Source organism: Camellia sinensis, chromosome 3 (assembly GCF_055761805.1).
Source record: "Camellia sinensis isolate YWXY chromosome 3, ASM5576180v1, whole genome shotgun sequence".
Classification (NCBI taxonomy): domain Eukaryota; kingdom Viridiplantae; phylum Streptophyta; class Magnoliopsida; order Ericales; family Theaceae; genus Camellia; species Camellia sinensis.
This window is the reverse complement of record NC_138963.1, coordinates 137,699,298-137,771,386: the sequence shown is the minus strand read 5'-3', so window position 1 is coordinate 137,771,386 and position 72,089 is coordinate 137,699,298. Positions and strand designations below refer to the sequence as shown.

General features: G+C 40.0%; 3 protein-coding genes across 3 annotated transcripts; 2 read left to right on the top strand and 1 right to left on the bottom strand.

Annotated features, from left to right (window-relative positions):
* Window positions 1–47,818: 47,818 nt before the first annotated feature.
* On the top strand, window positions 47,819–48,337 carry LOC145821859 (uncharacterized). Its single transcript, XM_082918433.1, has 2 exons — window positions 47,819–47,970; window positions 48,061–48,337. Exons 1-2 carry the CDS (start codon window positions 47,819–47,821, stop codon window positions 48,335–48,337), a joined length of 429 nt encoding a protein of 142 aa, XP_082774559.1.
* A 4,206-nt stretch (window positions 48,338–52,543) lies between these two features.
* Window positions 52,544–63,387, top strand: LOC114296457 (serine hydroxymethyltransferase 7). The gene is made up of 4 exons (XM_028240750.2): window positions 52,544–53,729; window positions 56,707–57,112; window positions 61,721–61,822; window positions 62,221–63,387. The coding sequence occupies exons 1-4, from the start codon at window positions 52,803–52,805 to the stop codon at window positions 62,442–62,444; spliced, it is 1,659 nt and encodes a 552-aa protein (XP_028096551.2). The 5' UTR covers window positions 52,544–52,802; the 3' UTR covers window positions 62,445–63,387.
* Window positions 63,388–65,271: 1,884 nt separating this feature from the next.
* LOC114296463 (uncharacterized) lies at window positions 65,272–66,966 on the bottom strand. The gene is made up of 2 exons (XM_028240753.2): window positions 66,220–66,966; window positions 65,272–66,146 (listed from the first exon to the last, which is right to left on the bottom strand). Exons 1-2 carry the CDS (start codon window positions 66,577–66,579, stop codon window positions 65,523–65,525), a joined length of 984 nt encoding a protein of 327 aa, XP_028096554.2. The 5' UTR covers window positions 66,580–66,966; the 3' UTR covers window positions 65,272–65,522.
* Between the last annotated feature and the right edge of the window lie 5,123 nt (window positions 66,967–72,089).

Genomic DNA, 72,089 nt, shown 5'->3' with positions numbered 1-72,089 from the left:
GGTAGACTCTGAGGCTTCCTCTAACCTTGGTGCTCAGTTTGCTCGCCTACATATACATATAAATAGTGAGCTAGGGCCCAGTGAGTAATAATAGAATAAAGGAGTTAAATGAATGAAGTTCGATAATATTTCGATACAATTCACAATGATCTGATAATAGCATAATAGCAATAGTCTTTACAATCGATTTACATGGTACATCCAATAGAATAACAATATTTTGATATCAATGGGACCACAGGTGTCATGACCCAAACCGACCCCTATAGGTTTAGCATCATGATCGGCTAGTAATCTTGGATTACCTACGGCCTCTGTTAACAAAACATCTTTAGATTAATTTGTGGGGCTTAGCAAAAGCGATATAAAATGTGAAGATAATCCATTGAGCCATATGTAGACGTGCCTGAACGTCCCGGCTCCGCGTGCGAATGGGCGCAAAATCCATTTTGTTCATTAGCTACTACAGTTCGGACTCAATGTCACGGTTCTGAATCTAATCTTGCAAAGTGCAATGCAAGACTGATAAATCACCAAAGAGTCCAAATCCGGCAAATCATTTTGAAAAACTGATTTTAATAAAGAAGTGCCAAACATGGACTGCTTTGTCAGATACAGAGTCGCCACCTAAATGTTTTTGTTTTGGGAAATTTAGGAAACCCTGACTCGTGCCTAAGGCTACGTGTCCATCATCACCAAAGTTGTCTCGGCTCGGAAACTTGGGTGTGAGAGGGGAAGGTCATGCAATGAGCACCCCTGCTCGCCCGGTCAAAGATCGGCCATTACTAACATGATATTCTGTTTTTGAAAACACGTGTTCTTATTCCGGTTTATTAGCTAGCTTACTACGTGATGCGCATAACATACAAGTATAGACTAGATCGCCTAAGTTGGAACAAAACATCTCATGTTTGTTTATTTGAAAATGGTTTGAAGGTGCTACTCGCAAGTAGACTAAGACGTGGATTTTTCCACCCTCAAGTGGGCTTAAAACTCGCATTTCAATGAATTGTTCCAATTCAAACAATCCAACCTTCACCCACAGGCATTCAGACAGTTATATCATTTAAGCAAATAGCCTCATGGCAAGCATGCTGTCATGGCAACACTTACATACATGCAAGATGCTAAAGTCTAAAAGCTTACCTAGTACTCTGAGCCAAAATAATAGGTAGTTAGTAATCAATGCATGATCCTAGCTATGTCAATGAATGCCTAATGGAACACACGCAAAATGCAACTAGAAATAGGCTCGGCTATTCTAAGATGGCATATGAAATGCAACAATTGATACATGTACTCAAATTGGAATTGAAATACAATGCGGTTAGTATGATGCGCCGAGCCCAGTGCATGCAAGACAGATGCATGAATGCAAACATGCAAGCATAAGGATGCTAATCAAAACATGACCTAGAACTAACCATCGTAAGCGGTTAAGTAAAAGGGAGAAAGACGTGGGGTTGGAAGACATTCACACATTTACGCACACTTATTACAAAATTCGCCCTCTTGACGGAGAGTCCGAATGAATAATACAAGCTAGCTATGTTAAGCTATTCTAACTAATCTAATAATCTAATTAGACTAATTATTACATAACCAAATTGGAAATTAGCTAACACTAAGCTAATTAAGAATTTACAACAATGAATAAAATAACTATACAAAGCAGTTAAAATGGCCTCGAGAAGAGGGGCATATGCATGCTCGGTCGGCTTCACTCAGAAATCCGTTGCCATGCCTCATGTTGCCTCTGTTTACACACTTCTGTACCTTTGAAAATTATGCCAACTTCTGTGATGCTTCTGAACCACCTCATGGACACTCTGAGAGGTCATCGGCCAAGAGAGGTGGCCATCGGCCAGTGGATAATGGTCATCCACCAAATATGAGGCTATCGGCCAAACATTTCTAGCCGATCGGCACACTAGATAGCCGATCAGCCATCTCTTCCTACAGACTGCTCCTTTTGCTGCAACAGAGTACAAATAGAGGCATGACAAAACATTTGCAAGAAAATGTTGCGCAACTACACCCCTTATCATGTTCAAAGCTCAAAGGAGTGTAATGCTCGACTCTCGAGCCATCAATCACGCATTTCGATGCATGATGGCCAAAGAGGCCGAGTTGCACAAATCAATATGGATGAAATGCACAAAAACACATAAATGCCTTAAAGTCCATCATGTTGGATCAAAAGTGTCGGCGACCGAGGATTGAGGCACGTTTCATCACTTCAAGTATGAAACGTCCCTCGTTCCTCGTGTTTAGCTTAACACCCAAACCAAACACAATGCAATGCATGCAGCATGGAGATGCTATACAATGCAACATAAGCATGCCAAATGCAATGCAACAAATATGCAACAATGTCATGCAAAAACAAGCATGCAACAACATGTAAAGACAAACATGCAACAACATGCAAAGATGGACTTAAACCAAAATGGACAGACCTCAATCATGCCCAAATCAGTGGCCAAAATGATGAAATGATGACATGAAATGCAAAACAAAGCATGCACATGTAATGGTCTATCACCTAGGCATAAGAGCACAACTCTCAAGAGTGCTCAAAGAGTGACAAAAGTGGCAGTGTAACAGCACTATAAGCTCTGAAATCATGCATGGAATGATGCCAAATCAACCAAACAATGCAAGTATGGCATACAAGAAATCTCAAAGCTTGAAGCTAGCATAGGCACTTGCACTAAGGCTATACAAAACATGAAGCAAATGGCCTAAGCAAACCAAAACAGTCCTAAAGCATTCCAAAGTGAGTCTAAAACATGCATGGACCAATGCCAAAACAAGTCAACGTGAAAGGCATAAGGCATGATGCAAGTAAGGCCAACAAAGGGGATTGCACTACACCTATCAAAACCAAACATGGCATGACTTTGACAACAAAAATCAGAGATGCGTCATGGTAAAACAAGACCAAAAATACATTGAAATGATAGTCCAAAGACCTAAGCATAGAGGCATGCACAATGACCCACTCTTAAGGCATAAAACACCAAACCTCCTAAGCATTAAAAGAGTGACAAAGGCAAGTGTATGACCATGAAACATGCACTGAAATAACATTTCTAATGATGCCAAATCATGAGAATAGTCTAAGCAATGCATGCTATTGGACTTGATACGCAAAGCTAACAAGCTAGATTGAACCATGGCTATACAAAACAATGCATGCATGACTAAAACAACATCAAACAGAGCTCAAGCATGGTAAAACATGAGGGAAAGCTTCTTTGAGTTGAGCCAAAACATGCAAGAATGATGGTCCAAACACATGATGCATGTTATGCTAGCATGCAAGATTGCTCTACAAGTATGTGACGCATGCAAGATGCTATCAAACCAACTTAAAGCAGAGTTGAAGCATGCTAAAATAACAATAAAAAGTTGCTGAAATGGAACCAAAACATGCTAAGCAAACATGCTACTATTATGAGCCATTTATACTAGTATACGAAACACAAGGAGGGGGGATGACCCTCTCCTATTTGGGACCTCAAAACCACCTTTCCATTACTGAAAATCCTCTGGATTTCTGTGGTGAGAAGGCCCAAACAAGGTGGTCCCAATAGCTTGAAAGCATGGTTCAAAACAAGGTCAAATAAGGCCTAAGAGGGAGTAGACTACCCCCAACACAAAAGTGACCTTAAACAAACATCACAAGCATGAAAAATTAGAACTTTTTACAGTAGAAAGTTAAGCTTAAATCAACATGCAAATAGGTCTAAAAGCTTAAGCCAAAACAAGGGATTAAAAAATTAGTTTCTCACCCTTGAAGAACACCTTCAAGAACACAACTCCAGCAGCTTTTCTTAGTTCAAACCAACCCAAAAACACTAACACCAACTCCTAAGGACCTCAGCAACAAAGGATGGTGTTCTAGTAGGTGTTTGTGTGCAATAGTGTGAAGAATTTACACTTTTGAGCACAAACAAGAGCAAATGAAGAAGAGAGAGAGAGAGAGGTAAAATATGGAGAGAGAGTGATATATGTTTTGTATATCAAGATTTCAGAACCTCTGGAAAGGGAGAGGGGTCTTCCTTCTTATAGAAATTCAATTCTCAACAAGCTTGAGTCTTGATTCAATCCCTCCATACACGTATGGAGGATGAGAATTGTGCTCACCAGTTGTCACAGCTGGCACAAAAATATCTGCAAAAGTAGATGGAAAGGTCTCGACCAAGAAATATGGCCGATCGACCAAAAAGAGTGCCGATCGGCCACCACTTATGGCCGATGGCAAGAAAACAAGGTTGATGGCACAAGGCCTTAGCCGATGGGTTGTAGGGATGGCCAACAAGCCACCCTCTTCCCTTAGAAGAAGAAACCACAAGTCCTTGATCCACAACCAAGCACAAAACAAACAAGTTAAGAGATCCTAAGGCAAGGCGTGCAGCCGAGACCTTTGGGAACTCAAAACGAACACGAGCATGGATGATCATCGGGTGTTCAAATGATGACGTCCAAGTCTTGAGGACAGTCAAAAATGGGGTTTCTACAGTTGCCCCTCTTTGACAGAACTTGAAAGTCATAAGATAACGGGAGTGAATGTCAAAGCCCAGAGACGGCCCATTTTTGACGAGGCCGAAGACTTAGACAAGCATACAAGATAACAAAGATATGTGCCCGCAGGCAGGGGCAGGATGCACATGACATGCACAATGCCGAATGTAACTTATGATCATGCAAAGAGAGCTGTAATGAAGCATTCATGCAAAATAAATACAACATTTTAAGCAAGCGAGTAAAAAATAACAGTCCTACACATTCCAACAGAAAGGATGTAAGAAAATTATGTAGTTCTCATTGCATTTCACGCGGAGTAGACTAAACGTGACTATCGAGGACACCTGGAGTCTCAAACACAACATCTCTCAGCGTATCACACGTAGGAGAGGGAAGAAAGCATCTCTCAGCGTGGCACACGCAAGAGAGGAAAGAAAGCATCCCTCAGCGTGGCACACACAAGAGAGGAAAGGACTGTGCAAGAAAGCGCAGTCATCCAAACGCGTGTCAAACGCGAGAGGAGAGAGATACGTCCAAACGCATGCCAAACACGAGTAGAGAAGGGTAGCAGTCAAACTGAACCGGAACTTCTCTCGAATGAACCATACATACAATATCGTGCCTGCAAAAGAAAGAAATGCAACATGTACAATATAGTAGAAACACATGTTCAACGTTAGATCAAGAAACTAGTTCAATATGAGATAAACACATGCATATACAATGCGAGTGAGAAGGCGCATAACAATGCAAGTAAAAGATTCATAACAATGCAGGTGGAATGGTACATAACAATACAAGTAGAGTAGTGCATAACAATGCAAGGAAAACGGTGCATAACAATGCAAGTGGAGTGTGCGTGACAACGCAAGTAAAGAGGTGCATGACAATGCAACATAAGTGTGCGTGACAATGCGGATAAAAAGGTGCATAACAATGCAAGAAAGGCATGCACGACAACGCAAGCCATGGGGTGCATAAACACATGTAAATAAAGCATGCGCGACAACGCAAACAATGTGTATAACAATGCGAGAACGGGTGCATAAACACATGTAAGTAAAGCATACGCAACAACGCAAGCATTGTGTATAACAATGCGAGAACGGGTGCATAAACACATGTAAGCAAAGCATACGCGACAACGCAAGCAATGTGCATAACAATACGAGGAAAAGCATAAACACATGTAAGTAAAGCATGCGCGACAACGCAAGCAATGTGTATAACAATGCGAGGAAAAGCATAAACACATGTAAGTAAAGCATGCGCGACAACGCAAGCAATGTGTATAACAATGCAACAACAAAGAGAGGCATATATTCAACGGAAGCATGGTAAAGGCATGTTATTCGCGATGTTGAGATGCAACTTCAAAGCAAGAGGAGGCATGCTCAATGCAGGAGCGAAAAGACATATAACAAGCGCACTTATTACAAACATGACAAAACATTGTAATGCAACATATTCAAAGTAATTTTTGAATCTCGTAATATACAAAAGGATATGAAAAAGGATACACCTCATGCGTATCAAGTGCCGCACACGGAAGACACGATTCGAGGTCAACACGAAGACCGCTTAAACTTCAAAAGTGTATTTTCTAGCACTTTTTTGAAAGATGAGGGTACCAATCAATAGAACTGACCCAAACAAGGGCATTGGAGGTGCATCGACCACAATGGGAGGCCATCGGCCATCAAATGGGCTTATCGGCCAACAATTTAGCCGATTGGCTAACAATTTGGTCGATCGGCCAAAAGTGGCAGTTTCAGGGCAATTTTGTCCATTTGCTTCGGGTCTTTAAATATAGGGCTCCAAACCCTTTATCCTCACTCCTCCTTAGCTGAAAATCCTTGCTCTCTCTCTAGGTCATTTTCCGTCCTTAGATCTGAGGTTTTCTCCCGTTTTCGAGCCTCCCACAACATTCGATTCGTGAAACCCTCGTTGTTTTACACACTTTGAACCGATTAGAAAGTGATTTCGGTGTCTCCTTATCGATTTTCACCACTTGGGGTTTGTTTCCCCTGAGTTTACCTTGATTCCCGTGCCCTCTTCCGAGCCTTGTCATTTTTCTCCGTTTTTCACCCCTCGGGGTTGACTTTCGGTTGACTTTTTGCATCTTTACCCATTTTCCATACCCTCGACCACTTTTGCACTCTTCTCGAGATGACGGACGATATTCCACGGGGTGGGACTCCCCCAGAGATGGATACGGATCCTGAGGTCGAGCTCCTGCCTCTTAGTGTTCGACCTTTCGATCCGACGACATACCGGCCAACGATACATGTACTGCCCCCAGACAGTATTCGCCAGTTCAGGAGTTATGCATGAGGTGCGCCACTGGAGCTCCTGCTACGCGAGTCGGAGTCACACCTGTTCTATGGCGCCGCTGAGGTATATTCTTCCCCTCTTTTATTTTCTGCAATGTAGATCAGATATCTGGAATAGTCAATTCTGTTCTTTAACTGAATAACCCAAACACACTGATACATCACATGCTTAGTTCACCCTGAGCACAATCACACTCGATATCTGTGTAAACTCGAACACATGCACACACACTGCATTTTCATTAATTCTGAACGCATTCAAACACTGTATTTCTGACACTGCTTCGCATCTGTTTGTCTTGAACACAGAGAGATTCCCATGCCTTTCGGGGGTATGGGAATACCATCACCCGAGGTTGGTACATGGAGTTTCCCGACGCGGTTCGCCATATCGTCGATCCGGCTGGTTTCGGCACTTTCTACATGGGACTCTCGCGCCTCACTGTGAGTAGGCCCCTTCTAGGTGCGCTGGTGGAAAGGTGGTGGGACACCATCGATTCCTTCCATCTTTCCACAGCGGGGGAGATGAGGATGACTCCCTTCGACTTCTCCATGCTCACTGGCATCGGAGTAGGGGGTGATCCGATTCCATTCGACACCGATATGGGTGAGTGGGACGCTGCCCAGATCTTCTTGCTTGGCACTCGGTCACCTCTCTCCCGGCCAGGGTTCGTGAGATATTCTTGGTTTGAGGACTAGTTTCGGATACAGGCGCCTATGACCCGCGAGAAGGTGGAGCAGTATGCCCGAGGATTCATCGTGTTCTTGCTGGGCACCACTTTATTCACCGACCGGGCGAACACAGTTGCCCTCTATCTGCTGAGGGCGCTAGTGGATGTGACCTGGATCCGGCGCTACGACTGGGGTGGCGCAGGCTTGGCCACGCTTTACGGGTACATGAGTTCTTCATCCCACCGCAGCGGACATCTGTTGGAAGGCTACTAGCGAGCCTGGAAGGTACACCTTCCCTTTCTGTTTTACAGTTTTGCCTTACGCTATCTGTACACCATTCTTTGGTTTCTGCTTTATCTGCATACTGCCTTATTGATAAGCATACTTATTCTTACCCTGTTACATTCTGTAGTTGTGGATGTATGCCTACTTTTCGAGGCTTGCTCTAGAGCTGGAGGTGGAGATGCCCCTCGTTGTCCCATATTCTCACCGATTCGATATGAGGTGTGAGCGGAGGCCGAGGGAGTCTTTCCTGTTCTTCCACCGATACTTCGACACCATTACCACAGCTGAGGTATTTCAAACATTACAGTTTATTTAAGCTTCGCTTTGCATTCTACTTTCAACAGCAGATAACAAACTGTATATCATTTGCAGATCACTTGGCAGCCCTCGGCCGCGTTGCCGGATGCAGTAAGGGACCAGTTCATGGGTGCTCGGGAGACTGCCCTGTTCAGGGTCTTGCTGGAGGGTTCGGTCTGCCGAGCTTGGTATTTTGGAGAGCGCTTCCTGTGTCAGACCCTTGGTTTGCCTAAGCAGATAGTCCCGAGGCCACCTTCTACCCATACAAGGGCCACTGAGAGGTACACCCTGTAGTAGATGATAGATTTCACTATCGGCTGGAACGCTGACTTTTTCAGGGATGAAGGCGACTACAGCATCTTCATCCAGACTTATCTCATGCGGCCTCTGGCCAGTGCTCGCTGGGTTGAGAGAGAGAGGCCTGCAGAGCCAGCAGGAGGAGCAGGAGCACCGAGGGTGACTCAGGCCCGTGATCGGAGTGGTTCCCGGGAGAGACACAGAGTGGAGTGGCCAGAGCTGCCCACCACCATGACATGCCGAGGACAGGGTGGGGAGACTTATCAGATACCCATCGCTCCTCCTTCGGCTGATCATGAGCTCGTCGGAGTTCGCGGCTTGACCTCGGTATGTACTATACTTTGCATTCTGTACAGTCATTTCATTTGATATCCTGCAGAATACAAATTACTTCAACACTTTTGCAGGCTTCCATCGAGTACACTGGGCAGGCATTGGAGCTGACAGCCTCGGTGATGGGGATGCTGCAGAGAAGCATGGACCTGCTAAGTATCTACAGTATCCCAGTAAATTCTTTCAACTTCAGTCCCAAAATTTGCACATCTGTTCCATACTGATCTGATACATCGCATTATCAATACAACACTAGATACACTGCACCCATATACCACTCACGGTACTGATACACTGTAACTCATATACTGCTCATGGCACTGATACACTGCTCACATCATTCATACACTACTCTCATACACTGTACTCATATACTGCTCACGACACTTGTACACTGCTCACAGCATTCATACACTGCTCTCATACACTGTATTCGGTATTCATACTCAACTTTACATAGCATAACTGATACGTTTGCCAATTGTTCTTTTCAGGCCCCATTCCAGATACCGACCGTAGGGGGTGCTCTAGCAGGACTATCTATACCTCCCAGAGCAGCAGGCGGAGTCAGACGAGGGATGACGATCCACAGCCGAGGCAGACATAGGCGTACTCGTACCGAGGGCAGTTCGCGGGAGCCCACCCTAGATGATAACGACGAGTCTGATGCAGAGGCAGATTCATCGCAAGGTGAGGGTGGAGATGGCTCGGACTTAGACACTGGTAGCAGAGCCGATGGTGATGAACCTGGACCTTCGTCCAGGAAGAGGACGAGGAGAGACTTCCGCACTTGAGGCGACCAGCGCCGATCCAGATGTTGCTTTTTTTTTTGCTTTATTTTTCTTTTTTTGCTAGTAGTTTAAGCACATTGTACTGCCTCAGACAGGTTTTATTTTTCTTTAAAACTATGTACTTTTGCAAAACAAAATATGATGGAATGAAACAGCTCTTTTTGTTGAAAAAGTGTTACATTTGTACATTCTAAGCATTGCATCACATTACATAACAATGTAAATGAGATTGAACTTTGTTTTGAAAACTAAACGCTCAAATTGCATTAATCAGGTAGTGAACCAACTAACAACAAAACAACTCGATAAGCAAAAAAAAGAACTTGACAAGCAAACCAAATGTAAATACAACTCGATAAGCAAGACAAGGACTAAAGAACACAAAATACAACTCGATAAACAAAAGTACAACAACTCGATAAACAAATTGAGGTAACACAGGCGCGACTTCGCAAAATCATCACCGAAAGGCATTTGAAGTGGAACCAGTCACAAGTTCTCAACATATCCAACACATAGACAGCTCAGAGATCAAGAGGAAAGGCCATCGGCCAAGGTGAGAGGCCATCGGCCACAAGAAATGGCCATCGGCCAATCTTACTAGCCGATCGGCCAAAAAATATGGTCGGTCGACACTCTTTTTGGCCAATCGGCCAAAAGTGGCAAGAACCTCCAGAATGCTGCCACCTGTCTTCCACTCAACACTTTATCTTCTACAAAAGCCTCAGCTTCGTAGTTTTCTCCATTTCAGCTCAATTTTTGCACCAAATGGAAGCATTTCTTATCCAAAATCTCACAAATTGGATTGCCAACTTGGATGGCTCGAAAAAGCTGAATTTTCGGGGCTTTGGCATAAATGCTCTATTCACGTTGAGTCGCACCCTGTTGCGTTTTCCGTTCCTCCATGCCGCGGCAAGGTTTTGGAATCTGGTAACACATGTCTTTAGCTTTGGCAGACAAGAGATGTGTCCCACTTTCGAGGACTTCCAAGCTTTAATGGAATCCGAGCGTAATGAAGAAATCTTGCCTCAATTCCGCTTCGGCTACATCCAAGCCCTAGGACGGATGTGTGGCCTTACTTTGCATGACTCGGTTATTGATTCACGACAGAGAGCTGGACATTCCGAGCTCGATTCGTCGATTTTCTGATGCCGGTGACCGCGACGATCATGACTGGTAGGGTTATCGGCGACATGTGCTTTGCTTATGCATGTTGTCTCATTTTTTTCTTGCCCCAGGCTCCGGTGGGTTTAGCACTCGTCTGATTGAAGTCACCGAGGGCTTAAAAGAGGGCAAGAGCTACATTGCCATGACACTAGCCGAGATATTGATGGGTTTGGACGCTTTTCATCACCGGGAGACGACTAGATTCGCGGAGAGTCCACTACTACTGCAGGTAATGTTTCCCACCCCATCTCACATATATTTCTCACATCACTCGGCCCTCAGGCTCGGTTTTTCTCTCAAAACCCTTTTCTCACTTTTTCTCTCAACGTACACCTCTCTATTCTTTAATCTCTGATTTTTCATCCCTCCCCAGATATGGTTGATCGATAAGGTGAAGATTGTGGACTCATGCCCAGCATACTCAGCTCGCAGCTATTTCTTCTGATGATGTCTAGTCGAAGTCCTAGATAAGGGATGGTGGTGCGACTGGATGTGCAGCTTGTCTACTATTGGCGCTGCCCCTGGCTTAATTTACCGGCGATGAGCTACAGCATGACCCGCCAGCCCGGGACTCAGTTGATTGGCTTGACACACTGTGTCTTTTACTTTCCTTTTCGATTTCGGCACCAGTTTGGATATGATCAGACTTGTCCGGAGGAGGGGATATAGTACCCTGCTGCATTTCCAGTCCGAGGCGCATAGCTAGCTTGGTATGCCACAACATAGAGGATGAGAGAGCTTCTGGCCCCCGCTCCAATTTTCAGTTGCACCCTCTCTGATGAGTGCATAGCTTGGCTTGATAAGAAGGCACAGACTGGGCCCACTTTGGCATCAGAGGCTTCCACAAGCTCTGGGACGGGACAAAGGAACACCTGACTATGCCCTGGATTTATTTGTTTTAATCAATACTTTCAAGTTTTCTTTATAAATGTAATAAAAAGCAACTTCAATTTGTATTCAAGAGTAGGAGAACTCTGTACTGAAATCAATGTAATTGAAGGTTGTGGGTACTGAGAATTTTCCGTTTGGTCCAAAAATGGTCTAAGTTATAAAAAGATTAATTTGAGCAAAATCAACTTTTATTAAAACTTTTCAAAACCATTTTCAATATGGATCACAACTGGACACGCCCGAGATCTATCACTGAGATGTACAACCCTGAATCCAAGCAACTGGAAAGTTTCCCTAGTCTGAATCGCACTATACCGGAGATCACAACCGAGCTCCTGAATGCAGAATAGACAAAGATGACCAACATGACCACATGGACAAAGTTGATCGAGGAAGTGTTTATGGCTGGACTTCAGAATGAAGTTGCCTACGTATCCCGAAAATGGGAATCAAGCCTTACATAGTTCGGCTCAGGTTCATTCGTGTATTAACCCTCACATTTTGCGCTCTAACTTTTGCCAAGGCCGCCCTTTCTGTGTTTTCAACCTTGCGAGCTCGGTTTTTATAATTTCAAATTTTGTGTGCTCTAACTTTTGCCTAAGTCGCCCTTTCGGGTTTTCGGCCTAGCAAGCCACTCAGGGAAAATATTTCTTCAACTTGTCCATGTTGATTGGTTGGGAGAACTCTAGGCCATCTAGGTCCATCAGAATGACAGCTCCACCCGACTAGATAGACTTAATGATGTAAGGACCAGTCCAATTGGGTCTGAACTTGCCCCTAGGGTCGTGGATGGGAGCTCGATTGTCTTTGAGCACCAAATCTCCTTCTTTCAAATTCCTAGACTTAACCTTCTTGTTAAAAGCCCTGGCAATTCTCCGTTGATAACCTTGAACGTGATATAGTGCTTTCAGCCTTCTTTCATCAAAGAGCATGAGTTCTTCGAACCTGCTTTGCTGTAGTTTTGCCTCAGCTATCTGACACTCAGCCGGTACCCGTAATGACGGAACCTCAATTTCGATAGGTAGAACAGCCTTCATCCCATAAACTAAGAAATAAGGAGTTGCTCTAGTAGAAGTTCGAATTGAAATCCAGTAGCCCCACAGAGAAAATGGCAGCTTATCTGGCCAGTCCCGGTAGGTTTCCACCATTTTTTGCAGAATACGCTTGATGTTCTTGTTGGCGGCCTCAACTGCTCTGTTGGTTTGCGGCCGATATGTAGATGACTTATGAAAAGCCATGTTGTACTTCTCCAACAAGTCGATCACTTCCTTCTTGAAGTAGGAACCATTATCTGAAATAATCTCGTTCTTGACCCCGTAGCGACAGATGATGTTGTTCCTGATGAACTTAGCAACATGCGATGCCTTCAACACCGCGTAAGATTGGCCTCAACCCACTTCGTGAAATAGTCTATTGCGACCAAAATGAACTCATGCCCATTGGACCCCTTTGGAGTGACAGCCCCAATCACATCAATCCCCCAGACTGAAAATGGCCATGGCGAAGTCATGTTGTACAGCTTCGACGGTGGAATGTTCATGCGGTTGGCATGGATCTGACATTTGTGGCATCGCCGGACAAAGCCAATCCAATCCTCCTCCACGGTGGACCAGTAACAACCCTATCTAAGGATCTTCCGGGCTAGCATCACCCCGTTCATGTGCGCTTGGATTCTTCAGCATTAACACACAGCTTATGCATCCCGAGATGACCTATCTTCTACAGTTTTCCCCTGCAGACGATGAACTGAGCAGCCATTCTTCGAATTGCCTTTTTATCTTTGGCATTTTCCCCTGGTGGATACGCTTCTTTTTCCAAGAAGTTCCAGACATCGTAATACCAGGGGTTCTCATCTTGTACCTCATCTATGGCAGCAATCAGCTCGTAGGCCGACACAAATTTCTGGTCAATGATGATCGAACACATCCAGACTCCGAAAGGGATGTCTATCATAGAAGATACAGTTGCTAATGAATCTGCGAACCTGTTGTTCTCTCTTAACAGATGAGCAAAGTTCAATTTCTTAAACCAAGGAATCAACACGTCCAAGGTTTGGTGATAAATTCTCATCTTTTCTTCTTTAACTTTCCAATCTCCTTTAGCTTGAGATATAAAAAGGCTCGAGTCCCTGATGATGTCCAACCGTTTTGCCCCTAGTTCTAGGGCGGCTTCTAAACCGACAATACATGCCTCATACTCTGCTTCATTGTTTGATACTTTGAACCGGAGTTTGAATGCTAAAGATATGCAGGAATTGTCGGGTGCTATCAGCAACACCCCTATCCCATACCCGTATTGGTTTGACGCTTCGTTAAAGTACATCGTCCAAGTCTCTTCTTCGACATGTAGAATGGCCTCATCTGGGAACAGTTACTCAACTGCTTCATCTCCTTCCACTGGGTGATCGGCTAGGAACTCCGCTACTGCTCTCTCTTTCACTGACTTACGCGTCATATATTTCAGATCGAATTCGGAAAGCAGAAGCAACCAACGAGCTAGCCTACCCGTAAGTGCTGGTTTCTCAAAGAGATATTTGATGGGATCTAATCTCGAAACCAGTATTACAGAGTGAGCTAACAGGTAGTGCCGCAGCTTCTTGGTAGCCCATACCAAGGCCAGACAAGCCTTCTCCAGCGGAGTGTAGCGGGTCTCGTAATCCAGCATTTTCTTGCTCAGGTAGTAGATAGCTTTCTCCACTTTGTCCTCAGACTCCTGTGCAAGCATACAGCCCATTGTAGTTTGAGTCACTGAAAGATACAAAATCAACGATTTCCCCAACTCACACGGTGACAACACAGGTGGGTTCTGTAAATATTGCTTGATCTATTCAAAAGCAGCTTGGCATCGGCCGTGCCATTGGAATTTCTTTCCTTTCTTCAGGAGACCAAAGAGTGGTTCACAAGTCAAGGTTAATTTCGTAATAAACCGTCTTATGAATTGCACTTTACCTAGAAAGCCTCGCACCTCCTTTTCAGTCTGTAGACGCGCCCTTGGGCCCCATGCTACAGTTCAGACTTGATTTGTGTGTCGGTTCTTAATCTGGTCTCACAATGTGCAATGTGAGATTGATAAATTACCAAAGAGTCCAAATCCGGCAAATTGTTTTGGAAAACAGATTTTTTAGAAAGAAGTGCCAAACATGGACTGCTTTGCCAGATACAAAGTCGCCACCTAAGTATTTTATTTTGGGAAAATTTAGGAAACCCTAACTCGTTGCCTAAGGCCACGTGTCCGTCATCACCAAAGTTGCCTCGGCTAGGAAACTTGGGTACGATTGGAGAAGGTCAGCTATGAGCACCCCCGCTCGCCCGATCCGAAGATCGGCCTCTACTAACCATGATATCTAGTTTTGAAAACGTTATGTGTTCTTAATCTGGTTATTAGCCTAATCTTACTATGTAATGCACACAACACAAAAAGTATAGACTAGATCGCCTAATTTGGAACAAAGCATCGCATATCCGTTTGGTTGAAAAACAATTTGAAATTTGCTACTCGCAAGTAGGCTAAAACACGAATTTCAATGAGTTGTTCCAACTCAAACAATCCAACCTTCACCCACAGGCATTCAGGCAGTTTATATCACATAAGCATATAGCCACATGGTAAGCATGCTGTCATGTTTAACATTCACACTCATGCGAGATGCTAAAGCGTAAAAACACTCACAGTGTACTCCAAGCCAAAACAAGAAACTAGTTAGTAATCATGCATGATCCTAGTTCATGTTAAAGTGGCTAATGCATCGCATACAAAATGTCACTAGAATAGGCTCGGCTAATCTATGGATGGCATGTGAAATGCGACATATAGCATATATTCAAGTTAGATTTGAAATACTAGGCAGTTAGCATGATGCGCCGAGCCCGGTGCATGCAATACTGATGAATGAATGCACGCATGCATAGCATAAGGTATGCTAAATTAAATATGCTCTAGTACTAACCATCAAAAGCAGGTAAGTAAAAGGGAGAAAGAAATGGGGGTTGGAAGACATGCACGCACGCACCCACACTTATTACACATTCGCCCTCGCTCGGAAGGACCAAAAGAATAATACAAATTAAGTAACCTACAAGTTAATTAATTATTACAGACCCACTTAACTAGTTAAGCAAATTAACTAAGTTAAGAAAGCAATAAAACAGCCTCGGGAAGAGGTTCCAATGCATACGTGCTCGGGTTTGCTCGAAAATCCATCAGCATGCACAAGCTGCCTCTGTTTACACTACTTTATGCCTCTGAAAATTGCACAAGTCCCAAGATACACTCTCTGAACACTGTGGGATGCCACCGGCCAAGGGGAAGCACCACCGGCCATGGGATTATGGTCATCGACCATCTATTGAGCTCTTGGCCATCCATCATTGGTCGATCGGCACTTGATGCGGTCGATTGGCCATCTTTGTCTGTAGAATCCTGTTTTGACAGCAGCAGAGGGCAAACATGGCATGGCAATGCATTTTCAAGCAAATGTCTGCACCACCACACTCCTTATCATGTTTATGACTTAAAGGAGTTTGGGACTCGACCCTCGGGCCACCAATCGCGCATTTCAATGCGTGATGGCCAAAGAGGCCAAGGTGTGCATTTTAATGTCAAATGTAATGCACACAAAACAAACAAGGGACCCAACCTCTATCATGGTGATTCAAGAGGCAAGGCATGCATGCAAAATGCAACCTAGGCATGTGACCTAAGTATGCAACATGAACATGTGGACAAACATGCAATAGGCACACAACCTAAGCAAACAAGCATGCAAGGCATAGAAGAACTATGCTAATGACAAGCATACAAGATGCAATGTGGACATGTAAGTATGCAAGACATGTGACAACATGTTAAGTAACTTAACCAAGAGAATGCATGCCAAATGCAAAGTGTTTCAAGCATGCAACGACATGCGATAGGCCAAGCATGCAACAACACACAAGGCGAGCATACAACAACATGCAAAGGATGGTCTTAAACTAGTTTGGGCAGCTCTCAAATAAGCCCAAAACAGTGGCCAAATGCCAAGGAAATGAAGGGCAAATGCACATACAAACATGCATGCAAACATGGTCCAACACTTAGGCACAAGGAGGGAACTTTTAAGCACACTTAACATGGACAAATAGCATACACGATTAGCTTTGAAAACATGTAGGAGATGATGCCAAACCAACCTACCAATGCAAGCAAGGCATGCAACCAAGCCCAAGGACTTAAACTATGATCATGTGACACATGAAGCAAATGACTAAAGTGAATCAAAACAGTCATAAATCATGCCAAAGTAAGCCCCAAAAACCACTTAGATGGCATCTAAATGATCTAATCCTAGAAGCATACACAATGGCACAAACATGGGGCATGAAACACCAACATTTTAAAGCATTAAAAGTGCATCAAATGCAAGCATACAAGCATGCTATAAGGACTGAAATGACATAATAAGTGGTTCCAAACCACTGAAACAAAGCAAGTAAAGCATGCTAGAGGGGTCAACACTCAAGGCCTACAAGGGAGATTGCATGGTAGCTATACAAAGCAAGCCATGGATGGCCCAAACAACCAAAAACAGACCTCAAGCACATCAAAAACATGCATAAAAACTTCACAAAGCTAAGCCAAAACAAGTAAGCATAGTGATCTAAATGTTAGGTGCATGTTAAGGCAATTTCATGGTATTACAAGACAAGTGTGCAAAGCATGCATGGTGTGTCTAAACCAATTAAAAAAAGTGCTATATCATGGAAAAATAAGCACAAATAACACTTAAGACATGGCCAACATGCACTTAAACAAGATGCTCACACATGAGACTAAAATGGCCAACATTGAAGGCAACAAGGAGAGGGGATGGCCCTCTCCTTCTTAGGACCTTAAAGCACCCTCTCCACCACTGAAATCCCTTTGGTGAGGAGGCCCAAACAAGGTGGTCCCGGAGCTCACCAAAAATGCACAAAATGGGAACCAAACAAGGCCTAAGAGGGGTCAAACAACCCCAAACAACAAATTGACCTTAAGCAACTATTTAGCGCACTCAAAAAAAAGACTTTTATTAGTTATACACAAAGTCTAAAAACAGATGCAAGGTAGGTTAAAAGACTATGCAAAAATGGGAAATATAAAGCAACTATACTCACCCTTGAAGAACACTTGAAGAACAGTAAGTCCAGCCCCTTTTTCTGATCAAAACCAACCCAAAACCTCCAAGAACAATCTCTTAACACCTCAAGAACCGAAGTATGGTGTAATACTATGTGTCCTAGTGCAAAACTAAGAACAAAACACACTTTTGAACTCTCAAACACGCACAAATGAAGAGAGAGAGAGGGATATAGAGAGAGAGTGGTTTATATATCAGATATATATGTATTATCTCTGGTTTTGCTGAACCCCTTCAAAGGAAGAGGAAGGCCCTCTTATATAGACAAGGCAAAGGCCTAAGCTTCCAAGAGAAGCTAACAAAAGGGGTTAAGGCTTCTTAAAGAAGCTAAGGCAAAGGGGCCAAGGCTTCTTTAGGAAGCTGAGACAGGTGTCCAAGCTTCTTGAGGAAGCTAAGACAAAGGTCCAAGCTTCCCCAAGAAGCTAGACCAAAAGGGTGCAAAGGGTGCAAATTCCTCCATACACGTGGACGACAGGTTCGTGCACTCCAGCTAGCACAGCTAGCACGCACAATGCTTGAAAAAGACAAAATGGAGGTGTCGGCCAGAAAAGGAGTCAATCGGCCAAATTAATGGTCGACCGTCCACACAATAGTGCCGACCGGCCAAACATTTGGCCGGTGGAAACAAAACAGTGGCCGATGGCCTCAAGCCATGGCCGGTGAGGTATGGGGATGGCCAACAAGCCATTCCCTACCCTCCAAAGCAAAAACACAAGTGTTTGGTGCAAAACCAAACACAAAACAGTCGAGTCGAGAGATCTTGAGGCAAGGAGCGTGGCCGAGACCTCCGGGAACTCAAGACGAACATAAACATAGATGATCACCGAGTGTTCAAAAGGTGACGTCCAAGTCTTGAGGACGATCAAAAATGGAGTGTCTACAGTTGCCCCTCTTTGACAGAACTCGAAAGTCATAACAATGACAGGAGTGAGTGTCAAAGCCCAGAGACGACCCATTTTTGACAAGGCTGAAGACTTAGACAAAGCATGCAAGACAATAAAGATATGCGCCCGAAGACGGGGGCAAAATGCAACTGACAATGCACAAAGCCGAGCATAACTTATGATCATGCAAAGAAAGCTGTAACGAAGCAAAACATGTGACAGTTTTAAGCAATCAAACACAAACCCAACTACATTACAATGCAGAAAGGATGTAAGAGAATTATGTAATTCTCGCTATGTTTCATGCGGAGAATATGATACCTGTCCGGTTCGTCTGGTTGCGCCAGCCCCAAATGAACCGTACATACAATATCGTGCCTGTAAAAGAGAGAAACTTAACAGGTACAATATTGTTAGCAACATGCATGACAATGCAAGTTAAAACTGCATGACAACGCAAGTGTAGGAGTGCATGACAATACAACCTATGCGCAAAATGATATGCAATATTTACAAAACTATGTATAAACAATGCAAATGATATGCAATGCATTTGAAACATAATCAAACCATAAGCGGTTCAAAACCTCACAAATATCATAAAGATGATGGAGATGTAAAGTCCGTCTACCATAAAAAAGGTGCCGACACCCTCAAACCACAATACCAGCAGTGGAATAGGCGCGTACACATGCAGAACTATGAGTTGTGTAGACGGACACAAGATACAAGTAATTGGGTGGGATGATATAAGTGAGGCATGCTCTGCTGAGGAAAGACCATGATCCTAAATGCTGGACGCAACAAATTACACTATAATGTAATATATACAATGGATAAGGCATACAGCCAAAACATATCTTGCTTAAGAAAGGCATGGACACATACAAACCGCGTCTAAACACAGAAATGGTGCCATCACCCTCAAACCACAATACCAGCAGTGGAATAGGCGCGTACACATAATATCATAACTGTGCTTCGACGTGAAAAATATGGGCACATACCAGACCAAGCTCAACATGGAAAGGCGCAAGCCATAGATGGATGTGATGTAGTGAATGCATGCAAGCTACAATGCAATATGTACAATATGCAATGGATGCAGCGGATAAGGCCTACGGCCAAACCGTATCTTGCCTAGGAAAGGCATGGACACATACAAACCGCGTCTAACACAGAAACGGTGTCGTCACCCTCAAACCACAATACCAGCAGTGGAATAGGCGCGTACACATAATATCATAACTGTGCTTCGACGTGAAAAATATGGGCGCATACCAAACCAAGCTCAACATGGAAAGGCGTAAGCCGTAGGCGAGGGTGATGAGGTGAATTCATGCAAGCTACAATGCAATGTATACAATATGCAATGGATGTAAATGTAATATTTACCGTGATGCATGACATATGCACCATTTACAATGGAATGCATGACATATATATGTTGTTTTTTTGTTTTTTGTTTTTTTTTTTTAAAAATGCATGAAAATGCAAATGGAGGAAAAATGCATGATAATGCATGTTTTTGTTTTTTTTTTGTTTTTGTTTTTTTTTAAATGCATGATAATGCGAATGAAATGAAGAATGCATGATAATGCATGTTTGTTTTTTTTTGTTTTTGTTGTTGTTTTTTTTTTGGAATGCATGAAACGTGCATGATAATGCAAATGAAATGAGTGCGTGACGACGCACGTCTTTGAGACGCATGACAATGCGCATGATTTTGAATGCGTGACAACGCGCGTCTTTTGAAATGCATAACAATGCACAATGAATTTGAATGTGCGACAATGCGTGGCTTTTGAGATGCATGACAATGTACATGATCTTGAATGCGTGACAACGCATGGTAAGGAAGATGCATGACGATGTATGTAAGGTGCGCATGACGATGCGGCCTAAATAAGATGCATAATAATGCGAGCATGATATGCGCTACAATGCACAAGGTGTGTGTATAACAATGTGAGTGAGGGATGCATGACAATGCAACCTAAGATAAAATTCGCCAAGAGTCGTTCGGGCATGACAAATACCAAAGGACTTGCACCTTCAGAGGATTTAAGGTCTCCTAGACCGAGTGTATTTAAGGTCTCGCCAGACCGCCAGGAGGTGCATAACAATGCAAGTCGGCGTGCGGATGATAATGCGTGTATGCATGCAATGCACTAACAAGTGCAGGTAAGATGCGCGATAAATGCAATGCACAAAACAGTGCGATGCGCTAAACAGTGCGATTGAAATGTAGTGCACAAAACAGTGCGATGCGCAAGAAAGCGTGAGTGCACAATACAGTGCGATGCGCTAAACAGCGCGATGCGTTAGACAACGCGAGTGCACAAGACAGTGTGAATGCACAAGATAGTGCAATGCGCTAGACAGCGCGATGCGTTAGACAACGCGAGTGCACAAGACAGTGAGATGAGTCACAAAGTGTAAGTGCACAAAACAGTGCGAGTGAAATACAATGTACAAAAAGTGTGAGGAAGGTGCACAAAAAAAGTGCGATAAAATGCATTTTCTATGCAAGTGAGGTACATAACAATGTGGGTGGAAGGGTGCATAACAATGCAAGATAGATGTGCATAATAATGCAAGTAACGAGCATAACAATGCTAGATAGATGTGCATAACAATGCAACGAATGGTGTGCGTAATAATGCGAGAAATGGTGTGCATAACAATGCGATGAATGTGCAACTTCAAAAGCGCGTTTGAAACAAAATGCCGAATAAGGAAATACAAGCCTTAATGAGACCAAATCCAAACGCGACCTCTGATTTACCTCTCAGAGGGGTTTGTAACACACTCCGCTTGAAAAGGGTACACCCTGTTTATATTGGCGAGAGATAACATCTGCTGCTGCTTTAATTGCCATTCTGACTTGAAGTAGGCTTAAGCTTGGGGTTGAGATACACTCATACTTCGGAGCACTGACAAGGCCTGAAGAGGTACATTCGGAGTACAGTCACGGCATGTACCGAAGTCGAAACACACTAAGATGCTCTGATTTTCCTTCTTTTCTTTTGCTTCGCAGTCTGGAACCCACATAGCTTCAGATAGGTCTTGGTTTTACTGTTCTCATATGACCTGGGTTGAACCCTGCGGTTTTTGAAAGAACAAAATCTTGTTTTGCACAAATGTGGAGAACGGCACGGCACTCTGACCAAAACGATTTTTTTGAAATTAATAAATGAGTTCTCAACCAGGTATTGAGCCTACAACTGAACACAGCGCATAACGACTCAACAAAGAAAAACAAGAGGTAAACAACCTAAACACATCGAGAAACACTCGAAACGACTCAAAACAAGAATCAAGACAAAACAAAAGACACGACACTTAGACGTGCACATGGAGCCTGTTTCTCCGGGTATTGTTTTCAATCCTTTCTCATTTGTGATCCTCACATCACTTGGCCCTCAAGCTCTGTTTTTCTGAAAAAGCCCTTTTCCTCACTTTTTCTCTCAGCACATATCTCTCTATTCTTCAATCTCCCATTCTTTTATCCCTCCCCTGGGTGGTTGATGGATAAATAAGAAATTGTGGACTCTTGCCCCTAGCATGCTGCTAGATTCTCTTTCTTCCGCTCACAGCCAGTGAGTTCCTCCCACAAAGGGGTTGCACTAAGATGGGGTGTGTAGCAAATTTGCGGCTGACATCGGTTGATGATGCTTTGCTGGGGAGTTTGGACGTGATCAGATCTGTCCAGATGAGGAAGTGGAATATCTTGATCCATTCCAGTTCGTGCTTCATACTTGGCTTGATACCTCATTGCTTGGAGGATGTGAGAGCTTTTTGCCCTTTTGCGGTCAGCTTCAGTGGTGCCCTTTTCTGGCGAATATGGTGCCCTTTCCGACTAGTAGAGTGCCCTTTCTGGCAAGTGTGTTGATAAAGGGGAAAAGACAGAACACCTGACTCAACTGTGCCCCTAGTTCATCATTTTGACCATTTCTTGTTTTTGGCTTTCTACTAAAACAATTTTGACCAAAATGAGAGTTAGATTAACATGCTTGTTCGATTTTTGATTTAAAATCATTCAAGTTAGGCTATGAGCACTGAAAATTTTCCTTTTTTGGGTCCAAGAAATGGTCCAGTTTTGGAAAAGATAGAATAATTTTCGTGAAAATTAGTCAACCTCAGTAAAAATTCTCAAAAACCGTTTTTGCAAAGGGCCACTGCTCAACGAGCACAAAACCTACTCTCGAGATGCACAACCTCGGATCGGAGGCAATGGAAAATTGCCCCTCGTCTGGATGGCACTGTACGGCAACGGAAAGTTGCCCCTGGTTTGAATGGCGACTCATGGCAATGGAAAGTTGCCCCTCGTTTAGATAACACCACAGCATATTGTAATCAGTCCTCATTAGTGATGATCGCAACCGAACTCTCAGATGCAGAGAAGACGAAGATGGTCAAAACCAATATATGGACACAGTCAGGTGGCTGGACTTCAGGATGAAGTTGCCTACGTATCCCAAACATGGGAATCAAGTCTTACGTAGTTCCGGTTAAGGTACACTCGTGTATTAACCCTCACTTTTTTACGCTCTAACTTTTGCTAAGGCCACTCTTCTGGGTTTTCAACCTTGTGAGCTTTGTTTTTCTTTTATTTTCAATTCTTCCCTTTTTTTGGTATCTTTTCATTTCTTTTTCTTTTTTTTTCATCTTTTCTCTTCTCTTTTCTTTTGCATTTTTTTTCTCTTTTTTTTTTTGTATTTTCTCTTGCTCTAACTTTTGCCTGGGTCGTCCTTCCGGGTTTTCGGCCCAGCGAGCCTCTCAAAGGGTAAAAGTGTAACAAGTCCATGCCAAATGGTTTTAGGGTTTTGAAGCCATCTGTATTCAGGAGAGTGGCTGTTGTATTGATTTACAGAAAGATCCATCTTTGACTCTTCGAGCACATCGAACATTTTTGCCCCTAGTTCGAGGGGCGCTTTTGATTTAGCTTTGCAAGCTTCTTCTGATGAGGTCTGATCTTCTTGATCTGACTTTGGTGCCTCTTGTTCGAGGGCTGCTTCAAATCCGGCCAGACAGGCCTTGCATTGCGGTTGATCGTTGAACAGTCTGAACCCAAGGTCCAAGGTTTGAAAGCAAGAGCTCAAGTCTCGAGGCTGAGAGCGATCCTAAGCTACACAATCTCAAGAGCAATTCCACACAGGTCTTCGCAGGACTGCGCAAAACATTTTGTTTTTGAAAGTTTTTAAGAAAGCGATAAATCGCTCGCGCTGAAGATAGCGTGGAACCAATCTGGATCAAGCCAGGGTCCTTCTCAATACTCATGTTAACAAACATGATTTCATTCATTAAGGGCTTAGCAAGCCTCTCTTTCTCTCAATTGATCAAATTTTTGCAAAACCCGAGGAATTCCTTCCTCTTCGTTTTCATCACCGCAGTGTTCAAAAAGTTTTGAAAAACTTAGGTCAATACAATGAGTTTGAGGTGCAGAAGAGTAAGTGAGATGCTCCGCTGTTTCATTCAAATCCTCTGGCGCAACTAGCTCAAGGTAGCAATAGGCACGAAAAACATGATAGCCGCACCTGTTTCATTCAGATTTCTTAGTTGCAACTACCTCCACAGCAGAGACAGACTCAAAAGAAAACAAAAGGGTAATTACAAAACAAAACGGTGTTCGAGGCAACAACCCCAGAATCACCTGACATTCTATACAATGGGACTGACTTGACACAACAAGACAGACCCTTAAACAAAAAGACTAACTCAGGATAAAGAGACAGACTCAAAACAAAAACAAAGAACTGACTCGACACCCAAGCCAGAAGTTACAAAACTACATTCATAAATGCTCCCAACAGTGCGTGCCAAACGCCACATCTGAAATACACTGAGCGCCGCCCGCAGGTGGTCCAACCCCTGATCACATGCTTGCAGTATCCTCAAAATCCAATAACTCAGCGGTGACAGACTTTGTTGAGGTAGGTGGGAGGATGACCTTATTATCGATCAAATCTTGCACTTCGTGGCGAAGGCGGAAACAACCGTCGGTGCTGTGACCGGTTTGCTGGTGGTACGCGCAGTACAAGGTAGCATCATGTGTGAGAGGAAGATTCTTCGGGAGAGGTCGAGGCTCGAGGGGTTTAAGATGCCCCTTTTTAGCCAAAATTTGAAATGCCCTAGACAAAGGCATGTAGAGGGCATGAAAGACTCTGCGCCCTCGAGGCAGATACTTCGAAGTCTGAGGGTTCTTGCTAGACGCACTAGTGAAACGGTCGGCAGGCACTGCCTTGGCTTTCTAATCTTTTCTCGGTGCAAGGTTAGGAGTGGAAGGAACTGTTCTGGCATGACGGGGCCTATCCCAATTTTCTGCCTGGAATGAACTGCCCTCGGCTGGAGTGGGGAAAGCATCATTCACAGTTTTAGTCATAACTGCGAATACTTGCTGTTTATTGAATCCCCCGGCTTTCAAAGCCTCGACTGCCCACAACAGTTGTTCAACGGGATCAGCATCTGTTCCCACTTTGTTCTTACCTTTAGCCTCAGCCTGATCGAGGGTTTGGGTTGCTATTTCAGAGCGAAGCCCGGTTGTTGTTGGCACGTCACGGTCATAGCTTGGGATAGCCTCAGGTTGGCTGAGCTCGATTATAATTCGCCCTAGTAGCGGGGGCTCCTGCGGTATAAAATTCCCGGCATACGATGTGGTTGGCAGCGAAGCCGACATTCCGTAGGTGAGATCAGCCACAGACCTCTGAAGGTCACTAATCATTCCCATCAACTCAAACGTGGTGGGCTCACGAGCTTGATATAACTGGGGTGTCCAGATCAGATGCGCAACAGGTGACTTGGGCGGATGCGGTACATCGACATTGGTCTCATCCTGCAAGATGATTCCTTGGTCTAATGTGGCTGCCATAACCACAATTTCTTCTGAACTTTGGGTCATCATAAGTCCGCTGAGCTGAATGGTGACTGACGGATGAGATATTTGCCTTGCCTCAACGAAGGAGAATATTGGCTATTCTGTATTGAATCTTTGAACTGAAAGCGAAAACACGCAGCATTTCAGCCCAATCAGAACAGACACAAGCGTAGCTGAATAACTATACTCTATTACTGATCACTGTTCCCCAAAAATCACTGCCCCAAAAACTGAATATGATACCCGCAGATATAACTGATTCTCAGATTCCGATACTGATGCCCTCAGGCCTGATATTCAGACTTGCAAACTGGTATATGCATTCCTTGTAGAGATACACTCTAAAAGCACATAGCAAGTAAATGAGAGTCAAAACACCCCTATGTTGGGGTAGGGTTTCCCTGTCCTATTTTGTCAGGAGGTAGGATTTCACTACGCACGCAGCAGTTTCAAACAACCTATAATCGGGTAAGCAACCTGTTCTAGCTTAGAATGGTCACTATGGATTCCGAATATGAACTAGGTCGAATGGTCAAGAAGGGTGCCCCGATGACAATCGGGGTTTGTGTTCCCATCATAACAGAGCCCGTAACTGGTCAGCCTTACGGCACGCTTCTCGAAGCGAGCCTCCGACAAACCGTTCAGGAATAGCAGACAGCAAACACTGTGACTTAGGCACACCAATGCACATGCGATGCAAAGAAACACATAAGAATAATCAAAACAGGATATCATAAGTTCGAGTCAAGCTCTCTAACTCCCTAGCATAGTCGCCAGAAACTGTCGACGCGCCCTTGGGCCCCATGCTATAGTTCGGACTCGATTTGTGTGTCGGTTCTTAATCTAATCTCACAATGTGCAATGTGAGATTGATAAATCACCAAAGAGTCCAAATTCGGCAAATCGTTTTGGAAAACAGATTTTTTAGAAAGAAGTGACAAACATGGACTGCTTTGCCAGATACAAAGTCGCCACCTAAGTATTTTATTTTGGGAGAATTTAGGAAATCCTGACTCGTTGCCTAAGGTCATGTGTCCGTCATCACCAAAGTTGCCTTGGCTCGGGAACTTGGGTACGATTGGGGAAGGTCAGCTATGAGCACCCCCGCTCGCCTGATCCGAAGATCGGCCTCTACTAACCATGATATCTAGTTTGAAAACATTATGTGTTCTTAATCCGGTTATTAGCCTAATCTTACTATGTGATGCGCACAACACAAAAAGTATAGACTAGATCGCCTAATTTTGAACAAAGCATCGCATATCCGTTTGGTTAAAAAACAATTTGAAATTTGCTACTCGCAAGTAGGCTAAAACACGAATTTCAATGAGTTGTTCCAACTCAAACAATCCAACCTTCACCCACAGGCATTCAGGCAGTTTATATCACATAAGCATATAGCCACATGGTAAGCATGCTGTCATGTTTAACATTCACACTCATGCGAGATGCTAAAGCATAAAAACACTCACAGTGTACTCCAAGCCAAAACAAGAAACTAGTTAGTAATCATGCATGATCCTAGTTCATGTTAAATTGGCTAATGCATCGCATACAAAATGTCACTAGAATAGGCTCGGCTAATCTATGGATGGCATGTGAAATGAGACAGATAGCATATATTCAAGTTAGATTTGAAATACTATGCAGTTAGCATGATGCGCCGAGCCCGGTGCATGCAATACTGATGAATGAATGCACGCATGCATAGCATAAGGTATGCTAAATTAAATATGCTCTAGTACTAACCATCAAAAGCAAGTAAGTAAAAGGGAGAAAGAAATGGGGGTTGGAAGACATGCACGCACAGACCCACACACCCACACTTATTACACATTCGCCCTCGTTCGGAGGGACTAAAAGAATAATACAAATTAATTAACCTACAAACTAATTAATTATTACAGACCACTTAACTAGTTAAGCAAATTAACTAAGCTAAGAAAGCAATAAAACAGCCTCGGGAAGAAGGTTCAATGTATGCGTGCTCGGGTTTGCTCATAAATCCGTCAGCATGCACAAGTTGCCTCTGTTTACACTGCTTTATGCCTTTGAAAATTGCACAAGTCCCAAGGTACAATCTCTGAACACTGTGGGATGCCACCGGCCAAGGGGAAGCACCACCGGCCATGGGATTATGGTCATCGACCATCTATTGAGCTCTTGGCCATCCGTCATTGGTCGATCGGCACTTGATACAGTCGACTGGCTATCATTGTCTGCAGAATCCTGTTTTGACAGCAGCAGAGGGAAAACATGGCATGGCAATGCATTTTCAAGCAAATGTCTGCACCACCACACTCCTTATCATGTTTATGACTCAAAGGAGTTTAGGACTCGACCCTCGGGCCACCAATCGCGCATTTCAATACGTGATGGCTAAAGAGGCCAAGGTGTGCATTTTAATGTCAAATGTAATGCACACAAAACAAACAAGGGACCCAACCTCTATCATGGTGATTCAAGAGGCAAGGCATGCATGCAAAATGCAACCTAGGCATGTGACCTAAGTATGCAACATGAACATGTGGACAAACATGCAATAGGCACACAACCTAAGCAAACAAGCATGCAAGGCATGGAAGAACTATGCTAATGACAAGCATACAAGATGCAATGTGGACATGTAAGTATGCAAGACATGTGACAACATGTTAAGCAACTTAACCAAGAGAATGCATGCCAAATGCAAAGTGTTTCAAGCATGCAACAACATGCGATAGGCCAAGCATGCAACAATACACAAGGCGAGCATGCAACAACATGCAAATGATGGTCTTAAACTAGTTTGGGAAGCTCTCAAATAAGCCCAAAACAGTGGCCAAATGCCAAGGAAATGAAGGGCAAATGCACATACAAACATGCATTCAAACATGGTCCAACACTTAGGCACAAAGAGGGGACTTTTAAGCACACTTAACATGGACAAATAGCATACATGATTAGCTTTGAAAACATGTAGGAGATGATGCCAAACCAACCTACCAATGCAAGCAAGGCATGCAACCAAGCCCAAGGACTTAAACTATGATCATGTGACACATGAAGCAAATGACTAAAGTGAATCAAAACAGTCATAAATCATGCCAAAGTAAGCCCCAAAAACCACTTAGATGACATCTAAATGATCTAATCCTAGAAGCATACACAATGGCACAAACATGGGGCATGAAACACCAACATTTTAAAGCATTAAAAGAGCATCAAATGCAAGCATACAAGCATGCTATAAGGACTGAAATGACATGATAAGTGGTTCCAAACCACTGAAACAAAGCAAGTAAAGCATGCTAGAGGGGTCAACACTCAAGGTCTACAAGGGAGATTGCATTGTAGCTATACAAAGCAAGCCATGGATGGCCCAGACAACCAAAAACAGACCTCAGGCACATCAAAAACATGTATAAAAGCTTCACAAAGCTAAGCCAAAACAAGTAAGCATAGTGGTCTAAATGCTAGGTGCATGTTAAGGCAATTTCATGGTATTACAAGACAAGTGCGCAAAGCATGCATGGTGTGTCTAAACCAATTAAAAATAGTGCTATATCATTGCAAAATAAGCACAAATAACACTTAAGACTTGGCCAGCATGCACTTAAACAAGATGCTCACACATGAGGCTAAAATGGCCAACATTGAAGGCAACAAGGAGAAAGGATGGCCCTCTCCTTCTTAGGACCTTAAAGCACCATGCCCACCACTGAAATCCAGAGGAGGCCCAAACAAAGTGGTCCCGAAGCTCACCAAAAATGCACAAAATGGGGACCAAACAAGGCCTAAGAGGGGTCAAACAACCCCAAACAACAAATTGACCTTAAGCAACTATTTAGCACACTCAAAAACAAGACTTTTATTAGTTATACACAAAGTCTAAAAACAGATGCAAGGTAGGTTAAAAGACTACGCAAAAATGGGGAATATAAAGCAACTATACTCACCCTTGAAGAACACTTGAAGAACAGCAAGTCCAACCCCTTTTTCTGATCAAAACCAACCCAAAACCTCCAAGAACAATCACTCAACACCTCAAGAACCGAAGTATGGTGTAATACTATGTGTTCTAGTGCAAAACTAAGAACAAAACACACTTTTGAACTCTCAAACACACACAAATGAAGAGAGAGAGAGAGGGGGATATATAGAGAGAGTGGTTTATATATCAGATATATATGTATTATCTCTGGTTTTGCTGAACCCCTTTAAAGGAAGAGGAAGGTCCTCTTATATAGACAAGGCAAAGGCCTAAGCTTCCAAGAGAAGCTAACAAAAGGGTTCAAGGCTTCTTTAAGAAGCTAAGGCAAAGGGGCCAAGGCTTCTTTAGGAAGCTGAGACAGGTGTCCAAGCTTCTTGAGGAAGCTAAGACAAAGGTCCAAGCTTCCCCAAGAAGCTAGACCAAAAGGGTGCAAAGGGTGCAAATTCCTCCACACACGTGTATGGAGGACAGGTCCGTGCACTCCAGCTGGCACAACTGGCACACACAATGCTTGAAAAAGACAAAAAGGAGGTGTTGGCCAGAAAAGGAGTCAATCAGCCAAATTAATGGTCGGTCGACCACACAATAGTGCCAACCGGCCAAACATTTGGCCGGTGGCAACAAAACAGTGGCCGGTGGCCTCAAGCCATGGCCGGTGAGGTGTGGGGATGGCCAACAAGCCATTTCCTGCCCTCCAAAGCAAAAACACAAGTGTTTGGTGCAAAACCAAACACAAAACAGTCGAGTCGAGAGATCCTGAGGCAAGGCGCGTGGCCGAGACCTCCAGGAACTCAAGACAAACACAAACATGGATGATCACCGAGTGTTCAAACGGTGACGTCCAAGTCTTGAGGACGGTCAAAAATGGGGTGTCCACACAGTCCTTGGTGGTGGCATTTCTAAGATGGCCTTGATTTTGGAAGGGTCGACTTCGATACCTCTCTGTGTGATCAAGAACCCCAGCATTTTCCCTGTTATAACAGCGAATGTACACTTCTGAGGATTCAGCCGCAACCGATACTCTCTGATCCGTTGAAAGAATTTTTGCAAGGCGGTGTAGTGGCCCTCTCTTTCCTTGGACTTGACAATCATGTCGTCCACGTACACCTCAACTTCTTTATGGATCATATCGTGCAAAATTGTGGTCGTAACCTGTTGATATGTAGCTCCAGCATTCTTCAGCCTAAACGGCATAACCCTATAACAATAGGCCTCCCACGGGATGGTGAAAGCAATCTTCTCCCGGTCTTCGGGTGCCATTAAAATTTGATTGTAGCCTGAAAACCCATCCATGAATGAGAGCAACGCATGCCTAGCAGTGAAGTCCACTAATTCGTCGATATGCAGCAGAGGAAAGTCGTCCATTCGGACTGGCTTTGTTCAAATCCCTGAAGTCCACACATACCCGAATTCTGCCGTCCTTCTTTGGTACCGAAACTATATTGGCCAACTAAGTTGGGTATTCAGATACCAGCAGGAACCCTGCGTCAATTTGCTTGGTGACCTCTTCTTTGATCTTGAGAGCCTAGTCCGGGCAGATCCTTCTGAGCTTCTGCTTAACAGGTCGGGCCTATGGGTTAAGAGGGATTCGGTGCTGTACAATCTCAGGATCAATTCCAGGCATGTCTTCGTAGGACCACGCGAAAACATCTTTGAAATCTTTTAACAAAGTGATTATGTGCTCGTGCTCTTCCGAAGACAACGTGGACGCGATCTGGACCAGCCGCGGGTCCTTCTCAGTACCAACATTAATTTGGGTGATTTCATCAACCAGCGGTTTTACAAACCTCTCATGCTTTTGATCAAGCAAATATTTTAAAACCGGAGGAATTTCTTCATTGTCTTTTTCATCGAAATTTTGAAAGTCCTGATTAATACAATAAATCAAGGGCACAGAAAAATACTCGAAGGCCACAGCCATTCCATTCTCATTAATCACTTCCAAGTCGCCTGATTCCTCTGTTACAACAGACTCAAAGGAAAAAGAAAAAGACAACCTAGACAGGACTGTGGAATCTGGGTTGTCACCCCCAAGAATACCGGACTCAGACTCAGACGAGCTGGAACCTGATTCCGACTCCACAAACTCGGTGGAATTAGATTTCGGTTCACTAACTGATTCAGTGCTGCTCAATAAGAATCCCTCATCGTCTGTCAGACGAGGGAGGGTGCGATGGACGCATCTAGAATGCTTGAAGATGGGCTCACAGCCGCTTCATTCCTAATCATGGACACCGAGAAGTTATCCCCCAAGCACTCATGTACGATCGGAGGATCTGAAAGTAGACAAGCTAGTGCTACCTCCATTTCAATCTCAGTGCTCTCGGAATCCTTTTCTTTACACTGCTCGGCCTCAACTGATGGGTCTATCTGCTCTTCGACAACATCATCCCCAGACAACTGTAAGTCAAAGAAGATCTCAAATCCCGGTAGGTGCCTCTTTTTTGCGTTTAGCCATGGCTCTGGGAAGCCGCAGAATGGAAAGTCTTCTCCCTCCCGGACAAAGCGTCAGTTTAGGGTACCCTGGATAGGCCGATGTATCAACTCATAATGCTTCCCAGCCTGCTTGGCTGTGGCTCTTTCGGCTATCTCTTTGACTTTCCTCACCCAATCCTCTTTGGTAGGCAGATAACCTAAACCAAAGGTATGCGGGTTGTGCGGCATTTTGGCCGACACTGTAATGCCCTTCCGGCCACTTTTTCCTAGTCCCATCCCAGGGATATGTTGGAGCTTGTTCATGAGGTACACAGACTGTGCGCTGACATATAACCCCTCATCAATAGCCAAAATGTTCTGTACAACCCGAGCCTCGTCTAGGGTAAATCCTGACAGGAACACATCCTCCGTGCCATGCTCGATTTCTAGAACCGATGTAGACACTTCTGGTGGCAGATGGATTGAAGAATTCCCAAAAACTATAGCCACCCCCTTTCCGTGGGGGTATTTCAACATTTGATGCAGGGTGGAAGAGACCGCCTTCACCTGGTGCAGCCACGGCCGTCCTAAGAGTCAATTAAAGGTTGTGGGAACGTCCAAGACATGAAAGTCAATATCCTGCTATCCTGGACCAACCTAAGTCCGAATCTTCACGGTACCCATCACTTCTCTGCTGGTCTTGTCGTGGCCCTTATCACCTGGGCAGTTGGCACAAAATCCGCGGGCTTCAACCCAATTGCATATGCCGTCCTCGACGGGCACACATTGATAGTGGATCCTGTGTGGACAAGAACCACTGGTATTCATTTTTCTCTACACTCAACAGAGATGTAGAGCTGTTTGTTATGATTTGCGCCCTCAGGCGGCAACTCCTTGTCGGTGAAGGTCAATGTCGGGGAAGCTCCTCCCGGAAAGACCAGTCTTACCAACTGCTCAGGCGTGGTCTCAATTGAAAGTTTGGCCTTGTCCATGGCAGAAAGGACAGCCTGCCTGTGAACTCTTGAGGCCATAAGTAGTCCCCAAATGAAGATGTCTGCTTGTATCTTCTTCAGTTGTTTCAGCACAGCCTCCTCTTCGAGCAACTTTTCTTTCTGCTTGTCTACCTCTTTGTCTTTTCCGAATGGCTCTGGTTGATCTAAGTGTGGGGGCTTGAAATACTGCCCACTCCTAGTCATGTGGTCTATCTCGCCAACATACCAGGTATCATCCGGCTGGCTTTGCCCCCAATCTTGATCTGTGTGGGCTAGACATAGGTCATCATCTTCCCACCACATGCCATCGGCAGTCGACAAACACCTGTTCGGCTCCGGTACAACTATTCCTGTGCCCACAGCAGCTTGCGTTCATGTGCTCGCAGCACGTTTTGTTCTTGTGCACACAGCACATTCTGTCCCCGCAGGGGCTTTGGCCTTTCTGGCCCTCTCAGAATCCTCGATCCTTTCCCGCGCAAACTGCTCCAGTGTGGCCTGCTGTTCAGTATCTTTCGTACCCAAACTGCCCGTATTCTGAGCAAATTCTTATCACCGGTGCTTTTCGGTGGTGCATCCTATTTCCCGGCCCTTTCGGCCTCAGCTGATGTCCTTGTCCTTGGCGGACCCTGTCCTGGCTAAGGTTGCTCAACAACATTCGGCTCGTCGCCGAGCCACCCTGTAGTTTCTGCTGACCCATCCAAGTCGAACCAGTTGACAGTCACGTCCCCTGAGTCCTGCTCTTCAAAGAACTGCAGATTTGTAATGTCTTCTTCCAGATCCGCTAGGTCATCTAGCCCCTGATTAGGTCCATCATCTCGTACTACACAAATCTCTACCCTCACTGGCAATTCCATATTCAGCCTAGCCTGGCCTGCTGATGTAATGGAACCGCTCGGGTTGTACATGAAGCTCACAGACCCCTCAGGCTCTGTATAATCATTCTCATCTACCTCCACAGTCGACCCGATTCTATCTTCGATAGTCACCACCACCGTTTCAGGTTGGGTTTAGGAGATGTCCAACATGCACAAGTTAGTGCTATCAGGAATGAACACCTCCAGCTTGGGTAGGTGGGAAGGGGTGATATATATGCTAGGGTCATATGACACAACCCCAGTTTGGATCAAATTGATGCGTTTGGGAGGTGGAGCTTAGTTATGTGGTGGGAGAGGGTTGGTTGTGACATTCGATTTCTCCGAAGGCACGATCACCCTGTTGTCGACGAGATACTGAATCTCGTGACGCAATCGAAAGCAATGGTCGGTTTCATGACCATGCTGTTGGTGAAAGGCACAGTACTTCGCCGGGTTATGGGAGGGGAAAAGTTTTTCTGGCAATGACCGCGGCTTTAGGGGCTTCAAGTGCCCTTTCCTGATCAAAACCCCCAAAGCCTTGGACAAAGACATGTATAGTGGGGTGAAGGTTCTCTGTTCTCGGGTTGGAAACTTGGTTGTTTGTGAGCTACTTCCGGACGCACCGGTGAATGGTGTAGCTGTAAGGGTTCTTGGAGTGGTGGTGGTGACCATTTCCACATCTGAAGATCTGGCAACTGCAGCATTGCTTGTGCCTGCATTCGTACTGCGGTTGAATGCCCTCTTGGGCTGCTCTCTCTCATGATCAATGAGGCCCTGTTTCATGGCATCCTCGATCTGCACCCCTATCTTATGTAGATCTGCAAAGGTGGGGAGGGGGAGAACGATCATCTTCTGCATGAGCTTGGGTTGGAGGTTGCGCACAACCATCCGTATCTGATCTTTGTCAACAGGACTGATGGTCATCATCGAGGATTTGGCCCTCCAGCGGGTCACAAAATCGGAGAAGCTCTCCTTCAGCTCTTGCCTAGTTATCTTGAGATCACGAGTTGTGATCTCGATTTGTGCATTGAAGAAGTATTGAGCTACAAAGGCCTCGGCCATCTCCTCCTAGTTCCTCTTGATGAAGTCCTCCAGTTTTGCATACCAAATAGCCACTACACCCGACAGGGTTCGGCCAAACAGGGAAAGCTTCTGCAATCTGGAGAGGCCCATCGGCCTTAGTATATCTGAGAACAGTTATAAATGCACCATAGGATCTCCAGACCCGTCGAAACGGTCTATGTGCGACATTTTAAACTGGTCTGGCAGAGTCACGATCGAGTTGGTATACCCATCCTCTATATCTGGGATGGATTTCACGCCCTGAGACTTCTTGAACAACTTTTCTAACTTGCTCACTTTTAGCGCTGTCGGATCCACTTTGAACTCAAACGGCGTATCCCCCAGGTTGGTTTGTGCTTTGGATAGCTGGGGTAGGATCGGGGGCATGGCTGGCCCTGTTGAAACGTCCGTATTGTCCTAGACGTATGTTGTCTCCCGGAGTATTGGAACTGTTGGTGGAGGAGGAGGTGGGTGCAAAGCAGATGCTCCGGCTTGCTGTGGTGGTTGCTGTTACTGAAGTCTACCAATCAGCTCTGCTTGTTGGGCCATAACCTCAGCCTGGCGTGCGGCAAATTCTGTTTGGTGAGCAGCATCTTGCTGCATGGCTTGCATACTTTCCTGGAGCTGACGCATCATCTCTTCTATACCTGCCATATTGTGTTGATCTATCTGAACAACTGGTATATCTGTCCCTGCAGTAGAAACTGAGACCTCAGCTTGACTATTCACTGGTGGGGTGAACCACTGATCTGGCGACCGCTATACCGATACACTGCGCCTTACTGACCTCCGTCTAGTGACCGGGGTAAAGAAAGGAACACTGCTTGTCCATTTGTCAGATCCTCGGATCGACGAAGTCTTCGACCTCTAACCCAGAGTGCTCGGGGAATATCTGCCTGGTCGGATGCAATGGTGCTAAACTACCTTGCAAAAAGATAAATAAAGCATAATAAGGAAACAAATAACCATAAAAATGGACAGCATAACAACTTAAATAAAGACAACACACAGTTGACAAACAAAAGCTGAAAAAACTATCCTCAACCACTGATCATTGTCCCCAAATCACTGCCCCGAATCTGAATCTGATACCCGTAGGTAAAGTTGATTCCCCAAATACTGATGCCCTCAGGCCTGATACCTAGACTTGCAAACTGATACATGCATTCCTGTAGAGACGCACTCTAAAAGCACATAATCAAGCAAGTAAGAGCCAAAACACCCCTATGGAGGGGTAGGGTTTCCCTATCCTATTGCCAGGAGATAGGGTATCACTATGCACACAGCGGTTTCAAACAACCTACGATTGAGTGAGCAACCTGTCCTAGCTATGGATTCCGATATGCACTAGGTTAAATGGTCAAAAAGGGTGCCCCGGTAAAAATTGAGGTTCGTGTTCCCATCGTAGCAGAGCCCGTAACCGGTTAGCCTTATGGCACGTTTCTCAAAGCGGGCCTCCGGCAAACCATTCAGGAATAGCATACGGCAAACACGGTGTCCTAGGTGCACAATGCGCATGCAATGCAAAGAAACACATAAGTGTAATAAAAAACAAGATATCATGAGTTCGAGTCAAGTTCTCTAAATCTCCAGCAGAGTCGCCAGAAACTGTAGACGTGCCCGAACGTCCCGGCTCCGCGCGCGAATGGGCTTGAAATCCGTTTTGTTCATTAGCTACTACAGTTCAGACTCAATGTCACGGTTCTGAATCTAATCTTGCAAAGTGCAATGCAAGATCGATAAATCACCAAAGAGTCCAAATCCGACAAATCGTTTTGAAAAACTGATTTTAATAAGGAAGTGCCAAACATGGACTGCTTTGCCAGATACAGAGTCGCCACCTAAATGTTTTTGTTTTGGGAAATTTAGGAAACCCTGACTCGTGCCTAAGGCCACGTGTCCGTCATCACCAAAGTTGCCTCGGCTCGGGAACTTGGGTGCAAGAGGGGAAGGTCATGCAATGAGCACCCTCGCTCGCCCGATCAAAGATCGGCCTTTACTAACATGATATTCTGTTTTTGAAAACACATGTGTTCTTATTCCAGTTTATTAGCTAGCTTACTACGTGATGCGCATAGCATACAAGTATAGACTAGATTGCCTAAATTGGAACAAAACATCCCATGTTTGTTTATTTGAAAATGGTTTGAAGGTGCTACTCGCAAGTAGGCTAAGACGTAGATTTTGCCACCCTCAAGTGGGCTTAAAACGCGTATTTCAATGAATTGTTCCAATTCAAACAATCCAACCTTCACCTACAGGCATTCAGGCAGTTATATCATTTAAGCAAATAGCCTCATGGCAAGCATGCTGTCATGGCAACACTTACATATATGCAAGATGCTAAAGCCTAAAAGCTTACCTAGTACTCCGAGCCAAAACAATAGCTAGTTAGTAATCAATGCATGATTCTAGCTATGTCAATGAATGCCTAATGCAACACACGCAAAATGCAACTAGAAATAGGCTCGGCTATTCTAAGATGGATATGAAATGCAACAATTGATACATGTATTCAAATTGGAATTGAAATACAATGCGGTTAGTATGATGCGTCGAGCCCAGTGCATGCAAGACAGATGAATGAATGCAAACATGCAAGCATAAGGATGCTAATCAAAACATGACCTAGAACTAACCATCGTAAGCGGTTAAGTAAAAAGGAGAAAGACGTGGGGTTGGAAGACATTCACACACTCACGCACACTTATTACAAAATTCGCCCTCTCGACGGAGGGTCCGAATGAATAATACAAGCTAGCTACGCTAAGCTATTCTAACTAATCTAATAATCTAATTAGACTAATTATTACATAACCAAATTGGAAATTAGCTAACACTAAGCTAATTAAGAATTTACAACAATGAATTAACTAACTATACAAAGCAGTCAAAATGGCCTCGAGAAGAGGGGCATATGCATGCTCGGTTGACTTCACTCGGAAATCCGTTGCCATGCCTCATGTTGCCTCTGTTTGTACACTTCTGCACCTTTGAAAATTATGCCAACTTCTGTGATGCTTCTGAACCACCTTATGGACACTCTGAGAGGTCATCGGCCAATAGAGGTGGCCGTTGGCCAGTGGATAATGGTCATCGACCAAATATGAGGCTATCGGCCAAACATTTCTAGCCGATCGGCACACTAGATAGCCGATCGGCCATCTCTTCCTGCAAACCGTTCCTTTTGCTGCAGCAGAGTACAAACAGAGGAATGGCAAAACATTTGCAAGAAAATGTTGCGCAACTACACCCCTTATGATGTTCACTGCTCAAAGGAGTGTAATGATCGAATCTCGAGCCATCAATCACGCATTTCGATGCATGATGGCCAAAGAGGCCGAGTTGCATAAATCAATATGGAAGAAATGCACAAAAACACATAAATGCCTTAAAGTCCATCATGTTGGATCAAGAGTGTCGGCGACCGAGGATTGAGGCATGTTTCATCACTTCAAGTATGAAACGTCCCTCGTTCCTCGTGTTTGGCTTAACACCCAAACCAAACACAATGCAATGCATGCAGCATGGAGATGCTATACAATGCAACATAAGCATGCCAAATGCAATGCAACAAATATGCAACAATGTCATGCAAAGACAAGCATGCAACAACATGCAAAGACAAACATGCAACAACATGCAAAGATGGACTTAAACCAAAATGGACAGACCTCAATCATGCCCAAATCAGTGGCCAAAACGATGAAATGATGACATGAAATGCAAAACAAAGCATGCACGTGTAATGGTCTATCACCTAGGCATAAGAGCACAACTCTTAAGAGTGCTCAAAGAGTGACAAAAGTGGAAGTGTAACAACACTATAAGCTCTGAAATCATGCATGGAATGATGCCAAATCAACCAAACAATGCAAGTATGGCATGCAAGAAATCTCAAAGCTTGAAGCTAGCATAGGGAAATCTCAAAGCTTGAAGCTAGCATAGGCACTTGCACTAAGGCTATACAAAACAAGAAGCAAATGGCCTAAGCAAACCAAAACAGTCCTAAAGCATACCAAAGTGAGTCTAAAACATGCATGGACCAATACCAAAACAAGTCAACGTGAAAGGCATAAGGCATGATACAAGTAAGGCCAACAAAGGGGATTGCACTACACCTATCAAAACCAAACATGGCATGACTTTGACAACAAAAATCAGAGATGCATCATGGTAAAACAAGACCAAAAATACATTGAAATGATAGCCCAAAGGCCTAAGCATAGAGGCATGCACAATGACTCACTCTTAAGGCATAAAACACCAAACCTCCTAAGCATTAAAAGAGTGACAAAGGCAAGTGTATGACCATGAAACATGCACTGAAATAACATTTCAAATGATGCCAAATCATGAGAATAGTCTAAGCAATGCATGCTATTGGACTTGATACACAAAGCTAACAAGCTAGATTGAACCATAGCTATACAAAACAATGCATGCATGACTAAAACAACATCAAACAGAGCTCAAGCATGGTAAAATATGAGGGAAAACTTCTTTGAGTTGAGCCAAAACATGCAATAATGATGATCCAAACACATGATGCATGTTATGCTAGCATGCAAGATTGCTCTACAAGTATGTGAAGCATGCAAGATGCTATCAAACCAACTTAAAGCAGAGTTGAAGCATGCTAAAATAACACTAAAAAGTTGCTGAAATGGAACCAAAACATGCTAAGCAAACATGCTACTATTATGAGCCATTTATACTAGCATACGAAACACAAGGAGAAGGGATGACCCTCTCCTATTTGGGACCTTAAAACCACCTTTCCACCACTAAAAATCCTTTGGATTTCAGTGGTGAGAAGGCCCAAACAAGGTGGTCCCAATAGCTTAAAAGGATGGTTCAAAACAAGGCCAAACAAGGCCTAAGAGGGGGTATAGTATCCCCAACACAAAAGTGACCTTAAACAAACATCACAAGCATGAAAAATTAGAACTTTTTACAGTAGAAAGTTAAGCTTAAATTAGCATGAAAATTGGTCTAAAAGCTTAATCCAAAATACGGGATTAAAAGGTTAATTTCTCACCCTTGAAGAACACCTTCATGAACACAACTCCAGCAGCTTTTCTGAGTTCAAACCAACCCAAAAACACTAACACCAACTCCTAAGGACCTCAGCAACAGAAGGATGGTGTTCTAGTAGGTGTTTGTGTGCAATAGTGTGAAGAATTTACACTTTTGAGGACAAACAAGAGCACATAAAGAGAGAGAGAGAGAGAGAGAGAGAGAGAGAGAGAGAGAGAGGTAAAATATAGAGAGAGAGTGATATATGTTTTGTATATCAAGATTTCAGAACCTCTGGAAAGGGATAGGGGTCTCCCTTCTTATAGAAATTCAATTCTCAAGCTTGTTGAACAAGCTTGAGTCTTGATTCAATCCCTCCGTACACGTGTATGGAGGATGAGAATTGTGCTCACCAGCTGTCACAACTAGCACAAAAATATCTGCAAAAGCAGATGGAAAGGTCTCAGCCAAGAAATATGGCCGATCGACCAAAAAGAGTGCCGATTGACCAAAAAGAGTGCCGATCGGCCACCACTTATGGCTGATGGCAAGAAAACAAAGCCGATGGCACAAGGCCTTAGCCGATGGGTTGCAGGGATGGCCAACAAGCCACCATCTTCCCTCAGAAGCAAAAACCACAAGTCCTTGGTCCACAACCAAGCACAAAACAAACAAGTTGAGAGATCCTAAGGCAAGGCGCGCAGCCGAGACCTTCGGGAACTCAAAACGAACACGAGCATGGATGATCATCGGGTGTTCAAACGATGATGTCCAAGTCTTGAGGACGGTCAAAAATGGAGTGTCTACACCATACTTATATAAAAAGACTTCACATTAAAGTTGTGCAACCATTCTTAAAGTGCATACATAACAAAAGTTTAAAACATCCAATCCATCCAACAAAACTCCACAATTTATAATTAAACAAAAACCCCTACACAAAAACCAAAACAAAAGGGGTCCAGAAGAAGAGTTTCGCAATCAGCAATTGGGTAGTATCAAGACAGACCATTTGAAAAAGTGGTTAGGACATAGGGCCCAAGATTCCCAGCACCGACGGTGAGACTAGATGAAAAAGTTGAATTTGTTCTTTTCGATAAGTTGGATGGCTTCATGAGGAAATTGACAAACCAAGTCAGAGTTTGAGTTGGAAGACATAGCTAGAAAGCTTAGGGTTTCTTAGTTTCAGAGACAAAGAAAGAGTTCGCTGGAAGGCAGTGGTGAAAAGAAAAAGTTTGAAAAAACTTTAAGTACTTTCGTGTAGGGCCCAAGTAAAATAACAAATTGAATAAATTGGAGAGGGCCTAGCAATGTGTGGGCTTGGAAATTGTCAATAGACCTAAAAAGGTGAAGGGGTTTTTAGGCCCAGAATTGGTCAAGAAGGGCCTGTTGTTATCGATAAGACCAAAATAAAGTCATTCAAGGAAAAAAAAACTTTTACCTTGAATGAAGGGGGCATTGTTGGTGCTAAAATTTGGAAACTTTTCGTTGACAAGCACTAACATGGCAAGTTGGTTGATGTGGCACAAGTCGCTAACATAGCGTAGTAAAAGAGATGTATTATGAGATTTTTGTTGAAGAATAAGGAAGATGGCAGTAGAGAATCAAGGGTAAAATCAAAATTCAAAAGAACAGTCCCTAGAATGTTAGGATAGGTATGCAAAGGTGCAGAAAATCAAGGAGGATTAGAACTGAAAGCTGGGCAAGTCAAGTATAAAAGAGAGCTGCGTGTAGAAAATCATCCACAACCACTTTCAAATCGCGAAGAATTATCTAGGAGTAATTTAATTTAGCAACTGTTAGAAGTAGACTAAGTATTATCTTTTACATCCCCTATTTCTTCTGTCGACCAATTGACAATTTATTCGAATTAATACAGATTATGTTCTATTCCATTTCTTCTTTATTTCATCACCTCTAAGGAAGTCCTTAATATGTCTAAGGCATAGAACTTAACCACAAAGTCTGATCTTTTTCATGTTTATTTGAAAATTAGTTTAACTTTGTCGATCAATTACTGTTGATTGGGCTTAAACCAAATGTTTACCAACAAGACTCCAATAAAAAATATATAAGAATAGGTCTGAATTTGGATTATGTCGAATTTAAAAAATTACTTCATATATTATTACTATTATCCACCTGCTTGTGTTCACACCTAATTTGTGTTACAAGGATTTTGAAAAATTTATGAATGAAATTTCACACACTTATTGAGAGGGTAATTTGTGTAGCCAAACTGGGCCAAGCTAGATAGAAGTAGTTTTAAAGCTTGGGCCACGTGATGGACCGAGCTATATTTTGGAGCTAACTTGGTTGGGACCGAGCAAGGGCTAGGCTAGTCTAAGATGTTTGACCGAACTAGCAAAATGCCCAAATTCTTGGACCTAGCTACTTCCTAGTGGCAATCAACGCCATGACTGAGCTACAAAGGAAGCAGTCAAATAGATCTACAAAGAATAAAGCTTTGACCGAACTATGAGAAGAGCTGCGCAATGTTAGCATAGTGGCATGCCGTGCAAGTTTGGCCTGGCGTTGCGTGTTGTACGGCTACGTCAGTGTTAGATAGAGCAAAGTTAGGTAGGCTAATTGGTGAGAAGCCATGCAAAGAGTGGTGCCGTCTCACTTGGCTTGTAGTGAGGAGGGTTGTAATAATCCCGACCTATGATTAACGTTAATCCATGATTTCTTATGCCTAATAAGTTACTAAGGTCAAATTTGGAATTAATTATATGGGTGTGCTGCTTTAAATGCATTTTTATCTGTTTAACGTAGGAAACTTTGTTCATGATTTTGTTTTGGTTTGCGAATTGAAGGCCTTATTGGGATCCGATACAGAAATTGATTTGATTTATGTGTTATTTGGAATTTTTAGAACCTTATGATAAGTTTAATTAAAATTTGGTTCGAAGCGATTAAATTAGATTAATGTCACGCCCCGACCCTGCCCCTAAAGGATCGGGCATGACCTATGCGGAAGTAGACACTACACCTGGTATAAATATATATATACATAGGGGCCTATACGGAAGCGTTGCTGACTAAGACTATACAAGAAAGTATGTCATCCATTAAGCTATCACTAATATGCCAGGATCACAAATATCGTATTAGACGAATAGATATAAGGAGCACACATTCGAGAACTAGATATTTATATATATACATACATAAGCATGTACAGAACCAGCCCCAAGATTGGGCATAGAACAAAAATATTAGATACATAATCCCCTAAGCCAATAACGAAAGTATACGCCATGATCTAGCAAAACATTACGTAAAAGAACGGCTGCGACCAAGGGCCTGGCTATGCTTAGGCTGAGAAAAGTGTGACAGTGGCCAGTTAGGGCCGACCTCCAGCTTGGTTACCTACAGAAAGAGACATAACATAGAGTGAGCTAGGCTCAGTGAATAATAGTATTTAAGTGCTTCGATACCATAAGAACATTGTAATACATATAAAAAATGTAAGTAATGTGGAGATCATGTAGCGAGTCTGAATTTGTACACATTTACAGAATAACTTTATCGGTTCACAGTCTCGTAGATTGGCCCTTGGCCTGAAGGGTTCGCACATTCACAACTTAGCCCTTGGCTTCATAATTTCATAACTTAGAATCATAATTTCACAATTTGGCCCTCGGCCTCTTAAATCCATGTTTCACAAGTTGGCTCTCGGCCTCATGGATTCACATTTCACAAGTTCTTTTGATGTTTCCATAGTTCACACTGGGCCTCAATTTTATGACTTCACAAGTTCTTTTGGTACTTTCACAACTTCACACCGTTTCTTAATTTCATAACCTCACATTTCTTTCCATATGGCACATGTATATAGCACAATGTTAATAACAATAATACTTGGCGAAGTTAAAGTACATCTAGTACTATTACTCACTGTGTTGCGGCGGGGCACTTGATCCTCTTGAAGCGTGTCCTACACATGCACAAGATACATATTAGTTTCCCTTTTTCTTGTTAAATCAATTCTTGATTCATTTTTCTTCGATTAATTTAACGGACATCATAATAATATTAATTGCAGGTTTCGACAACACTAGAGGAGTCAACACGCAAAACGGAGCAACCCGTGTTTCCCGGCCTGGGCCGCACGTGCGGCTAGGATCCCCGCACGTGCGGCAAGGTCTCCCGCACGTGCGGCAAGGTCTCCCGCACGTGCGGCAGTGATGCCCCGCACGTGCCTTTTTAGCAGTGTTGAACTCCCAAAATTTGCCATTTTTCCCGCACGTGCGGCCATGACTCCCGCACGTGCGGCTGGGGCTCCCGCACGTGTGGCCTTGGGCCCCGCACGTGCGGCGATTCTGCACAAAAAGGTCCGAAAATTCTGCACAATTCTATCCTTTTGTAGATATGTTTAGGGCCTCAAAACTTAACTATAAATTGCTAATGCAAAGGCTCAAATGCATATGAATAAGCATCAAAATACATACTTCATTTGATTACAAGTTAAATCATTATTCCACACTCATAAACACTCCCCATTTCATGAGATTCCTAGCTTTACACACATATATATGCACATATACACAAAGTCATGTCAAATAATAAAGTCAAGCAACTCAATTGAGTCATAACTATTTTAAATTAAGTCAAAACATTCACATTAACTTCTTACACACCCTTAGAACCACAATTCCAACCCTTAAGTGCCATGATTTTGAGTATATCTCTCACTATTGAAGAAGAAGGAGAGTTGTAGGAGTTAATTAATATAACATCTACATACCTTGTGCTAAGTTTCTCAATTTCCCACCTTCTACCCTTCAATCTTTCCCTCCTCTAAGCTTTTCTCTCCAGAGCCATGTATTGAGTTAGGAAGTTGTTTTTGTTTTTTTTTTTTTTTTCAAGTGATCAAAGAACACACACATACATATATAGATAAGGAGGGAATAGGACAAAAATTAATCGTATAATCATTTCCAAATCAAATTTCTGCAAATATGCTTATTATTACCTAAAAATTATGCCGTTTCCAAATACGAAGTCTATTTCAGATTACCAAGTCTCTAAGATTCTCAATTTCTAATTTACCCATTCTAGGTGTGACAAATACTCTCATAGCCCAACAGATACATGTTAAATTCATAACATTTGTATACATAAATTTAATTTCTCCTGAAATTTCACATTAAGTATTTGAAGGCTCAGAATAATTGACTGGAATATATCACACAATCACATACAAGGGTCGGGTTATTACAATTAACTTAATGCTATTTGATTAGCTTTGATTATTTACCACCAAATGAGCCATATTTGACCCCACTAGTTCAACTTTACACCTCATTTTTCCTTAATTTGATGCTAAAAAACGTGAGAGAGGGAGAAAGTAGGAAGATTTGGTCCTAGGCTTGAGAATTGAACTCAAATAAAAGGAATTGCTAGAAAATAAGAAGGAACTTTGGAGATTTGATCATCTAGCTCAAGAATTTAGCACCTAGGACCCAATTGAGCGTCTAAGGTAAGAAGCCAAGTCTCTAGTCTTGAAATTGAGTTAATTCATCCATGAATTCAAGTAAATTGAGCTATAAGATGTAAGAATCAAGCTTAAGAAGTAGGAAGGAAGATCAATTCATACATGTATGTACATTTCATTTTGTTTGGAGCATGGTTGCTAGGAAATTCTCTCATGCATGTCATAGATTGAGCTTAGTTGTAGGAATTCAACATGTTTTACATCCTCTCATTCCATTTGATCATGATTTGGAAACTTGAAGCTCAATCATTTCATGCTTGTCATGTTTTTGTAGAATTCATGAAGTTTAAGTTGAATTTGTGAACAATTGGCATGCTTTTCGGCGTTGATTTCATGAAATGATCTTTAAATCATGATGTTTTGTGAATTTCTAAATGTTTTCCATAATTTTGGCCCAAGAGGATGAGTTTTGAAGTGTTTAGTTTGAGTTTGAAGCTTGGAGATCAAATTTGGAAATTCTAGAATTTGAATCTACGCTCGAGCGTGGGAGTTCACGCTTGAGCGAGCACTCTGAATGCGTGCACTTCCGCTCGAGCGACATGATGCCCTCTCAAGCGTGAAATGCATGTATCTAGATGTTCAGATGTTTTGCAACATGCTCGAGCGACAGAAGTCACGCTCTAGCGAGGGTCTGAGTCTCACGCTTGAGCGGGGATCGAGCATCCGTCGAGTATGAAAAACAAGCAACCAGCACTTTTGCCAAAGTTTACAGACCACTCGAGCAAATAGAATTGCTCTCGAGTGGACCTTCACATTTTTCATTTACGCTCGAGCGTGGACCTTGTTTTCAGCAAGTTTTGAAAAATGTTTTCAAGTGCATTGTTGTATCCTCATTCCATCTTAGGCATTCCTAGGCCATGATTAAGACACTATAATGAGGATAAAGATTAGAAACACACTTAGGACATGAAAATGTGCTATGTGCAATTTGAGCATGTGCTTTAATGTATGCCTCTGTCATGTTATATAGGTCACGCGCCGCGAGTTAAGTGAATTACCTACTCTACTGATTTACTTTGAGCTATCTGTTAACTGTGAGTAATAACTCTGTAAAGCTATGTTTAATTACAAGTATTCTCTGACTGATATGATGCAATTTGTTTTCTGAAATGCTATTTTATGAATTATGAATGAATGTCCATTTTTCTGAAATGTATTTGTGGCATCCTTAGTTCGCGTGGCCTTCGCCCCAGGGTAATAATATCGTGGCCAATATGCATGTGGCCCTCACCCAGGGGTAATAATACCGTGGCTTATATTCACGTGGCCCTTGCCCGGGGGTAACAATACTGAGACCTATATTCACGTGGCCCTCGCTTTGGGGTAACAATACCATGGCTACTTGCACGCAAGATATGGACCTTTATGGTTGTCGGTACCGACTATGTATATATATATATATGTGTGTGTGTGTGTGTTTCAGGATCAAGTTAATATGATAGCTAATGGATGTACCACGTATGATCTTATGTGAAATCCGAATGTGAATATGAACGTGAATATGAACCTAATTCTAATTTGGAATCTGAATATGCATAAGAATCTGTTTTCAATATAAGCTTCGATTCTTAACTCTTTGATAGACATCATTCATTAAAACCCTTTACCTTGTTATTATTCACTGGGCTTCCGCTCACTGTTTATTTGTATGTATGTAGGTGAGCAGGCGCGTGACTGGGCCTAAGTTGCTGCCTGGCAAGTTTTTGTGTCAGCCAGCCATCATACCTCCCGTGGAGGTTCCCTTTTGAGATCTGCACAAATTTTTTTGCGTCCTTGGGACTTTTGTATCTTCTAAGTGCTTATGTCTGGTCTGAACACGTTTGGAAGTTTTGTATAAGTGGCTTGGGTGACGTAAGACTAATATATTTTCGATGCCACATCTGTATATATATATATATATGTAAGCTTGTTTTGAGAATTTCCTGTCCCATGTATGTCTGTATAGCTCTATGGACTATGTATGTTTAGTATATTTGCTTCCGCAGCCCCTGTTTATATATTATTCTGTTAAGGGGCCTTTGGTAATTCAAAGATTACTGGCCGGTTACAATGCTAAACCCATAGGGGCGGCTTTGGGCCGTGACAGAGTGGTATCAGAGCACGTGTTTTGCCACATGCACGAGTCCATATGAGCTTTGGATGTCCTAGTAATAAGTTAGGGCATTCCATGTGTGAGTGTATGGTAATCTTTATGAATGTGGAACTGAAATTTGAATTTGGACAGATGAAATAGAAAAGAAATGAATAAGATCATTCCTATGTTTAATATTACTTGGTGTCTCTATAGCAACATGGAGAATGCAAGAGGAAATGATACAAGCGAATCTTCTGAGGCCCGAATGAACAGAATGGAACAGATGCTTGCGGCTTTGACTAAAGCAATGACGCAGCGACTAAGACAACAACCTTTACCTCTTCTACCTCCACCAGTGCTAGCCAAACTAGACAATAATGACATCATCAATTTGACTTAGAAATTTATGAAAATGAAACCGCCGACCTTCTTGGGTGGTATTGAACCATTGAAGGCAGAACCCTGGTTATTAGAAATGGAAAAGTCATTTGAAGTGTTCCCTTGCTCTGCAACTCAGAAAGTCTTTTTAGCTACTTACACCATAAAGGATGAAGCCCGAAGATGGTGGTTGTTGGTTTGAAATAACAATGGGGACATGACATGGGCATAATTCAATGAGATATTCTACAACAAGTTTTTTCCCTAATGCTTCAGGGACCGAAAAGTTTCTGAATTCCAAGAACTCAAACAAGGCAGAATGTCTGTGGCCGAATATGAAGCTAAGTTTACTGAATTAGCTCGTTTTGTTCCGCATATGGTAGACACTGATTACAAGAAAACAAGAAAGTTTGAGAGAGGACTAGACCTGGAAGTATTTGATCGAGTAGGTGTCTTGAAATTGCTTACTTATGTAGAAGTGCTCGACAGGGCATTGATGGCAGAAGCCATAATAGCAGCTAAGAAACAAACTTCAACTCCAACAACTGAATAGAAAGGAAAGAGGGCCGGATTCAATTTCAAGAAGGGTCGATCATTTTCGAAGAAGCAAAATACAGGATCTTCCAGTAGCTCTAGTCAAAGTAGCGGATCTACTCCAAACTGCCCCGACTGTGGAAGGAAGCACAAAGGTGCTTGTTACCGGGCATCAGGTGCGTGTTTTAGATGTGCCAAGACTAGCCACGTGGTTAGGGATTGCCCGATGAGATCCAACGAGGTTAGCCGTCCTGTGGCAAGTTCAGCCGAGTCTGTTTCTACAGTAAGATCCAATGCAAGAACCAATGCTAGAGGTGACACTAACAATGAAACGTTGAGGCAAGAGAGAGTGTTTACACTAGTACCCGGAGATGTACAGAACACTAAGTCTGTGGTGTCAGGTATAATTTCCATTTATGCCCAGAATGCATATGTCTTGATAGATTCTAGTTTTACACACTTGTTTGTGTCGCATGCCTTTTCTCAAAAACTAACTAGACCTTTAGAATCCATAAATTATTTACTGTCTGTATCTACGCCATCTGGGGGTTCTATGGTATGTGCATATGTATATCCGGCATATGATGTTGTGATTGGTGATATGACGTTATACGTTGATTTGCTGCCTTTGAGTATTGATCACTTTGATTGCATCTTGGGTATGGATTGGTTAACAAAGTATTGTGCATCTATTGACTGTATGAAGAAATCTGTTGTGTTTCGTCCACCTAGAATGCGTGAGTTTGTTTTCACTAGGGACGGAGTAGTCTCTCCCCCATACTTGATTTTGACTGTGAAAGCTGTTAAATTGCTTAAGAAGGGATGTAGGGGCTACTTGTGTTGTGTATTGGCTGCATCATCTGATGGTACTAATGTGGAACTATTCTTGTTGTTTGTGAATTTCCCGATGTATTTCCGAATGACTTGCCTGGAGACTTAGTTAATAGGGAAGTTGAGTTCACTATTGAAGTAACACCGGGAACGCAACCAATTTCTAAGACCCCTTACAGAATGTCAACCTCAGAACTGAAAGAATTGAAAACTCAACTCTAAGAACTATTAGATAAGAAATTCATCCGTCCGAGCACGTCACCTTGGGGTGCTCTCGTGTTGTTTGTAAAGAAGAAGGATGGGTCGCTGAGGTTATGTATAGTTACCGTGAATTGAATAAGGTAACAGTCAAGAACAAATACCCTCTGCCCGAATAGATGACTTGGTTGACCAATTGCAGGGAGCATAAGTATTTTCTAAAATTGAACTTAGATCCTGGTATCACCAATTAAAAGTCAAAGCAGAAGACGCAGAGAAAACCACTTTCCAAACCAGATATGGGCATTATGAATTTCTGGTAATGCCTTTTGGAGTAACTAATGCACCTGCAGTATTCATGGATTTAATGAATAGAGTATTCAAACAATTTCTGGATGAATTCATTGTTGTCTTTATTGATGATATATTGACTTACTCCAAAAACAGGGAAGAGCATGAGAATCATTTGAGAATTGCCTTACAGATTCTGAGGAAAAAGAAGTTATACGCAAAACTTTCCAAATGTGAATTTTGGCTTGATTGTGTAGCATTTCTAGGGCATGTAATCAACAGAGATGGTATTTCGGTCGACCCTCCGAAAATTGAAACCATTGTGAACTGGCCAAGACTAACTAATGTGTCTAAAGTGAAAAGTTTTCTAGGACTTGCAGGTTACTATAGAAGGTTTGTGAAAGATTTCTCGAAACTTGCTATGCCATTGACGCAGCTGACACAGAAAAATGTGCCATATGATTGGGATGATCAGCATGAAGCAGCTTTTCAAGAGTTGAAAACCAGATTAGTGACTGCACCAATCTTAACTCTACCCAATGGTACTGATGGGTTCCAGATTTACAATGATGCTTCGTATAAAGAGTTGGGTTGTGTACTAATACATAATGGGAAGTTAATTGCTTATGTCTCTCAGCAACTTCGTCCACATGAAAAGAATTACCCAACTCATGACCTTGAAATGGCAGCTGTTGTCATTGCTTTGAAGATTTGGCGACATTATTTGTATGGTATGGCTTGTGAAGTGTACACGGACCATAAAAGCCTTAAAACCTTCTTTACTCAAAAAGAACTGAACGTGAGACAGAGAGAGAAAAAAGAATCTTTGGCTTTTTGGTATGGGTTGTTGGCTTTTTGGCTAATTTAGTAACTTTTTGACTTTTTGGCTAAAAATGAGGGTTCCCAAACGAGGCCTAAATCTTTTTCAATCATAATTAAAAAATAAAAAGAGCCAAACAAACATCAAATAAAATATAACCAAGGATCTTTTGAATCATAACCAAAATAATTATCATAATATATTATAACTAAGATGACAATGAGTCATATAATGAGCCGTAATCAAATCATAACTAATACCATAATTAGGGGTGTTCAAATTACCCAATAAATCGAAGAACCAAACAAAGTCAATCTTTTTGGATTGGGTTGGGATGCTTTTTGAGTGCATTGGTTTGGTTTTGGATTTTTAAATCATCAAATTGATAGGATTGCATTAATTCTTGATTGAGGCCTTACATAAACCGAACCAACCCGAATACCGAATTTATTTATTTTGCTATATCTTAGCGTAATTGGTTTATTACAATGGACTTGATTATACTTAATAATTTTCACATGCAAGAATTATTATGTAGCTAAAGGAACTACTAGAAACTTGAATTGAATTTCGTAATTGATTTAATTTTTAACATGTATCGGTTGATTAATCGATTTAATTTATATTAATTATGTTTAAACTTGAATTAGATTTAATTTGTATTGATTTACATTAAATAATATTTTGCTTTTTATTTGTGTTATATTTAAATATTAAAGACTTATTTATTTTAATTATTTATTATTTATCGATTCACTTATTTTTAATATAGTAAAACTATGGTTCCAGCCTGAACCAACCCACTAGTGAGTGGTTGGAAAAAAACTTTAGGAATTGTTTGGAATGACCTAAATAAGTACATTTTTTATATTTTTACGAAAAGATGTGCAGAAAAATAGAGAGGTGATATGATGAAAAATAAAATAAAAAAATAAAAAGATGAATTATTTTGTGTATGCTAAACTTAGCCTTAAAATTAATTATGATTGGATTGATTATAAATTTTGTGTCAAATCGACCTACGAACATCTTTAACCACAATAAATCGTATAATTAAATATAACTATAATACTTAAAAGTGAGATATATTGTGGAATTTCCTTTTATTCACAATCCTTTAAAAAAAGTGTACGAAATTATTTTTGTAATGTAAATAGAATGACGAGTAATGTTATAAATTTTAAATATTTTATTTAATAATTTATTTGAGTATTATATAAAATATTTACAAATAATTTGAGATTTTTTAAATAAATGTATTTTTTTATTTTTTATAAAAAAAATATATAGAAAAATAAAAAAATTAATAAAAAAATAAAAAGAAAATATTAATAGATATTAATCAATATAATCCAAATAAACATATATATAAAAAAAATATACATTTTTAATATATGTCAAACGTTTATACTTAGGTGCCGTTTGAGAAGTTGGTTGATTTTTTAGCTTTTTGACTATTTTAGCTTGGGTTAAAAAGCTTGATTTAGGAAGAACTTTTTAACTTTTTAATTTTTTTAACTTTTTTTATGAGAGAAGAATATAATAATTATGAATTTAATATGATATTTTATTTATTAAGACTAAAATAATTTATTTTATTTTTTATAATTAAAATAATTAAAAAAAAAAGGGCAAATTACATATACACCCCTCGAGGTTTGGCTAAATTACAGATACCCCCTGAGGTTTCAGAAATTACATCCTGCCCCCTGAGGTTTGTATTTTCATAACAATTTGCCCCCTGAGGTTTATATTTCATAACAAATTACCCCCTAATTTCTTATGCAAATATAGCATTCAGGGGGGAATTCGTAATTTCTCAAACCTCAAGAGACATCTGTAATTTAGCCAAATTTCAAGAGATGTATATGTAATTTGCCCAAAAAAAAATCACAAACCCATCTTCCCAAACGGTGGCTTAATAACTTACGTAACATTTGATTCGTGCTTCTGCTTGCCAGGTGATGAGACAAGCGCAAGGGCGCTGTACTAACTGAAAACTAAACGGGTCCCACTGAACGTAGCCGCTTTTGTGTCCAATGCAAGGTAGACGAACAAAACGTGTTCTGTTCTCACCAGAAACACATTGGTAACCGGCTATTCCCAGTCACCACACTTGGGAATTCCGTACACCAAAGCGTCCCCCTTCTCCCTAATTCTCATCCGGGTTCATCTCTCTCAATCTCTCTCTCCAGTATATATATAACTCTCTCACTCTCCTTCGAGCTCTATTGGAAACGTCTGTATCATCTTCATCTTCAACCCTCTCTCACTGATCTCAACTTCGTTTCTTCAACTTTAAAGTGCTTTATCCCCCAAACACTTCAAATCCCCCAGTGTTCGCATGGCTGATCCAATTCTCCCCCCACACCTACTACAACTACCAAAACAACAACAACGACAACAACAACTCGATTTCAATCAATCAAAAACCCAAGACACCATCAACAAACAACAACAATCGGACAACGATTATTATGAATTTACCCTTTTAGGACAACCCATGTCTTTCAATGCCAAAAAACGATCTCAGATTTCCCCCAATTCATGCCCTTCCAAAAGGGTTTTGACCGAACCCTTAATGGAGCTGAGGCGAGCCATGGTGCGGAATTGGGGCAACGAACCTCTCTGTGTTGCTGACCCACATGTGTTTGGCATTATGGAGATGGAAAAGGAGAGGCAATTCAAGGGAATTGAATTGATTGCTTCGGAGAATTTTGTTTGCCGGGCTGTTATGGAAGCTCTGGGAAGTCACTTGATGAATAAGTATTCCGAAGGAATGCCCGGTTCGCGAAACTACGGAGGTAATCAGTACATTGATCAGCTTGAATTTCTCTGTATGAATCGTGCTTTAGCTGCTTTTGGGCTTCATTCTGAGAAATGGGGTGTCAATGTTCAGCCATATTCATGTACATCTGCTAATTTTGCTGTATATACTGGTCTTTTGGTTCCCAAAGATAGGATTATGGGATTAGATTCGCCGTCTGGTGGGCATTTGAGCCATGGGTATTATACACCGAATAGGAAGAAAGTTTCATGTGCTTCGATATTCTTTGAGACTTTGTCTTATAAGGTTAACCCACAAACTGGGTATATTGATTATGATAAGCTTGAGGAAAAGGCAATTGATTTTCGCCCCAAATTACTGATTTGTGGTGGGAGTTCGTACCCAAGGGAATGGGATTATGCAAGGTTTAGGCTGATTGCGGATAAATGTGGGGCAGTTTTGATGTGCGATATGGCTCACATTAGTGGTCTTGTAGCAGCAAAGGTGTGAATGCTTCTAGTCATGTACACATTGTATGCTTTGTTTTTAAGGTTTTGATTATAATTTTAGATTTATTTTGTATAAATTCAGTTGCTTTAATTTTATTGTAGTTTTGATTGAAAAATGACTTATTTAGAGGGATTGGATTTTGTTTATAAATATTGTGCGAGCTATTATCAATATTTGATGTGAATTGATCAATCCATCACAACAACTAGATATGATATTGCTGACTTGAGTTTGGATCAGCTGCCAACCTCCAGTAGTAATTGGAGTGCCATTCTAGTGTATAACCCTACATCTACATGCTTAGCTTTAGAATATTTACTGTTCATTTGTGAAGTTCAATTCATGTTGCAACATAACAACCAAAGTGTGTTTTACTTCAATACAACTACAGATTACTGCAATCAAAGGCTATTTACATTTCTTGTATTGCCTTCATTTGTACTCAGCTAATATTGGTTCATGCACATTTGTTTATGCATATGGTATACAAAAATGTGCATGTATTAATTCCCTGCTCCACCCGCCCTAAAATTTGAATGAGGTATAACACTAGGAAAGGCAGCTTTTGACAATTGTGCTGAAATAATGACCAGAGTTTGTGGTTTGTCCTTAAGTTCTATATGTTAACAAGATGGTTGTATGCTATATATGAAAAACTGCCTTCCGTATTGAGTTTTATTATTATTATTAAAAAAAAAGAAAAATAGTTTTGTGCATCTTGGGGGGTTTTACGTTGGCTTAGGAGATATATATGTCGTTATATACTGTTATTATTATCCCTTGGCCTAATGGGTATAACTTGGGACTTGGGGGTGTGCTCTCTTCAGGTCTTAGGTTCAATATTCATTAGCTGCAATAAGTTCCCTGGGACCAGTCCATATGGGGCGCTTGCTTTGACTTTAAATGGGGGCCCTACAAGTAGGCGGTGGGATTGGTCTCCGGGATTACTCGAGGTGAACATAAGTTGACCCAACCTCCCAATTATCAAAAAAATAAAAATAAAAATAAAAAATTACTTTCATTATTACCAAAAAGAGTAAAATAAAAAATGAAAATAAAAAATCTTTGCATATAAATAGTCTCCTTACTGAAAAAACTTTCTTATAATCTCATACTTGTTATTGAACTCTATGCTCCCATTATTGTTAGGTTGGATTTTGTTTGAATTTGCGGTTTCTTGACTTTATTATTGGGTGAGATGTTTTAGTGACTTGGCTAGCCATAGTTGCCCTTTTAACCAGTTTTTTTTTTTATTTTTTTTATTTTTTTATCATGCCAAATGAGAAAATATCGACATCATATTCTTTGATAACATATGAGATTTATATTTACACAGTAAGCCCATAGCAAATGTATCTTCTTTAACAATTGAAGCACATAATAATATTTGATGCTAATCAAGGTTCTGAAAAGCGGTTGTGGTCGCTGTAACGGTGGCGGTGGAGCGGTTGCGGTTGCGGGGTGTAAAGGCCGTAGCGTAACGGTTGCGGTAACCGGAACCGTGAATTTTTTTATTTTTCGCACAATTTGAAAAAACTTACCGATACGCACATTTTTTTTCCATGATCATATTTATTGGGTTTTAAAATAAATATTGATTAATTTTTATAAATTTTTTAGTTTGATCCAATATATTTTATATTTTTAAATCATTACAAACTGAGTTTTTTACATTTTATTTTAATAATTAATGACTTTATATTATATAAAAAATCAATCACTAACTATTATATATAAGATAAACAATAACAAAAGTAAGAGAATAAATAAAAGCTTAAATATATATATATATATATATATATATATATTAATCAAGCCAAATAGATAATGACCACACTTATTATTATTATTATTATTATTAAACAATATATAGATAGATACACACAAACAAAATGGTTGAGTAATTGCAGCTGAATATAATAGTATAAGCCTTGCAACTTCAACAAATCAATAACATGTTCTTCATCTTCCCTCTTCTCTCTCTCTATCTCTTGTTCCTCCATCTTCCCTCTTCATCTTCCCTCTTCTCTCTCTATCTCTCTTCCCCATTTTCAACTTTTTTTTTTCGAAAAAAGCAATTCGAAACCGTTACGTAACGGTGCGTAGCAGGCCGTTACGGCCGTTACGGCACCGTTACGACTGCTATAGCAGCCGCTACAGCCGATACACCTGTGAATCTCAATCACACCGCAAAAGCGGCCATAACGGGTGGCGGTAACGACCACAGCCGTTACGTAACGGCATTACGTAACGGTTGCGGCCGCTTTTTAAAACCTTGGGCGAGATGGTGCAAGTGGAGAAGTGCGTCTGGGATACTGTGCGATAAACGAATATTCACTAGATTAAAAGGTAAGTTTTATAGAACGGCTATTACACCAGTGATGTTGTATGGGATGGAGTATTGGGCAACCAAGAAACAACATGTAGATAAGATGAATGTGGCTGAGATAAGGATGTTAAGGTGGATGTGTGGCAAGACTAGACAAGACAGAATTTGGAATGACTGTATTCAAGAATGGGTAGGAGTAGCACTGATAGAAGATAAGTTGAGAGAGAATCGATTGAGATGGTTTGGTCATATTCAACGGAGACCAAAAGAGATAGTAGTGAAGAGATGCGATGCTGTAACGGTAGATGGAAGTGTTAGCGGATGGGGTAGACCTAAATTAACGTTGGCTAGCGTTGTAAATAAAGATATAGATCTTCTTAATTTGACTTACGAAATGGCCTTTGATAGGGCCACGTGGAGAAGAATGATTCATATAACAGACCCCATTTGATGGGACTTAAAGCTTGGTTTGGTATGATATTGCAAATTATTAGTTAATATTAAATAAACCCCAATTATCTATAAAATTTCAGTACCATGTAGCTACGCCCATGCCTGTTCCTGTGCACGTGGTTACTCTTTTCTTCAAGATATATCTGCATGGGTTTTCTCTTACTTTGTGTCCGGCTGGCATCTTTACAGGAATGTGCAAGTCCCTTTGATTATTGTGATATTGTAACCTCAACAACTCACAAAAGTCTTCGAGGTCCTAGGGGAGGAGTCATCTTTTATAGGAAAGGCCTAAAATTAAGGAAGCAAATCATGCTTCCTGGTCAAGGAGATGACAATAACTTCTATGATTTCGAAGAAAGGATAAACTTTGCTGTGTTCCCTTCATTGCAAGGAGGGCCCCACAATAATCACATTGCTGCTCTTGCTATTGCCTTAAAACAAGTGGCTACTCCGGAATACAAAGCATATATCCAACAGGTGAAGAAAAATGCTCAGGCTTTAGCATCTGCTTTGATGAAACGAAATTGTAGGTTGGTGACTGGAGGTACAGACAACCATTTATTGCTTTGGGATCTAACAACTATAGGGTTAACAGGTAGTTTCGTCTCTGGCTTTTTCCTTACCTGGAGTTTGTTTTAGATATGAATCATATGGTCAGTAATTTGACAATTGTAGTATGCTGGGATAATGAAACATAACTTTTCGGTCACTCTATTATTTGTTAACATTCTTTCTTTTGATGGTTTTACCTCCTTTGGTCAGTATATTTGAGATAATATAGATATGCATATGGCCATGTGATCTTTATTTGTAAAGTTAGAATTTGTTAGGTGTTCAAAATGGTAGAGTTCCTAGAAAGTTTGAAGGTCACCAGTTTGTCTAAATGTGGGGATTTTATTATATTTGTTGGGAGGCTGGTGTATTTAAGCATCTTTTCCCTTTCTTTTTGGTCCTTGACCTCCGAATACCATGTTTGGTTTGGATACTTTTGGTGATTTAGTTATTAGCAGTTTTGGTGATTGAATTAGTATTTTGTTTTTAGAACACTGATTTAATTAACTGCGCTGAAGTGCTTCCTTAACATTTTTTTATGCAAACCATAAAAATATCAAGAAAAAGTAAAATTAAAGAAGCAGCAAAATTTGGAAATGGTTGGTTTCAAGCCAAACTTAATTGCAATCCATTGGAACCATGTATAATTTAGGTTTAGCGGAGTCTTATTTTATGATTGTTTAGGTTAGATATTAATCTGTTTGTTTTATTATATGTTTTCTAGTTATTAGTAGGTTTTAGGTAATTATAAATTTTCTTCGTGTGTAGGATTCACTCATGGATCACTATGTAATTGAGTTTTATTCATGGATCTTATTTTCTTTTAGGCTATAATTTCTAGTGGAGGTAGGTACATTTTGGTTTAATCAGTTTTCTAGTGTTTCTATTTATTTCTTATCTTGTTTATGTTTCCGGTGAGGGTGACAAATAAAAGAGAAAAATTGATGAGTGATTTTTTATAAGGTGTGATGAGGGGAAGAAAGACCATTTAATTAGTTGGGATGTGATCTCCCTTATAAAGTGTAAAGGGGTTCTTGCCATTGGAAATATTATTGCTAAGAATAAGGCGCTGTTTGTTCAGTTGTTATGGAGATATTCCCAATTGAGAGAAATGCTTGGCATTCTTTGATTAAGAGCAAGTTGGGGTTCATCCCAATGGATTCTCATGTGGTTTCTAAGGAAAAGTTCATTTCTTTGGGTCTTGATCATTTCTCACACTTTTCATTCATTTTAGGGTAGGGAATGGGCAATATATTCTTTTTTGGGAGGATGTTTGTATGGGGGATAGCTCTTTTGATCATTTGTTTCCACGCCTTTCTAGCTTATTTCATACTCAAAAAGTCTATTGCTTCTTTTTGAGGCTGCCATTTCTTGAAGTTTCAGTTTCTTGAGATTATTTCATACTCAAAAAGTCTATTGCTTCTTTTTGAGGCTGCCATTTCTTGAAGTTTCAGTTTCTTGAGAAATCAAAATGATAGGAAGGTAATGATTTGGCATCTTTGTTAGATATTTTTCATAATATTTCTTTGAGACATGATGTTATTATGGATAGTAAAAAGTGCTTCCCCCTTGATGCTTCATGTGCAAAAAGGCGGAGGAGTGAGTTGATCACCTTTTTATTCATTGAAGGTTGGCGAGGGAGATACCTATATGTTGTTGTCCCTATCTAGAGTGAGAAGGGTGTTCCCAATCAAGGTTGTTAAAATCGGGATCCTACGTTGGATCGTTGGAGGTGTTTATAGGATCGGATCGTAGAATAGGATCGGATCGTAGAATCGGATTGAGGATCGTAAGATCCTACCGAAAAAGACAAATTACATAATAATTTAATTTAAATAAATATTTCTTATAAAGTACACACAAAATGAACCTATATTTTATTAAAAAGAAGTGAAGATATTGTGAAAAATATAATACTCCATATAAAATGTACATATAATATTATGCAATAGAAAACTTGATGGTAAAAGTTCTGTATTTTATCAAAAAAGAAGGTGAAGAAGAAGAAGAATTCTATAACAAAATACTTTACAATGTACAATAATACATAAAAAGTGAAGAAAAAATATTTAACAAAATTGGATATGAAAATAGATTAAGAACTCAAAAGAGTAGCTTAGCCGAATGATAAGGTTTGTCGTTAGCATCCCTGGTGGAGCGGATTCGAGTCACAAAAGTAATTTCTCCAGAAATTGGGAAAAAGTTACAATCATCTTACCCTTCTTAGACTCCGCTAAAGCTAAGTTTATTTTTCCGACTATTTAATTTTCTTAAATTACCGCAATATTTGAATGTTTGTTTCCTAATTTGTTTTTCTTAGTCTATTTGATTCAATACTACTTAATTTTTATTATTTATTTTGACAACATAAATTGATATTTAGACAACAAATATAAAATTTACAACAAAATATGTCATACAATACAAAACAAGGCTTGTAAATTGGATCGGATAGGATCGGATTCGGATCGGGATTCCACGATCCTATAAGATCCCACTACCAGGATCGAAAGATCCTACCTATAAAGAGTTTTTTACACGATTCAGATCGATTGCCCTCAAATGGATCGTAAGATCGTAGGATCGTAAGATCCGGATCGGGATTCTGATAACCATGTTCCCAATGTACTGTGGTTGTGGTTGTGGTTGTCTGACAATAAGAGGAGACATAATATTAGCAGAGCATGCATACTCTGGACAAAGGCCCTACATTGCCTTATGTGTTGCATTTGTTGGGATAGGAATCGGCATCTTTGATGCCGTGAAGGAACTGATTAACAAATTAACAAATTGAATATTGCTGATGTGAGGGAAACACAAATCCTTCCAGCTTTTTGGTTGTAGTTTATACATTCAATTCTTGGCTGTCTACAGGTTAAGTTGAGTTCGCTCTCTACTATGGTTGGTGTGCTTGTTTTGGGAACTGGTGAGGAGCATTATCTGTTGGTGTTACCAGTTGTCATATTATTTCCCATTTTCTTAATGTCTTTTTAGTGGGAACTCAGATTGGTTTTTACTGTAGCAGCACAAGTTTGATTCTTAAGTGCCTTTCCATTCAATTAATGAAGGTGGATAGATAATGCTTATTTATACAATGAATCTGGGGACCAAGTTTTAAAGAAGACATCCAGTATAAATTTCCAGGTAGAGCAGCCCAATATCATTTTCCTTCATAGAGTGACCTAGACCAACTGACAAATTGGCTACCCTGATTGCTTCTTCCTAATATGCCCAATGCATTGGCTTACAAAGCTTTGTTTTCCTGCAAATGTGGCCGAGCTATGAAGCGCGGACACCTCCCCAAGGCCTGTGTACGAGTGTCGGACACGCTGTGGACACGTGTCTGACACTCTCCCTTACGTGTCCCTTTTTTTTTTTTTGGAATTTTTCCAATCGGACATGTGGTGGACACACGATGACATGTTTTAGACATGCGTGAGGTGGATCGAAGAAGCCCTAAACCTGTTGGGAAGGGAGAGAGAGAGAGAGAGAGAGGGACAGATCAAGGGAAGAGATTGAAGGAACTCTAACCTATTTCGCAACTTGGTCTTCTCTGTTCTTCTTCTTCTCTATTCTTCTTCTATTCGTCTTCTGTCTTCTTCCCTTCGTTTTCTTCTGCTCGTCCTTATCTGATTTCATTTCTCTCCCCACTTTCGTTTTTCTTTCTCTCCCCTCCTTTTTTTTATTTATTTTTTATGTCGTCTCTTTACCTTCCTTTATTTTCTTTTATTTATTTAGTTATTTTTGATATCCATGTTTTTGTTGAACCTAAATTTATAAAAAAAATTATTTTTATTTAAAAAAAAAATCAATTTTTATTAAAATATTTTAGGTAATGTGCTTATTAAATTTATTATTATTGTAATTTTATAGAAACCAATGATTTTTTTTAAAATTTTAGATATTTAATAAATAAATAAAATGATATATATTAAATGTGTTTCCAGCGTGTCGTGTCCCCCATTTTTTAAAAATTTACTTGTTTTTGTCATGTCCCGTGTCCATGTTCGTGTCCGTGCATCACAGTGGCGGAGTCATCCACAAAATTGATTGCTCACCCTTGGGGCATGTTGAACTTCTAGGAACCATTTCATGAGTACTTTTGTAAGCCCATAAGATTCATTAACGTATCATTTCTCAGACCTTGGACCCTCTCCTACTTTTGGCATATGAGGAATGTAGGTTGCCTGGTTAATCAAATGCATCCTTCATATGCAGGATTTACATCTTACAATTGGCATTAAAGTATCATAGAATGATCATTGCTTTCCTTACATTATGTCACCAACTGATAAAATCTGTATGCTTATAGCATGTTTCACTGTATTCTTTTTCTTTTTTCCGTACACTTTTTTTTGGGGGTCTCTCTCTCTCTCTCTCTCTCTCTCTATATATATATATATATATTTATTTATATATACATACATACACGAATGCAAGTCAGGGCCAAATATCTTTTGGTGGAAGAATTGTAATTCTTTTGCCTGTTGATGACTTCTAACTGAAGCTATATTCACCAAACCCCATCTGTAGATTACCCTCAAGGGCTTACATGAACATTCAGCTCTATCATGGGGGACAGTTTCTGTAACTGGAAGCCTTGAAACAATAGTTTTCTAATGATTTATTTTCTTATTTTCTATTGTCACAGGTAAAAACTATGAGAAGGTCTGTGAGCTGTGCCGCATCTCTCTTAACAAAACTGCTATATTCGGTGGAAATGGTGCTTTTTCTCCTGGAGGTGTAAGGATTGGTAAGTAATTGTTTCATTGCGCTTACAGTTAACTAATCAGAAACTCAGCAAAAATTCTTCAGCTTTTACGAAATTTAACCAAATCATCCATGATATTTTAACTGAGTGTCTTCCAGCTTAATTTCTTACACTCCAATATTTCCCCCGTTGCAAAAAAAATGTGGATATTGCAAATGGTGCCCTTTTGTCAAAACAGATTGTCAATTAATTCTTCCGAGTCAATAAGAAAAACTTACTGAAATTTCGCTTCTCATTTACTATTGTTCTCGGTAGTTCCTGAATCCCTAGTCTTTTTTAGTGGCAATTATTTTAGAATCTTGTTTAACAATGCCCTTAAGGACTTCATCTGGATGATATACTCATTTATTAGACATTTAAATCTCTATCTATTTCTGCAGGTACACCTGCTATGACATCAAGAGGTTGTATAGAGGCTGATTTTGAAAAGATTGCAGATTTCCTCCTCAAAGCAGCTCAAATTGCAAGTGCAGTGCAATGGGTACATGGAAAGTTGCAGAAAGAATTCATGAAAGGTCTACAGAACAACAAAAATATTGTTGAGCTCCGAAACCAAGTTGAGACATTTGCTTCCCAGTTTGCATTGCCAGGATTTGACATTTGAACACAGATGGTGAGGCTGCTGGCATCATAATCTAACTTCTTTGGCTTGTCAACCCTTTAACATGGTAACCTATATCTGTATTCCCTTCCATACCCTCTTTGTTTCCCTTTTTTTTTGATTGTCTCTTTGTTTCCCAGTCTCCTGTAAATAATGAAAAATGTTTCAAAACATAGGTGTATGACATCGAAAGTTCAAAAATTATCTGATACCCAATCTGTCTAGCAGTCGCACAAAAAAAGAAAAAGTCCCGCAGTCTACCAAACCAAACTAAACAAACTAAGCCTTGTGTCTTAGTCAAGTGGGGTCAGCTACACAAATCATTTTGCATCATTCAGCTCTATCTAGGGCTATATGATCAGTTAAATTAAGCAAGTTCATATCTTTTTTCACTACCTCATCTCATGTCAGCATAGGTCTTCTCCTAGGATCTTCATTTATGGTGATCATATCACTCTCTTTCTCACTGTTGCATATTCTCTTTCAATTTACCTTTGCTAGGTGCTACTCCTATTTCATAAATATATTAATTTGTAATTCTAGCTTTCTATTCTTACCACACATCTTTTTTTTAATTTTTAATTTTTTTTTATAACATTTTTCTTACCCCACACGCACATCCATCTATGGATTCACATCTAAGCTACACTCATTTTTAGCCCATGTTGTCTCCCTGTCTCGTAAAGCATCGCTAGCCTTATAACTATTCTACAAAAAAGTCTGGCAGTTTGTTTTGTATTTTACAGAACAGTTTCACTCGCATTCTGTTTCTCTTTCTTTCTCGCTTTATTATTATTTTTGTTTGTTTTTATGTATGCCTCGAAGTTATTTGGACTGCTATTCTGGTTATGTGAAAACTTGGTAAGAACTTTGTATAATGAGATAGATCAGGAAACTTTACTCCTGAGCTGTGTGAATGTAGTTCTGTTCTGGTTGTGTTGTGTCATAGAGAGTAATTTGTATTTTGATCTGGATTTCCAATTTCATAATTGGCAATTGCTGTTAGTCCAACTATGTGAAACTATTGACTTTCTCACTTGGTCTTGTTGCTACTCTGTATTTGCTTATGAATGGAACCATGTCTTCCCTCCAAGGAACATTAAAATAATTTCCAAATCCCATTTATTTAATTCAAATAGATTTTACTTCAATTTTGTAATGTGAATAAAATAATATAACCTGGTGTGCAAACAGAAATGGTCTTGTTTGACTGGGTTAGTTGAAACATGATAACAGTGTTGCTGTAACCTCTAAAACTCTGGCATTATTTTTATAGATATAATAATATAACAATATATATAAATACATACTTTTTGTTAACTCATCTCATTATTATTATTATTGATTTGTTTATTTAGCAATTTGTGTAATAAGTAGACCAAACCCTTCATGGGAGGCAAGTCATGAATTTCCGGCAAAGGGACAAAAAGCATGAGATCTGCTCACAATGTGGGGAAAGCGACTCTAATTTTCTTTACATTTATATATTTATGTATATATACACACACACACACTAAACATCCACCCCAAAAATAGGGAAAAGAAATTGGCGACGGAAATGCAACATATTCTGAAAAATACTTGAAAAAATATTCAGAATTTTGAATTATACTTTAGTGATGTGGGTTATGTCAAAAAAAATTTAATTCGTGCATTCTAAATTCTTTTTTTTTTTTTTTTTTTTTTTGTAGTTTTTTTTTCAGTTTTTAGTAGGAAACATTGTTGTAGAATAAAATTTAACTTGAGAGAGAGAGAGAGAGAGATGGATGGGTGCAGGAGAGACATGTCAGGAATGTGAGCTGGAGAAGCTTTTTCATGATCAACTCCATTGCTTTCAAAGAGAGAACTGAATCCAGACAAAAGCTTCACCCAAAAGAGTGTAAACTGATAAAGCAGACTTGTGTGTTTTTTAAATTTATAAAGCGAAAACCCAACCCTGGAATCCAACAGTGCCTCTTCTCTCTCTCTGAGGCCCCGTTTGTTTTAGGCTGGGTATTGGGACTAGGAATATCAAAGTATTACTAATACCCTTGTTTGTTTGCAGAGATAACCTTGAGACTATTAGTCCCTTGGTATTACTAATACCCTTGAAAAAAGGATTAGTAAGGAGGAAGTAGAGATGGTATTAGAAAATAAATGAGTGGATTAAAAAAAATTTTATTTTTTATATATTGAGAATTTTTTTTTAAATACAATGTTTAATTTTTTATATTTTTTTATTTGTTTTATTATTTTATATAAAAATAATTTAACAATTCTTTATTATTAATCTCTCCACTATCAATTCTCTCACTATCAATTCTTTCCATTCTATCTCCCAAAACAAAAGGGACCTACATTATTAATTGGCTCTAGGACGTTACATAACTATGTTTCAGATTAATCATAAATTTTCATATTTTTTTATATTTTTTAATTATTTAATATAAAATTATAAATTTTACTCATTTCATTAATCACAATGAATATAAATCATTCACACGACACGGCGCCACACCTGAACCAAACAAATAACTTCTCTCTTTCTACTTGAATGGTTGGTCATTTACTACAACTACAACTATCCCCAGTGGAATAGGCAAATCACTTTGAAAATATATGTAATATAATAATATAATTAAAAAAAAAAAATGTATTTTGACTCTAATGTCTACCCATATTAAGTGAAGCAAGAAGCTTCCATTCTTTTTTTCTCCTTTCTCTTTATAGAAGAAAGAATAGTTTTTATGCAATACGGCTGTAGTCTTTCTTTCTATTTTCTTACATTGGAATTCTCAAGTTTGGGTATCTCAAAAAAAAAAGAAAAAAGAAAAATCAGATTCAGATTCCCTTTTCCTTCAAAATTTTCCTCTCATGTGTTCTTGAAAAGATAGATAACCCCCTCTCCTTCTTCTTCAGCTGTAGTAGGCTCTAAAAAACAAGTAATCACAAGAAGAGGAATTGACAGAAAGAAAAGAACAGAAAAAAAGATATATTAAAAAAAAAAAAAAGTACAACCACTCCACAACTGAGTCTTCTCCTCCTCCTTCTTCTTCTTCTTCTTCTTTTCTCGCTCTTGATTTTCCTTGACTGTTTCTCTCTCTACCTGTGACTGCAGAAATCCAGGAGCTTCTTCCTCCCTTCAACAATCTCATCAAAGAAATCATCAAGTTGTCCAATGATATTCTCAGCCCCTGATCTCAACACTCCAAAACAACCCTTCAAATTGTCCACTCTCTCTCTAATCCCAACCTCTGTTTCCCAATCCGGCACCACTCCCTGTGAGCTCCTCCTCTCCAATTCTCCCCTCAGCTCATCCATGGCGGCCTTCGATCTCCGAAACTCAAACATCAAAATCCCCGGCCTCCCGTTGATCTGATTCACCTCTGCCACCACTCTCTGATGCAACCTAGCTGTTGAAATCATGAACCCTGATCTAAATAGCAAGCAATCTTCATACCCACCTCCTCCATTTCCTCTGAGAAAATTTGATTCAGGCCAATTGTAGACTAACCCATATAGCAAGATCATGAGAAGAAGCGAACTAATATTCCTCATTGCATAAAGAACTCCCCTGAATCCATTAAACCCATTGAGCTTTGATTCAACAGAGACTTTCTCATCAAATCTCAGTGACAGTGGCTCAATTCTTGTCTCCATTAATCCCCTGTTTTCTTCCTCCAATCCCACCGCCTCTCTCCTACACCCTGATATCGCCCGAATCACCTGTTGTTTCAAACAAATTCAATCAAAAAAAATTTAAAATTAAAATTAAAATTTTTGATCTATTGGAATATACCTGACGAGAGAGCTGTGGAGAGAGATGGCGATGGGCGTCGAGAGAGGAGGTTATGTTGAAGCCGGCAGAGTAGTAATTCTCCATACCCGATACGCTGGATTTGAGGACATGACAGACTTCCCAGAGCTTGGAACTCTCATCCATGTACTCATCAAGCCATTTTTCACCAACTGGTAAGTGAAGTTTTTGAACAAGAAGAGTCAATTGGGTATGGAATGATCTGAGGAGCGAGAGGACTCTTTGGAGGAATTGAATTGACATGAAGTTGTTGGAAAGGAAGACTCGTTCCAGATCGTCGATTCCTCGAGTGAGGAAGGAGTAGAAGCCATTCACAGAGTTGGTGGAAGAAGGATCCATCATGAGAGAGAAAAGAAAAGAAAAGAAACAGAGGAGAGGCAGAAAAGAAAGGGGATGGTGGTTGGTTGTTAAACAAGGGAGAAAAGGGGAGGAATGGAAGGAGGGATATTTAAATTATGGGATTGGAATTAGAATTGGAGTTGGGATGGAATGGGAAGGGGATGGATGATTATCTTAGAAGCTCAGGTTTCTAAGGTTTGAAAAGGACTGTTGGGGGCAATGATGGGTGTTTCCTATACAGGGGAAAGGATGATTGGTAATCTGCTATTTTCATTGTTTTATGGGCAGAAAGGAAGACAAAGAAAATAAATAAATAAATAAAAATAACAAAGAGAGATAGGGAGAGGAGAGTGAAACCAGGCAAAACCAAAAAGAAAAAAAAAAAAAAAACATGAAATTTTCATGAGCTCCTTTCCATCTTCTTCCTTTTCTTCCCTGTTTTCTTTGTCCCCCAACACTTTAAATGTGTACATATACAGAAAATATTTTAATATAAAATTATATAAATTTTTACGAATTTACATAAATAATATCATAAAAATAAATAAATTGAATATAAATTTGTAAAAGTTCCTAAAAACTTAGCGAATGTATTCATGCTATGTATTTTTTTTGTAAGATAACTTAGCTAAATTCGTGAAAATTTATATAATTTTTTATTAAAATTATATATATATATATTATATTATGAGAGAGAGAGAGAGAGAGAGAGAGAGAGAGAGAGAGAGGGGGGGCCAGTGGTGGGTTTTGGTGGCATTGGTGTATGTATGATGGGTTATTAGATTTTTGTAGTTCATTGGGTCGTAAAAAGTTTGACTACATTTGACTGGGGATTGTGCTCTACTAAAATTCTTTGCAATTGGATTTTGGAGATGAGAGTTGGTCTTTTGAATTGAGTGCTGTTTGGCTTCTTCTTTCCTCTTTTTCTTCCTCGAGCTACTGACTTTGCTTCTTTACTTCCCCTCTTTCCTATTGAAATTTGTGGGGGGTTTTGTTTTTCCTAGATTTATATTCTTATTTTTCTTGTTTGGGGTTTCTAGAGGAAATATGGAATGATGGGGTTCCTTGTATGTGTGTTTTTATATACCTTTCTACTATGCGAAATCAGTCTTTTTAGGCCACCCAAACTGGTTGACAATATTGATTCTCTCTTCTCCCTTTTGTTGTTCTGAATTAGATATATATTATGTATTTTTATAATAAATATTATGTAATTTTTTGATAAAATTACTACTATTTAAATTCATAAATAAAATTACGTATTTTGTAGTAATATTATACATTTTTGTTGTTATATATATATACATACATATATATTTATCAAAACATCTAAATCTTGAATCACAAAATAGGCAATCTCACCACAAAAATTTGTAATATTACCATAAAATTATGTAACTTTATTTTTTTTCAATAACAATTATTATAGTTTAAAAAAATACATAATACTTATCACAAAAATAGATCATATGTATTATGCATTAAGAGAAAATAATTCTAGGCACCCACCCTTAATTTTTTCAAATTTATCTTGAATGAAATTATGTGGTTATAATTGAATTTGTTTGGTGTGGAGTTTATGTATAAAATAAATTTGAATTATAAGATAAAAATTTTAAATAATTTTTGAATTTATAAGGATGAATTTGTAATATTAGTCAAAAAGAAAATGCATGTACAAAATAGTCTTTCTGAATTATTTCCCTACTACACTATTAGGATTTTAGGACTTGAATTTTGGAGGAAGATTAAAAAAATTAAAAAAGAATAGATGGTAGACCTTTAAATCTCTGTAGATTTTCTTTCTCTTTACTTTTCTATCTTGATATCATTTTAGTATAATTTCTTACAAATTAAAAATTAATAATTAAAATTAAAAGTTAAAAATATTTATTCTCCTGCTACTTAATAATTTTTTAACTTATTTAAATTATTTTTATATCATAATATGTCAGTAAAAATTATATCACATATTCTTACATAAATTTTTAAAATAAAAATAGTGCTACAAACTATAAAAAACAGAACCATTCTTTAGATCTAACATTAAACCAAATCCACATGAATATTTGATGCAGGCCACTTGATTGGCAGGCCTCAGTCCCATCAATCATCTTGTGGCTTCAATTTGTCAAAACAACATCCCAAAAAAGAAGAAAAAAAAAGAAAGAAAAACAACAACAACAAAAAAAGAAAGAAGGAAAGAAAGAAAAAAAAAAATCATCTTGTTGGTCCTGATAATGTTTTTGACATAATCACGTGATCTTAATGATATGCCAAATTTAGGTGAGAATAATATTAGAGATATTAAATTTTTTACTAAATAAATGATCAAAGGGTTCAGTTTTTGTCTAGTTTGGGATCAGACTGGACTGTGCTATTGGGCCCGTGGGTGCCACCACGAGTCTTGTTTTGAAAATCTGAACCGCTTAATGTGTAGAACTCGTCGAGTACTACATGCCTGTAAAACATCACATTGATTGGATATCGATAGCTATGTGATCAAATCAGTTTTGTATAAAAAAAATAGACGGTGAAAAAATTAACAGTTGATAAAAAACTGTTTTGTTCACATAGTTATCGATATCCGATCAACGTAATTTTTTACAAACATATAGTACTCGACGAGTTCTACACATTGAACGGTTCAGATTATCAAAACGGGACCTGTGATGGGCCCCCACGGGCCCAACAGCACGGTCCAGTCTGATCTTGGACTGGACAGAAGCCATGGCCATGATCAAATGTCTCGTATAGATGTAAGGTCTATATTTTTATGAACCGCACATCCATGTGACATATTTGATAATTCATTTGGTAAAAAATTTATGAGGTATAACATTTTGAATCCAACAGTAGTGAAATCTTACAAGTTGCAAGGAGTTTTTTTTTTTTCCTTCTTGATGCTCCTAATGAACATCTAATTCTTCTTTTGTATTTATATATTTTATTATAAAAAATGTTAAAAATAGCGTTTTGATATTGTTATTAGTATTAAAAAATATATTAAAATTTATATAAAATATATTAAAATGTGTAAAAATATTTTGAGACATGTAAAATATGTATTGAGATTATAAATATTTTAGCATTATATGTGTTTTATTGATAGGCCTGCCATTAATAATTTTTTTATTATTTATATAATTATATATAAATATATAAGGAAATTGCTATTCTTATTTTACTTTGTTATAAATATATTTTTTTTTTCTTATTATACATAAAAACGAGTGTATTTAGAATAAAATAAAATAAAAATGATAATTATATATAACAAAGACAGAGAATGAAAAACATTTAGAACAAATATGGTGAAAATAACAGCTCCCATATATAGTAGTAATAGTAATAATAATAATTTATTATTATTATTGTAGGATGGGGGTATGGGGGAGCGGACCAGGAAATCTTAATTATATGTGAAGAGATTGATGGTGTGTTTTGTTTTGTTTAATTGGAGTTACGGAGGGTGCTCGTGGGTTTTTGGAGAATGGGACACTTGAGAGCATGTTGGTCTTTCGAGATCTCGTTGGAAAGTGAATTTAGTAACTTGGGTTCATTTTTTATGACATTGATTTGGGCGCCTCGTCTTATTTATTTATTTATTTTTGTTTAACTTGGTTTGAGAATAAATTATTTTAATAATTTTTTAATTTTTTAATTAAAATATAAGGTAAACAAACTTAGGTTATGTTTAGTGCGGTTTTAAAAACTTAATTCTACCCCTTCATTTGCATATATTGTTTGGATGAAGTTTTGGAATTGTAAATTCACTACACATTTTAAAACATATTTCTTTTTCCTGTTTGAGTACTCTCTCTTTCGTGTTCTCCATTTTGAAAAGTAGAGGATATTTGAATTTTGGGTATACCTAGTCGTCTGGAACAGCGTTAGTGGGGGTTTTTTTTTTTGCACCTGTTATTTTTATATTTTAAATAAAAAATATTTTGAATTTTTTTTTAAAAATTTTATGAGCTATGAATAAAATTTTGGGTTGTGTGTTTAGTTATGAGTTATAAATTTTTGAATCAAATATCATATGTTACATCACTTAATTCAAAACTCTTTTCAAAACTCATAACCAAACAAATTTTTCACACTTAAATCATAATTTCAAAACTCACAAACTCAAAATATAACTCTATTATCAAATCATAACTCTAAAACTCTACCAAATGCAACCTTATATGTTTGGAATGACTTTTTAATTTTTTATGAAAAGATGTATAAAAAGTAAAGAGAAAGAGAAATCTTAATTTTTTTTGGTATAGGTTATAGGTTTTTTACTTTTTTAGTAATTTTTTGACTTTTAGGCGAAAATTATTACTTCCCAAACGAGAGCTTAGTATGGTTACATATAGGGGGTGTAATTTTGGCTTGCAAGCCCGCAGCTCATTTGAAGCTTGCCCCCGGCTTTAGTGGGCCTGGCTAGGCTAGAATTGTGGGCCTGAGCTTGGGTTGTGTTCTGGTGCTCGACCTGAATTTTTTTCCCCTCTAGCCTACCCTCGTCCTGCCCCAAAGGCTCTCTACCGCCTTTCACTGTGCAACGATAACAAATTTTTAAAAAATTTGAAACGGTCAAATGACTGTTAATTCCACAACGCCCAATTTTTTTATTTTATTTTATAAATTAACCCCTCCCTCCCCCAACTCCTATAAATACCACTTTTCTCCCATTTTATTTCTCACTAACAAATCTGTTTCTCAAACTCTCATTTTTCTCTCAACTCTCTCAATTAATTTTGAAATCTCATTCCTAAATAGCAATTATAATTGTGCAAGAAGAAGCTATTATCAAAAGAAACTAATTTTTATATTACATTCGTCAGTCAGTAACATTTATTATTTGAATTAATATTTATTAGTTACTCTTTGTTTCTTTTTTTTTTCTTTTTCTTTTTTACGTTAATTATTTCGTAACATATATTACTAGTTATTGTTTGTGTGTTATTATTTATTCATTATTTTAATTAATTGTTAGTTGATATACATTATTTTAGTTATATTACTAAGGAAGGACATTCCTAATATTTATGTCGATATTGATGTATATACACAATATGAATATGTTGATTCTCCTTCTAATGTGTCTAATATCTCTCTTCCAATAGCAGTATCATCATCTAAGAGCATGACTAGTAGTGTTTGGGAACATTTTGAAAGAGTATCTGTAAATAATCCTGATGGTACAATTACAATTAAAGCAAAATATAAATATTATACACATTTACTTAGCGCTGCGTCTGCAGGGGTACTAGTCATCTAAAAAAACATGCTAACAAACATTTACAAAGTTAATGACTTGATATTAGAACTCAAACACAATTAGGGTGTTTATCAACTAGCAATTTGTAAACATTTTTATATGATTCTATACGTACACAAAATTTTGTAGTTGATTATATTATGAAAAGGGAACAACCTTTTGCTACTAGGGAATGTCTCCCTTTTTATAAATGATTCAAAAAGGTTTTGCACTGCAATATCAAGATTTTTTTTAAGAAATATTA

What these genes read in the sequence shown, in the direction of transcription:
- LOC114296463 (XM_028240753.2), bottom strand. Translation starts at nt 66,579, where the DNA reads ATGATGGATCCTTCTTCCACCAACTCTGTGAATGGCTTCTACTCCTTC. An exon ending in CTCCACAGCTCTCTCGTCAG is followed by an intron (nt 66,147 to 66,219) that starts GTATATTCCAAT and finishes TTGAAACAACAG; the next exon opens with GTGATTCGGGCGATATCAGG.
- LOC145821859 (XM_082918433.1), top strand. Translation starts at nt 47,819, where the DNA reads ATGAAACCGCCGACCTTCTTGGGTGGTATTGAACCATTGAAGGCAGAA. An exon ending in AAGGATGAAGCCCGAAGATG is followed by an intron (nt 47,971 to 48,060) that starts GTGGTTGTTGGT and finishes CTAATGCTTCAG; the next exon opens with GGACCGAAAAGTTTCTGAAT.
- LOC114296457 (XM_028240750.2), top strand. Translation starts at nt 52,803, where the DNA reads ATGGCTGATCCAATTCTCCCCCCACACCTACTACAACTACCAAAACAA. An exon ending in AACAACTATAGGGTTAACAG is followed by an intron (nt 57,113 to 61,720) that starts GTAGTTTCGTCT and finishes CTATTGTCACAG; the next exon opens with GTAAAAACTATGAGAAGGTC. An exon ending in TCCTGGAGGTGTAAGGATTG is followed by an intron (nt 61,823 to 62,220) that starts GTAAGTAATTGT and finishes CTATTTCTGCAG; the next exon opens with GTACACCTGCTATGACATCA.